Source organism: Eurytemora carolleeae, unplaced genomic scaffold, assembly GCF_000591075.1.
Source record: "Eurytemora carolleeae unplaced genomic scaffold, Eaff_2.0 scaffold36, whole genome shotgun sequence".
Classification (NCBI taxonomy): domain Eukaryota; kingdom Metazoa; phylum Arthropoda; class Copepoda; order Calanoida; family Temoridae; genus Eurytemora; species Eurytemora carolleeae.
The window spans coordinates 292,101-364,189 of record NW_019396086.1 but is presented as its reverse complement, the minus strand read 5'-3'; the positions used below and the strand labels follow the sequence as shown (position 1 = coordinate 364,189).

The 72,089-nt window shown below is 34.8% G+C and overlaps 4 protein-coding genes across 9 annotated transcripts; all 4 read right to left on the bottom strand.

Moving 5' to 3' along the window:
• Nucleotides 1–20,267: 20,267 nt before the first annotated feature.
• Nucleotides 20,268–23,515, bottom strand: LOC111718290 (uncharacterized). Its single transcript, XM_023493837.1, has 4 exons — nt 23,452–23,515; nt 23,170–23,286; nt 22,863–23,003; nt 20,268–22,803 (listed from the first exon to the last, which is right to left on the bottom strand). The coding sequence occupies exons 1-4, from the start codon at nt 23,487–23,489 to the stop codon at nt 20,688–20,690; spliced, it is 2,412 nt and encodes an 803-aa protein (XP_023349605.1). The 5' UTR covers nt 23,490–23,515; the 3' UTR covers nt 20,268–20,687.
• A 2,827-nt stretch (nt 23,516–26,342) lies between these two features.
• Nucleotides 26,343–33,584, bottom strand: LOC111718301 (uncharacterized). 2 transcript variants are annotated; one of them, XM_023493855.1, is made up of 7 exons: nt 33,365–33,584; nt 31,389–31,442; nt 30,968–31,071; nt 30,535–30,602; nt 27,877–27,927; nt 27,486–27,515; nt 26,343–26,509 (listed from the first exon to the last, which is right to left on the bottom strand). In XM_023493855.1, exons 1-7 carry the CDS (start codon nt 33,388–33,390, stop codon nt 26,396–26,398), a joined length of 447 nt encoding a protein of 148 aa, XP_023349623.1. In that variant the 5' UTR covers nt 33,391–33,584; the 3' UTR covers nt 26,343–26,395. The 2 variants fall into 2 exon arrangements, with proteins under 2 accessions (XP_023349623.1, XP_023349624.1); XM_023493856.1 differs by having other exon boundaries at nt 33,527–33,578.
• Nucleotides 33,585–34,623: 1,039 nt separating this feature from the next.
• LOC111718300 (zinc metalloproteinase nas-13) lies at nt 34,624–41,354 on the bottom strand. Of its 4 annotated transcripts, XM_023493851.1 has the most exons (10): nt 41,267–41,354; nt 41,122–41,181; nt 40,198–40,278; nt 39,521–39,634; nt 39,010–39,074; nt 37,975–38,061; nt 37,342–37,425; nt 36,235–36,294; nt 36,075–36,104; nt 34,628–35,126 (listed from the first exon to the last, which is right to left on the bottom strand). In XM_023493851.1, exons 1-10 carry the CDS (start codon nt 41,318–41,320, stop codon nt 35,027–35,029), a joined length of 735 nt encoding a protein of 244 aa, XP_023349619.1. In that variant the 5' UTR covers nt 41,321–41,354; the 3' UTR covers nt 34,628–35,026. The 4 variants fall into 4 exon arrangements, with proteins under 4 accessions (XP_023349622.1, XP_023349619.1, XP_023349620.1 ...); XM_023493852.1 differs by lacking the exon at nt 36,075–36,104 and having other exon boundaries at nt 34,630–35,126; XM_023493853.1 differs by lacking the exon at nt 36,075–36,104 and having other exon boundaries at nt 35,026–35,143.
• A 2,868-nt stretch (nt 41,355–44,222) lies between these two features.
• On the bottom strand, nt 44,223–52,986 carry LOC111718277 (zinc metalloproteinase nas-4). Of its 2 annotated transcripts, XM_023493820.1 has the most exons (16): nt 52,911–52,986; nt 52,288–52,347; nt 51,943–52,038; nt 51,455–51,562; nt 50,581–50,645; nt 49,793–49,879; nt 48,738–48,824; nt 48,358–48,417; nt 48,007–48,061; nt 46,863–46,927; nt 46,287–46,340; nt 45,609–45,712; nt 45,119–45,186; nt 44,818–44,868; nt 44,726–44,755; nt 44,223–44,347 (listed from the first exon to the last, which is right to left on the bottom strand). In XM_023493820.1, exons 1-16 carry the CDS (start codon nt 52,971–52,973, stop codon nt 44,243–44,245), a joined length of 1,158 nt encoding a protein of 385 aa, XP_023349588.1. In that variant the 5' UTR covers nt 52,974–52,986; the 3' UTR covers nt 44,223–44,242. The 2 variants fall into 2 exon arrangements, with proteins under 2 accessions (XP_023349588.1, XP_023349589.1); XM_023493821.1 differs by lacking the exons at nt 51,943–52,038; nt 52,288–52,347; nt 52,911–52,986 and adding an exon at nt 51,695–51,906.
• Nucleotides 52,987–72,089: the final 19,103 nt, after the last annotated feature.

Below are 72,089 nucleotides of genomic sequence, written 5' to 3'. Positions count from 1 at the left end.
TCAAGATAAAATAGTTCAGATTATTATATCTTGTTCAGTTTTTGATATAATAGGTTGGGTTCAGGATAAAATAGTTAAGATTATTATATTTTATTCAGTTTTTGATATAATAGGTGGGGTTTAGGATAAAATAGTTAAGATTATTATATTTTATTTTTTGATATAATAGGTTGGGTTCAAGATAAAATAGTTTAGATTATTATATTGTTTCGCTACTTAGCGATTTTCCTAAAGACCTAATGAAATCTATATAAGTACCGTGCGGTATTTCTCAGGATTGGATTGTAAGCCTTCCTCTTCTGAACGCTCTCCATAACAAAGGATAATAATAAGGTTCCGAACGTTTATTTCTCCGAGACTTCAATCTAAATAATTTTTAATAAGCCCACAGAAAAAGCATCGAGTGATAAAATCATACAATACAGCAAATAAATCAACTCGGGCATTAAAAAACTGTGGAATGGAACCACTACATTACATCTACAAGATATCAAACCGAACATAAATAAATGATATTAATAATATATAAAGAATAATTGCCGCAGTGATCCTAGAATTTTTGGCACGAAAATAAATAGATGAACTTGCAAGACAAACAAATATAAACTACGGTATAAACTGTCCGCTTCCACGCGAGAAACTTGCGCCTGCGCAGTCAGTCTGGAACCAGCTTCTAAAACTAGTTTTTTTACAATACGTTCTGTACAGATCCACAGGGAGAACTCAAGAATTCACAGGGGCATCACATAGACTTTATACACACAGCATGGCTCGCGTAACACTCGCCCAACCAAGAGCAAAACGAAAAAAGTTCCATCTGCACCCCGCGACTTGAGCTTCAACTAGACCTGAAATACAATCACTGGAAACTTTAGAGTTTGAATTCACGTAAGCTTCACTTCTTAAAACATCCTGTCCTCCCAGGGAACATCCAACTCTAGGTCCATCTCCTCAGGGAACGAAACCCTAGCTGATCCTTCGATCATCTCATCATAGGTAGGGGTTTGCTCCACAACTCTCCTGGAGAATCTCAAAGCTGCACTCATCCTCTTAGGAGAGACAACCTCTTCTGTCCTCCCCTCTTCAGCCTCCAAGAACACGTCATCCTCCTCACCCAGCATCACCACCTCCTCATAGCCATCCTCCTGCTGAGGCAAGGAGACACTCTCTCCGACCCCACTCCTATCTCTGGATGAACCAGGAGAAGGCTGGGGCGAAGAGAGACCAACCGGCTCCTCAGCATTAGATCCAGCCGCACTCTCCCTTGCGCTCCTCAACCTCGACCTCTTCAGCTTCCCCGGCCTAGGATTCTTCTTCCGCTTCACTCCTGATCTCACCTTGGCAGTGGGTAGAGCAGGAACTTCTCCTTTCCATTTAGTTCGCTCCTCATACTCCCAGTCTACTGAAAGCCTGGTCAACCGATCAACCCTCATCCTTCTCACCTTCAACTCCTCCTCACACTTCCTCAATCCCTCAGACTCCTCCTCCAGTGATTGAAGTACAGCAGCCTTCAGCCCCTTCTCCGTAGTCTCCACGGCTGGAGCCTTCTTGTCCATGACACTCCGATAGCACAGGCGCATGGCATCGTACAGACCTCCATAAAACCTCTGGAAACCTACATCCTTCTCCATCCTTGTAAAGAACTTGCACAGATCCCGGGGGTTCATCCTGGCCCACTCCAACAGAGACCATCTCCGGCACCTTCCTATCAGCGTACACTTCTCCCCTATCTCCTTGCTCTTGACCTTCTCCATGTCCAACACCAACAACGGGATTCTCAGACCCTTCGGCCTCTCCAAGCCTCTGAAACTCTCCACTGGTTCCAACCAAGCTTGCTTCTCCAGCTCTTCAGGCTCCAGTCCAAACCTGGCATACTCCTTCTCCTCTCTCCCAGGGGACTCCAACCTCCTTCCCTTGGACCAGGTATATCCAGCCTGGGCCAGGACAGCCATCTGGACCAAAAACCACTCCCTCGCCTCCAGTAGATACCGACACCCTCCAGAAGTAGGAGCAGGCCACTTCCCTAGAATCTGAGTCCATAACCGGATCAAAGGAGGAGAAAACTCACACAGTTTCTCCCTCTCATTCCTGTACCTCAGAGAAAGAACCATCTCCTCCCTCGTCTCAGCTTCCTCTTCTGCCTTCTGGTGATACTCCATCCCTTCCAGTGACACCATCAGGAACTCCAGGAACCAGTCCGCCACCTCCTTCTGACTGCATTTCAGGTACCTACACAATACATCTGGGTCCGGAAAAACATCTCTCAACAACAATCCTGCCAGGATATTGTAGGTCATGAACCCGAACTGGATATCCCCCAACACGTATCACTTCAGGGACTCTGGAATCAACTGCCACCTCTCTCCCCACCAGTCATCTCCTGTAGAAACATTCTTGTTCAGTAGGGTTCCAATGACCTGCACTCCCATCGCTGTCATGTTCCTTGAATGGAATTTATACCCGGCTAGAACGGCTAGAGACGTAAGATCAATAAATCCTCTCTCTAACCTCACCTCCCCACCAGAGATCAAGGAGTAAAACTCCTCCACTCCCCGAATATCTCTCCGGATTGCAAGTCCAGCAGATACGGGGAGATCACGGAGTAACTCGAGCAATTCCGGCTGAACCATCATCCTCTCGAACACGTACTCCTTCCTCTTGTTTCTCCTCAGATCCAGTGAGATCAAGCAGGTCCATGATACTCCATTCCCGAACATAATCTTGCCAAGAATCTGCTTGAACGTATCCTTTGAGGCATCCCTCATCATCTCCGGATCGCACTTCCTCTTCAGAATCGCATTCTTGGGATCAATAGTAGCTTTCCCGGCCATCCTCAGAGTGTCGAAGTATGTCGCTTTTACATCCTCTACATCAAAGGACACAATTCTGGTTCCAAACATTCTTTGATCCGCATCCTGCATCCTCTCGATCCATTCCTTCACCTCTAGGATCTCAGAGGGTGAAGATACTCTGCAGACTAACTCTCTCACCTCGATCCTGTCCAGCATCTTCAGATCCAAACCCCTGATCCTCTGATACTTCTCCAATTCCTCTAGCTTGGGGTACTTCCATGCGTCAACCCTCTTGGTATCCTCCACCAGGAAATCCAGGAGAGGGGCGTGTAGAGGCAGAAATTCATCCAGGGTCAGCTTGCTAGGTCAGTCCAACCCAGAGTGAGATACCCTCCTGAGATACAATGACATGTACCTCTCATCACCTCCTGTATTGATCCTGTGAGTCTTTCCCGCCAGCTCTCCTACCATGCCAATCTTGTTGGTGACTCTGGTCTCTCCCCAAACCTTGGGAAACTGGGCAGGAATCAACATCCTCATCCTCTCTTCGAACTCTACGCTCCTCTCCGTTGTCCATCTCTCCTTCACAGCCTTCCGGAAATCCTCCTTCGTCAGTAGTCTAGATAAATACATTTTCATCATTTTGATAACTTGTAACCAAACATCATCCATCATACCAGTGATTAAAACTATGTGTGCTCTGTTTATTAAGATACTAGCCCCCCCCCATCATGCAGCAAACTTTGGACATCAGTATAATTTTGCGCTCGGAGCTCCGAGGTTTGGTGATTTTTTGCACAATCATTGAAATGATCTAGGGTATTACTTAAAAAATCCCCTACTGCATAAACTATACTGACGTCCCTCATACTCCTTACCACTGTTTGCTCATTTCCCTTGGCCTTTAACGAATACTTGAGAGTAACTTTAGAACCACTAACCCCTGTTACCCTCCCAAGTTTCCAAAACACAGACTCTTTAGAGCAGCTAGAATCATTAAACACAAAGCACACAATATCATCAATCACTGGGGTTTGATCAGACTTCAACCATTTATTAGGCCTCAAACTCAAAAAATGAATATTATCAATAAAACCCTGGTACCATTGTAGGTAAATGGTCCGGTTTCTTTCAAGAATTTTTGTGAAGTTTGAGCTCATTTCCAAATCAATCCCACTTCCCTCCAAAGACCTGTAATTATTCCGTCCTAATTTCAATCTATTGGGGGTAATAATCTCATAACCCAGAGCAGTTTCATTTGAATTATTTCCTAAAGCTAAGGGGAGGTTATCTATTGAGTTGGATATCCTAGAGAATAATGTATCCCACTGTAAGCAGGTCATAGGATGAGAATTATTCACTCCCATCTTTTTCATGGTTTCTCGGAGAACCCTGATCCTTCTCTCAACTCTTCCCCTCTCAGAGTGCGCTTTAGCATTGGAAACGATAATCTTCATCCCTAGGTTGTCTTGTATCATCGCATCCAGGTCCCTCACGGAGAACTTCGCGTACTGCAGGGCCTTGAGCTGGGTTCCGTTGTCCACATACACAAAACCAGGCACTCCATACCGGTTTGAATGTCGTTCTGGAGCTGCACATACATCTTGAGTTTCAATCCCTTCCAAAGCCATTATATTAGTAGCTCCAGTCAACAGACATACTATTACTAATGCATAGATCTTGATAACCGCTCTGGACCTTTTGTAAGTTTGACCTTTAAATCCGTAGCAAATATCCATCATACAAGAGTGAAAACATGGAGCTAAGACTGTTCTTGCTTCAGGATGATTAGCTAATCTCAGTTCCAGGGTTTTCTTCTCTATCAATCTGCATTTTACACAGTCTGCAATTACTCTCTTGACCAACCATCTCAATCCTTTCACCACTCTCATCTTCCTATGTACCTCCTTGACTGTGGTTTCCAGAGAAGCATGAATACTGGTTTTCATGTGAACATACATCAGATAAGAATACAATACTGGAGAATCCGGGAGCACCACAGGAATTCTTCCCACTATAACATGCTTGCCCAAGAAACCCACTTGATCCAAGTCTTGATCCCTGAACTGATACTCAGGAGATAGCCTTCCTTCATCATACACTCTCCCTTCATCTATTATGAATTTCTGCATCTCTGTAGGTTTCAATGTCCTCTTCACTCTCTCAGATTCCCAGGAAAAGAAATACTGCTCTGCCTTCTCAGTCTCATTCCTAGGATCCCATCTATGGTCTCCCAGCACACAAATCCTCCACTTTTCTTCTTGAATCAAATGTTTACTGTGAAAATGGCTAGTTTTCCATCCTTGCATATACCCTGTTATCCTTAGAGCTTTCATCCAACCGTGAAATACAGGATCTACAAGTAGCTCTGCTACACCCCTCCCCGCCCTGGCTGCCAGGGCTGCAAAGCCACGAGGTGGTTCATCAAGATCCTGTATCTCTTCCTGTACATCTTCCGTACTCGCAGAGAATTCCTTCAAAAATGATTCTGGGAAGCATTCTCTTTGAACATTATCCGCTGTCTTCTTATCTGGCTTGAGTTTCTTGTATGAAGTTATAGGCATCTCCTTCTTGTCCTTTCTCATCCAGGGCAGTCCTTCAATCCAGCATGACCCTTTGGAAACTTCCTCTATCCCTATATCATGTTCCTTTGTCAGCATATCTGCTAGGTTCTGGGAGCCATCTATATGGAATAAAACCTCTTCCGTTGATCCAGTAGTCCATTCTAATAACCGTAGAATCGTCATAACTCTATTATACACAAACAGCCTCAATTTGATGGTTTCACTACTACACCAGCTCAGAGCAATTGTTGAATCAGTTAAGTAAATTACTTCTCCAACCTCTGATCCCAGGGAAGATTTAACCATGAATGCCAGTTCTGCGCACAGCAATATCACTGATAATTCATTCCTGGGGATGGTTTCCTTCATCAGTTTCGATTTAGCGGCTAGGAGAGAGCACGACCAAATGCCTGGGCTGGTTTCTTTCCCAGCATACACAGCCGCACCCCCTGCAAACTCCGCTGTATCTGCTAAACAAATCAGTCGAATCTTGGATTTTGCATCTCTTCCACTTGGTAAACAGAACCTCGGTATCATTATCTCAGGTAGGTTGACATAACTCTTGAGAATCTCTCTCCATTTCTCTTGATCTTCATCCGGAAGAACCTCATCCCACTCTTTACCTTTCAACGAACTTGTCTGCAGCTTCATTTGGAGTTTTATTGGTTCAAAAAAACCACATGGATTAGTTTGACTCCACTCAGTAGTTTCTCTGCATCTAACCTAGTCTTGATCGGTTCTGGGTTTGGTTTACGTTCTCCTCTAAGTTTCTTGTTCAGGTTCAGTTCTCCGACCCCTGGTGACAATTCATCCTTCTCCGGGTCCCACTTATACCCTAGTAACTTCATGGTTTCCCCATCCGTACTGGCCTTCTCTGATGGTTTTTCTCCGCTCCTTACGATGAATTTCAAAGAAAACCCTCCTCTCTTCAGAACTTCTTGCACTGCTTCTATCTGTTCTTCTCTTCCCTGTCTTGAACTCTCTCCAGATAGTATATCATCCACATATCTATCCTCTCTTAAGCTTTTGTATGCTCCTGGATATTTCTCTGCTAACATTTCCGTCAGTTTATCCAGCGCAAAACCTGTTTGGCCTCCAGTACTGACTATACCATACCACGTTCGGACCATGACCCAGATCTCCGGTTCTTTGTCCTTATCCAATTCTTCACCGTACAAGAACAAGGAGAATGGTAGAGATGGATCATCCATGTACAATTGATTGTACAGTTTGCTGATATCTGAGCTCCAGATAAACTCTGTACATCTACATCTTACCATTATGTTGAAAATTAGACCAATCTTGTTCTCCCCTTTTGCCAATATCTCGTTCATCTTGGTCATGGAGGGGTCGACCACCATCCTCACCGGCGTCGTCACTGAGTCCATCTTCATTACCAGTCTCCACGGATTGAAGTGTTTAAACTCTGCATTCAGTATTAACCTTTTCCTGTCCTCGCACATATCATCCAGCCTGACCATAAATCCTTTCTCCACCAGGTCCTTGTGTACTTTCCTCATTCCATCCTTGACAATCTCTGATTTCTTACACTGGGTTTTGTAGACTTTCAACGCTTGGCTGTAGTTACTTGGGTTGCTGTGGACTGTTGTCAGGAATTCAACCGGATTCTTCAGGAACGGATAATTTACTGTAACTCTCCTGTTAACCACATCAATCTTGACACTCTCCTCAATAAGTTGCTGCTCTCTCGCTTCTCTGAGAGAAATTGCAGTACACCTACTAGAGGTTTTGCAGTTTAGACAGTTTGAACATTCTGCACATCTAAAACCTCCTCCTTCTTCAGAGTCTTCATCATCCATTGCATTCCTGAATTTTGCCATTGGAACCTTTGCCTTGAATACTCCGTAATTTTCCTCAGAAATATTCTTGTCCAGGGCTGTGTTGAGAACACGATCCGGAGAATTACACTCCACTGTGTTTACAACCACACTCCCTGGTCGCATATCTTGATCTGCTCCATTCTCACCCAGGGCTGTATTGGATTCACGTACTGGAGAACTACACTCCCCCACGGGTCCACTTACACTCCCTAGGTTTATCTGCTCCTTGATGATCTGCTGAAAGGACTTCCTGGTTTCCTGCTCCATATGCACCCTACACACCTTCCCTTGATGTTCAAGTATGGAGCTCAACCTCTGGTGATCATCTAGACTGGATTCAAAGTCGTCTTCCACTTCCCCGTTACAATCAATTATATCTTCCTCATTTATAGGATGAGGATTAACTGTCAGACCCAGTTTCTCATTCGTTGTTATGGCATAACAACGCTGCTCTACTTCATCATTCATATCCTCAAGTATCTTCTCTCTTATCAGAAATACAGCATTTGACATCTCCGAGTACTTCTCATCACTTCCTCTGGTGAAGACGTCTTTGAACGGACTTAGGTATACAGCTACTCCAGATGGTAATACCTTTATCAGCACAGGATCCAGGTTAGTGTTCTTTATTCCCAGTAATAGATGAACTTTCGAACCTCCCACCTTCTCTGGAAGAGCTAAATCCTTCTCCTCGTCCTTGGCCTGATCCAGATATTCTTGGCAAATTTCCGTTAGATCATAGGTTCCAAACCCCCCGGTAACATCATCCATGCCTACACAGACTACTTCATGATACTCTCCTCTTTCTCCAGGTCCTAAAGTTGAATCTAAACGTACCATGATTTGATCTAACCTTGCTCCCTCCTACTACAGTGAGATTGGTAGGATTACTTGAAACCTTCTGTAAACCTTCTTTCTCTGCCAGTGACCCATCGATAATATGGATGTTTGCTCCCCTGTCAAAAAACACCAGAGCCTCCGAACTTCCAATCTTGATGGTTTGCATTAAGTAACAGGAATGTTCATGCACTTCATGAATAATTTTCTCTGGAGATATAGTATCCATCCGTCCCGTCTCCGAATCTATTGATGGAGCAGGTATATCTTCATACTTCTTCTGATCCCATCCTAGAGCATTAGCTCCAGGTCCCATAGAAAACACTTGGAAAGTATAGTTGACCGCGAACTTGATTGATGCATCCACGATCATCGTGCCCAGCTTCCCTAAATACTGTTCCAGGTCCTTTTTCATCTCTTTAAATGGAGCTCTCAACGTTGCATGCTCCTTTTTCCGGCAGAAAAACACAGATAATGGAGCAAGATTTTTAGGTTGAGCCCAAACTGCACATCCTTGGCATTTTAAAGTTTCAGGGACCTTCGCTTCAAAACTGCATCTCCTGTTTATACAGACATCTTTAGGAGCCATACAAGAGTAGCAAATTCTCCCCTTCTCCATCTTGTTTCATCTGTCCCCTGGGCTTAGTGAGAAGAATTCTGCACACGTACTCATCTCGTGTTGATGGTTGGATAGTGGGCATGGGAACTTTAAGTCGGCCCGGTACCATTTAGTAGAATTGAACTTCGTAGCAAAGGCCCTGCTGTTCATCTCATCCTCCGACTTTCCATCCTCCAGCTCACTGACCTTGTGGGCTGACTTCGTCTTGACCTTAGGAGACCTGGGTGATCTAGGCCCTCTGGGAGATCTGGTTCCACTCATGCGCTCTGACTCTCTCGAACCCTCACTCTTATTCCTCTCTATGATACACAGATTCTTAAAAACTCTATATGCATCCTCTCCGACAGGGTTCTTATAATCCAATCCGGCCCTGGTCATCTCTGTAATCCAATCAGCATATGCATCATGAGGTAAAACCAGGGAAAGACTGCTCAGGGTTGCTCGTGAGTACACACAGTTCTCTAGCTCTTGTTTGTTGATTTCTCCTACCTTGGATAATCTCTCCATCCTTTGTAATGCACCAGATATGCCAGCATAAAAGGAAAATCTTTGAGTATTATTGTTCGGGTTAGGCTTCGCTCTTCTACTAAGATCATTCACAATGTCTCTGATAATTCTCGATACACCACCGTAGTTTGCAATTAACCATCTCTTCATCTCAGGATAGGAGTCCGACATATTTATCAACTTGTTCTTTATCTCCTCCGATAAGTTCTTGTTGTACATCCGGTTGGCCTTCTGCGTTGAGTTACCCCAACCTAGATATGCTATTTCAGCAGCTTCCAGAAATTCATAAATTGTCATTGTTGCATTATCTGAGAAGATCCCGACATCCGCAGTGTCACCCTTGGAAGTATTGATACTGTGCACTTCTGCTATATTATACATCTCCTCTACCTTCAAACACCAGTTCTCTGCATAATCCAGAAACTCATTGACCTCATCACAATACTCATAACTTACTCCAGGAAATTTCACGTACTTCTGCAAGGACTTCTGTATGTTCCCTACTGCCGAATGTACAGCTGGAACGTCAACAGTTTTGTACTTCTTCACCAGGGATATATCCACAGGGCTCATCCCTAGATCTGCAACTACAATCTGCTGGAGTTGTTTCCTAGCTCGTTCAATACTCTTCCTCACAAGATCTCTCTCTCTGGTATGGGACTCAAAGGATCTGGAGTCCATCTCCTGTACTCGTGGTTCACTCAGCATGTTTTGCATAGAGTTATTCACTATCTGATCAGATAAATCAACTACTAATCCTCTCAATCCCTTTGTCACATGCCTGCTGGAATCCAACGAGTCTTTGATCTCATCAAGCTCCTCTCTCATCCTGTTCACAGCTAGACCCAGAGAACTATCAGCAATCACTTCTTGGATAGAATTAACAAGCTCCGCAGGAACATCCCTATGCACTTGAGCAGAAATATGTACAAACCAATCCTGGATCATCTCCACCTTCTCGTCCAACTTAGTATCCAGTTTGTGTACACTAGCCTCTAGCCTGACAAATCTCTGATCCTCCTGGTCCAGTCTCTCCCAAATCTTGGAATTACTGTTCTCCAGGATCCCAATCTTGTCCTGTAATTCCAAATACATAGCTACCGCTCCATGCATTGTTGTAGATAACTTCCTCATCCCACTGATGAGGTTGTTAACCTTCTCCTCAATAATATTCTGGCGTTGCTTCATCAGTGTTACCCATTGATCCTTCTGGCTATCAACATGCAATCCGTCTGCAGACAATCTGGATATTACTTCTTCCAGAGACCCGTTCAAGTCCAGATCTAACGCTCTCCGGATGGTTACTCCTTCAGGTTGCAAAACCCTGGGAGTGGTTAGGCTAGGCAGGACAGAGTCTGATTGGACAAACCCTAAACCACCCATTCCTGAACTTCTAGAACGGACACCATCAGGTTGCAAACCAACATCTATCCTTGGGTTGGAGAGAATGATTCCTGGTTGAACACGATTTGTAGATCCCTCACTTCGATTTGTAGAGTTGTAGACTGTAAACCCTGCGGTGTATTAGGCCTAGTAGATCCAAGTCCTGATGCTACAGGTCTCGATCCTACCACTGCTCCACTACTCCTGGATTCACCCAGAGTTTCTCCTCCCCTATAAATAGGTGCAGACACAACACTGTACGGTGAGGATCTCTCTATGGGTTCCTCGTTATGGAACACGTAATCCAGATCACAACTTCTCATCATTATCTCCTGATTTCTTTCATCACCAGACTCCTGAACTGGTACACATTCATCCTGCTGGGGGTGTACTCCTGAGTGATCCCTGGATATCTGCCGGGCTCTCTTCCGGATACCACTCAATCTATCCTTGAGATTCCCCAGTTCTCCCACCAACACTAAATCCCCTTTAGTTACTAAAACTTCTGAGATTTTCAGCTCAATATTCTTAATAAGCCCACAGAAAAAGCATCGAGTGATAAAATCATACAATACAGCAAATAAATCAACTCGGGCATTAAAAAACTGTGGAATGGAACCACTATATTACATCTACAAGATATCAAACCGAACATAAATAAATGATATTAATAATATATAAAGAATAATTGCCGCAGTGATCCTAGAATTTTTGGCACGAAAATAAATAGATGAACTTGCAAGACAAACAAATATAAACTACGGTATAAACTGTCCGCTTCTACGCGAGAAACTTGCGCCTGCGCAGTCGGTCTGGAACCAGCTTCTAAAACTAGTTTTTTTACAATATGTTCTGTACAGATCCGCAGGGAGAACTCAAGAATTCACAGGGGCATCACATAGACTTTATACACGCAGCATGGCTTGCGTAACATATATCTTGTTCATTTTTTTATATAATAGGTTGGGTTCAGGATAAAATAGTTCAGATTATTATATCTTTTTCAGTTTTTGATATAATAGGTTGGGTTCAGGATAAAATAGTTAAGATTATTATATTTTATTCAGTTTTTGATATAATAGGTTGGGTTTAGGATAAAATAGTTCAGATTATTATATGTTCTTCAGTTTTTGATATAATAGGTTGGGTTCAGGATAAAATAGTTCAGATTATTATATCTTGTTCAGTTTTTGATACAATAGGTTGGGTTCAGGATAAAATAGTTTAGATCTTAAACATCGTATTCAGATAATCTTTATTATGATAAGAGATGTTGAATTTAGGATAGTTCAGAATTTGATCTTGAATTTGATTTAATAATAAGTGTTGTTCATGTGAATAAAAGAGTTTATTTTATTACAACATCTAACCTGAAAAAGTAACCTTGGATATTTCAAATGTTGACAGTTTCATCTAGCATAATTTGTTAATAGAGTAGAAAAGTTAGAGAGGTATCATCATCTGTCGAAATATTACGATTTTTGTTTTAATGAACGATCATTACAAATACTTCTACACTTTTTAGAAATTTTAATTATTTATTCTAGTGGAATCCATAGTTTCAGGTTGCAAAGAAATCATGATTAAAAATCGTAGTAAGAGGAGATTAACATTTCTTTTCTCTAAAACCTAAAGATGTAAGAAAAATAAAGATATAAAAATGAGCAGCCCTTTCACAAAAATTTAAATTCTTTTCCTGCGGGGTAAGAGAGTTTAATCTTAGAATATCCATATCAGGGTTCAGGTTAAACTACAGTCTATTCAATTTCAATAGTAAAAGTTTTTGGTTCAAAGGTTTCCCCTCGTAATCTATCAAACTGACAGCTTTGCCAGGGAATCTTTTAACATTTTTAATCTAATATTTCAGGGTCTTCAACCTAGCATATATTCTAGATATATTCTAGATATATTCTAGATATATTCTAGATATATTCTAGATATATTCTAAATATATTCTAGATATATTCTAGATAAATTCTAGATATATTCTAGATATATTCTATATATATTCTAGATATATTCTAGATATATTCTAGATATATTCTTGAAAAGTAACGTACAAATATCCTATAAAATTTATTCTTGATTTTTTCTAAATATATTCTAGACAAACTCTAAGTTAAAATTTTAAATAAGTTTTATGATATCCTAGATAATAAAAATACTATAGGGGCATCTAAAATTATTTAAAGGGTGTACATTAAAAAAGGTTCCCACTTACATTTTGAATCCTAGAACTCTCATTATTGGTAATAAAAGCTTGCGAATTTATTATTTCCTAATATTTGTTAAAATAATACTAGTCCATGCTAAAAGATCGGATTTAAAAATGATTTAGTAGTTATTTTTGGCCCTGCGTTGCAAATTGCAGCTGCCAGCTAGCTGTACAATAGACATTACATATTAACCTTCTATTGACCTTCTTATTTACACCCATCTCCTTCTTCTCTTCAGGGTTGGCAGGGCAGGGATTATATACTTCTATCTTCATCTAATTTTCTATTTATTATGAAATCATCAGCAATATAAGATGCTTGATTTTTTAAGTTTCAGTCAATAATTAAAGGTACAGCTGTTTCATGCATGAGAAACCTGAACATAAGAGAAAATCTTTTTGTTTAATTGTCTCGATTTGTTTTCATTTTCCTTGGATTTGGACCTGAAATCTATATATAAATTTGGCTTGTCTGTCTGTTTGTTTGTTTGTTGTCTGTCTGTTTGTATCCAATAAACGTCAAAACTGTTGAACCGATCGGGCCCACATAGTCTAGTATCTTAAATAATATTCGCTCTACTCCCTTCCAAATGCTTAGAGCAGAGCGCCAGGACTTCAAACTTCTTCTTTTGGTGACGTGAATATAAACATATTAAAGAATCCTTTTATTATGATTTTATATCTTGTCAATAGCTGTATCCACCTTGAAAAACGTTTAGATATTTCCTGCACCCTGGCCATCGGAAACTTCTGAACGAAGCCAACTCTCGGACTTTTTAAGCCACTTTTTGATATAGGACCCAGCTATGGTAAATGCAAACTTTTTCCTTATGTGCATATCGATGTTTTTTTTTTTAATTTCTAGCTCAATATTCGTAGATTTACATAAAATTAGAGAACAAATGCTAGATGGAAGCTTTTTTATGTACACCCTTTATCATGATGTAACCCCCAAGATATGTTCTAGAAATAAACCTAAGATTTATTCTACATAAGTTATTTATATTTATAAATTTGGAATCTCTGTGTTGGTGTCTATCTGTTTGTGTGTCCGATCAGAACTCATAAACCCACTGATCTATTTGCCTCAAATTTTGATGGGAAACTCGGGAGAAACACGGAAATGTTCTTAGCCTAGTTTTGAGAGTTTGGGTGACTTTTATACAGAGTTTGGTTTCCTGACAAAGTTGGGTTTTCAAGCTAGTATCACGTGACAATGATACTGCACTGCCACTGGGTGAAGTTCTGGTGACGTAATACGGACTATATGTAATAGTATTATCAATTATATCTATTAAAAATGCAAAATAAAAACTAAAAAATTATAATAGGAGCAAACCTGAGATTCTCAGACTCCTGCGGGATATCGTCGTTTTGAGATTGGTTGCGTATTTGTTGAATATGATCCGTTTAATACTACAAGGTTTATACAAAATTACATATATGTGAATATTCATATAAATTTGACACAATTTTAATCAATTTCTTGAGACAGGAACATCAGATAGATGTTTTATATGTATCGTTTAACGCCTGAAATCCATAGGTTTCATCCTGTATCCCGCTTTCATTTTTCCTTTACAGTCCCTTTAATATACCCCCCTTTCATTTTTCCTTTACAGTCCCTTTAATATACCCCCTTTCATTTTTCATTTACAGTCCCTTTAATATACCCCCTTTCATTTTTCATTTACAGTCCCTTTAATATACCCCCCTTTCATTTTTCCTTTACAGACCCTTTAATGTTAGAGTATAATAACCAGACCAGCGAATATCTAATTATATATAAAAACAATAAACAGAGCTCAGCTAATCAGAAGATTAGATTTACAACCTGCTAATAATTTATCAAATAATTACTGATAGCTAGAATATAGAGAAGTGAAGGATGATAGCTAGAATATAGAGACGTGAAGGAAGATTGCTACAGTTAATGGAAGGAGGGATGATAGTTAAAATAAAGAGAAGTGAAGGATGATAGCTATAATATAGAGAAATGAGGGATGATAGCTATAATATAAAGAAGGGAGGGAGGATAGCCAGAATATGGGGAAGGGAGGAATCATAGCTAGAATATAGATGATAGCTAGAATAGGATAATAAGAGATGATAGCTAGAATAGGAGAATAAGGGATGATAGCTAGAATAGGAGAATAAGAGATGATACCTATAATAGGAGAATAAGAGATGATACCTATAATAGGAGAATAAGAGATGATACCTATAATATGAAAAAGTATGAGTAAGTAAGTAAGTAAGTTACATAGTGAAGAAATTTCTTAACAGAAATGAAGGAGCTAAGGTTGTTATTGTGGATGTTAAGTTGAAAAAGAAACTTTTCATATTTTTGGTTTTTAAATATGGTAAAATGATGTATTTACTTCTTCTTCTCAAATAGTTTATTAAAAAACAAAACATATTTCAACACATAAAATGGTTTGATAATATATATAAAAGACAAAATGCACAGAATTTATTGCAACTATGGAAGATGGCTGAAAATTGGTATAAGATTGCGAAATTGGCTTATCCCCTGTAACCAGGCTCAACTTGCGTTTTAAACGGAAAATGGAATATATATGTATATATATAATGGCTTGATCGCCCCATATATTTTCAAGTAAGATAACGTTAAAGGGAGTGTTCGCTAAAAATGAAAGGCTTAATGCGATAAAAGCGCTTTTGATCGCTACGAATCTTACTTCTATTTGTTGCGTCTATAAGGAGAAAATTGTTAAAGACGTCTCATACCGAAGAAAGTAGCGTCCATACAAATTGAGAAAATTGCAACATACGACTTAGACCGTAAAAAATTAATTTAATTTCAAACAAATCATTAAGATATTACAACTTATAGTCATCGATTATCTTTCGCCACATTTTTATATAGTTTATATTTTATAATATTTTTACCAATTTGTTTTGAATTTTTCTCTTGTCGCTTGCACAACTATCTAAGAATGCCGCGCACCACTCACATTTTTCGGAATCCGTTAAAAACGTTTTCTAAAAAAATAAATATAAAAAACTTATTAAAAAAATATTAATCAAAAAAATATTATAAAATATAAACTATATACAAATGTGGCGAAAGATAATCGATGACTATAGGTTGTAATATCTGAATGATTTGTTTGAAATTAAATTGAATTTTTTTACGGTCTAAGTCGTATGTTGCAATTTTCTCAATTTGTATGGGCGCTACGTTCTTCGGTTTGAGACGTCTTTAACAATTTTTTCCTTAAAGACGCAACAGATAGAAGTAAGATTAGTAGCGATCTAAAGCGCTTTTTATCGCATTAAGCCTTTACCCCATTTCATTTTTCGCGAACACTCCCTTTAAGATTAAATATTCAATGAAAAACGAAAAAACAACAAATGAAGAAATAAACAATGCATAAGGGCATAAGTCCAAATCTTAGGTTTTTATTAAAAGGTTCACAGAATACAGTAGTGAATCGGTATTGAAACGTCGCTATAAGACAATCCCTATTGAGCCATCAAACGTTTGACCAGACAATGTATAATAAAGAGTTGTAAATGCATCACTTTATTATAATCAAGGTCAAACTAATATGCTTGATAGCCCTGTATATTCAGGCCTAAAACATTTATCAACATCATAAACTGCAAAAACCAGTTAATCTATTTATATCATCATTGTTGTACCGTTCTAATATCTGACCTAGGTTAGGGTAAGAAGAGTGTACTAATGACTAGAATTACGAGACGATATATCTTTTATCCTAGAGCTAATTCATCCTTTCTGTACTCATAATCACTCTTCTTCTCTTCTACATACATTTCTAATATATACTCCTCTTGTTCTCTTGGTTTATCCTTTTTCATATATTCTTCTCTTGTTTTCTTGTTATATCCTATACTCGTATCTACTCCTCTTGTTCTCTTGTTCTATCCTTTATTCATATCTACTCCTCTTGTTCTCTTGTTCTACCCTATATTCATATCTACTCCGCTTGTTCTCTTGTTCTACCCTATATTTATATATTCTCCTATTGTTCTCTTGTTATACCCTATATTCATACCTATACCTCTTGTTCTCTTGTTCTGCCCTATATTCATATCTACTCCTCTTGTTCTCTTGTTATATCCTATATTCATATCTACTCGTCTTGTTCTCTTGTTCTATCCCATATTCATACCTACTCCTCTTGTTTTCATGTTCTACCCTTTATTCATATCTACTCCTCTTGTTTTCTTGTTCTACCCTATATTCATATCTACTCCTCTTGTTTTCATGTTCTACCCTATATTCATATCTACTCCTCTTGTTTTCTTGTTCTACCCTATATTCATATCTTCTCCTCTTGTTCTCTTGTTCTACCCTATATTCATATCTACTCCTCTTGTTTTCATGTTCTACCCTATACTCATATCTACTCCTCTTGTTTTCTTGTTCTACCCTATATTCATATCTTCTCCTCTTGTTCTCTTGTTCAACCCTACCCTATATTCATATCTTCTCCTCTTGTTCTCTTGTTCAACCCTACCCTACCAATTTTATTCTCCTATTTTACTCTAACCCTACAAATGTGCGTTTGTCCCTCCCCCCCCCCCTCCATTTTCAAGTCTCAAGCTCTACCCTGAGAATTCCAGAATTCCCTACCCTGCAATGGTGTCTGATGGAAAGTGTTTAACTGGATAAATTGGACATTTTCTCTGAAAAAAACGTAATTTTAAAGCAAAATCTGATGTTGTTACAAAGGCCCTTTAAAATTAAATATTTTGAAATCAGTTCAACTTAATTTCTGGAAACATTTTGGGTGTGGTTTTTAAATTCAAGACACAGTAAAAGTTACAAATTAATAAGTCCAAATTTAGGTTAGAATGTCTAAAATTATAATATATGATTTTAAAAGAGTCTCTGGGCCCTTATTCCTCTTTATCTTGGTAAAAACTACAATTTTTAAAAATTATATTGCAGTTTTTAAAAAAAGTATCTAGAGATTTTAGATTTAAGGACGTTACACCACCCCCCCCTTACTTTTCTTCCTCGATCCATTGGCTTACTGGGAAAATTCCCCTGAAGATTATAAAATAGAAACCTCTACACTACGTCAAGCTAAATGTGTCCTTTGTGTAGAGATAACTAATAGATCTCTTCATAACATTGCCTAGCATTTATACTCTACTCTGAGTCAGGTTTTTAACTATGAAGATTAATATGTTTATAGTAAAGGGACTATATGTGTAATTTCAAGTAACCCTTCATATAAAGATGGCAATGCCAGATTTACAATGGTACCCATAAAACATTTATCTGATCAAAAATGGGGAAGTTGTTTATGATTATGTTTTATTGTGAAAATTGCTATGTTTTCTTTTAGTAGAATTACGCAAGTTACGCAGAGAAACCAGTGGCCGAATTTAAAGAATTTGAGAGGCGGTTTAAATTTAAGCCGTGGCTTAAATATGGTTGGTTCCACTTAAAATTGTATCAAATGTTTCAAGATTTAAGCCGGGTTTTGGCGGGTTTTGGCGGATTTAAATCGCGGCTCAAATTCTTTAAATTCCATTTCTGGATTAAAAATATTAAGTTTTCAAAATTATAAACATTGTTATGTTATAGTTCATACTGACATCCGTATATGGAGGGTCACTTAAACATTATGCCTATGGAGATGTTTCCCGACCCATCTCGCGAGCTAGATGTAAGTCAAGTCGCCCCTGTCAAGGTCTTCAAGTTGCCCCTGAAGTTCATACTGCGTCTGAAGCTGTGTTCTAGAAAGTTCTGAGCATAAACTAGTTTATGTATATAGTATTTGAGTTTGTACAATTATACCCAGTGTTGGTCAATTATCGGTAGTAGACACACCTGTTAAAGGAGTCTTTTACCATGGATAAGTGTTTTGTTCGTGTATTTATTCCCCAAGGACCACTGTGGTAAGACTTACGCTATCATTTATACCTGATTAAATCTGATATTATTGTGTAAATTAATAAAATATGCAAATTGATAGTTTATGCACAATATATAAATCTACAGTTTAATACGTCTAAACCTTAAATATTGTTTCATTAATGCTTTTTCTGTAGTTAAACAATAGATATAGTTGATCAATTTAAAAATATTGTCTTTTAGTTGAAGTTCTGCAATAAAGTTCTTATGTTCTGTAGTTAAACCATAGATATAGTTGATCAATTTAAAAATATTGTCTTCTAGTTGAAGTTCTGCAATAAAGTTCTTAAGTTCTGTAGTTAAACCATATATATAGTTGATCAATCTAAAAATATTGTCTTTTAGTTGAAGTCCTGCAATAAAGTTCTTAAGTTCTGTAGTTAAACCATAGATATAGTTGATCAATTTAAAAATATTGTCTTCTAGTTGAAGTTCTGCAATAAAGTTCTTAAGTTCTGATTGTTCTTATTCAATATGAGTAGATCTTATGACAGAGGAACTTACGATCCATCCAAGAGGAATACAGTACAATAGAGTACTTAGGCCATCGCAGTAGGTTGCGAAACAGGAGATAACCACGTGTTTCAGGCAGATATTTAGAGAAATATTAATAGAATAGTGTTCTAGACACAGATATTAAGAGAAATATAAATATAACTATGTTTCTGGAAGATGTTAAAAGAAATATGAAGATAACAGTGTTTCAGGCAGATATTAAGAGAAATATAAATACAACAGTGTTTCAGGCAGATATTAAGAGAATTATGAATATAACAGTGTTTCAGACAGATATTAAGAGAAATATAAATATAACAGTGTTTTAGGCAGATATTAAGAGAATTATGAATATAACAGTGTTTCAGACAGATATTAAGAGAAATATGAATATAACAGTGTTTTAGGAAGATATTAAGAGAAATATGAAGATAACAATGTTTCAGGCAGATATTTAGAGAAATATGATCATAACATTGTTTCAGGCAGATATTAAAAGATATATGAAGATAACAGTGTTTTGTGCAGATATTAAGAGAAATATGAAAATAACAGTGTTTCAGGCAGATATTTAGAGAAATATGAAGATAACAGGGTTCCAGGCAGATATTTAGAGAAATACATATAGAACAGAGCTTCAAGCAGATATTAAGAGAAATATAAATATAACTATGTTTCTGGAAGATGTTAAAAGAAATATGAATATAACAGTGTTTTAGGAAGATATTAAGAGAAATATGAAGATAACAATGTTTCAGGCAGATATTTAGAGAAATATGATCATAACATTGTTTCAGGCAGATATTAAAAGATATAATAACAGTGTTTTGTGCAGATATTAAGAGAAATATGAAAATAACAGTGTTTCAGGCAGATATTAAGAGAAATATAAACATAACTATGTTTCTGGAAGATGTTAAAAGAAATATGAAGATAACAGTGTTTCAGGCAGATATTAAGACCGGCTTCAATTAGAGCTTTTGTGAAAAATGGCTGCAGAAGCAAGAGATTTTTTGATTGAATAATTTATTTCAATTGAAGAAATACAAGTCTTAAATATAACATTTCAATATATACGTGTGAAAGATGAAATATTTAAAATATTTGTAAGTTAAAAAAAATTTCACTACTAATTTTTTTAGTGTGCACAGTGTGTGGAGGAAATGGACAGATTTATCCTGTTAAACCCAATAAAAAAAGGCAACCTTATACCATTTATCCAAAACATTTCTATTTTATCTTATTTACAGATATATTTATGTTACTTCATGTCTCCATTAGTTATGATAATCATGTTTATGGAACAATATATATTAAGCAAGCATCTTCACATTTAGATTATTTGAAAAAAGGGTTTCCACAGTCAGAAATATCAAGTCATAAGCAACTAAGTGTGTTTATAAACTTCCAGAATTCATTTGTAGTGTATAAAGTCCATTGTCTGTTTCTGAAAAGTTATATGAGAAGTCCTTGACCCTTTAAAACCACAAAAGGGTAGATTGATATTAAGTTTGTTAAACTAAATCCATCTCATAAAGAACACCATAAACTAGAAAGAAGGAGTCCACAGCTAAACCAATGATTGGGATAACCCAGACCAATATCAAATCCAAACCTCTCAGGTTGCATGACCCCTTTCTATACTTTACAAGTAGAGTTTGCATAAGTATTACTAAGGAGGTTAAAACAATGCTCTTGATGTTGAAGATGTCAATAACCTTAAGACCTGTTGTGACTGGTAAATACTGATATTGGGAATTTACCATCCCTGAGATTGTGAGAAGACAAGTCACATTCACCGAGATTGCAGCTTCAAACATCTGCTTGTAGTAGAAGCAAGAAGTATACACAATCCAGGTAAGAAGATATATTGGTAATATGTGTTGGAAAAAAACTCCAGTAAACTTTCTTTTCAAGCTGAAAGAAATGGTGAGTATCCCAGTTTCCTTGATTGTCGCCTCATTCTCTTCAACCTCATAGGGGGGAACATCATACGGGGTGGGATTAAGATGAAAGGATTTCTCAAACTTTATGTTACTATCCTTAAAATCCCAACCTTGCTCTGAGCTCGAGAGGAATAGGTCAAATTTGCATTCATTTTTATCAAAAGGGTAAGTGGGTAATTTGTCAAATTTGCAAATGATTTTAACATTATAAAGTTGACGTAGAATTATGTCCACAACACTTCCTTTAAAGGTTTTAGCATGATCTACAGTTGTTATACCAGATGATATTCCATTATCATTTGTTGTAACAATGATATTTCTGAAACTGGGATTTTCAATTAGGTTTTCCTCAGTGGTTTTCCTCAAAGCAAATTTAGGTGACCAAATTGATTCAAATTCTTTCCATGAAATTGAGAAATTTGTTTTTGGTTTGATGTTCAGAAATGTTAATCTTGAATCCCTCCATTTTGTTATCAATGTAAACTGCATATTAATGTGAGATTTAGTGTCTTCAATGTTATTAATTCCTAAACTTAACTCCTTGAGATCAAGAATAAGAGGAGTTCCATCATCCTCGGTGGGAGGAATAGATTTATCATATGAAGTAGGAAGGAGTATTGTTGTGCATCTAGCCTCATCACTTGAATCAGAACAATCAAATTTTCCATTGCAACGCTTTTCAATTTCTATGCAGGAACCATCATCACAGTTGTACTGCATATTGTTGCATGAATCAATGCTAATGAGGACACTGAAGTTCTCATTGAACTTCCAGACATGCTTTCCTAACGGAGAATAGGATTTTTCAAGTTTCCAATTAATATTATCATCACGTATTGTCCAAGATAAATTTTCAAAATACAATGTTGAAAAAGTTAAACCTTCCAATACAACTTTTTCATCTCTATAAGTATCTGAAAGGTAGAACATGCTATCAAACAAAAAAGGACTTGTATCTCCACGTACACTGTAAGTTTTGCTAGCATTTAAAACACAAATCCCGCATAAATGTAATGAACAACCCTTGTCACTATACTGGCCAGTCTCCAAAGAAAGTACACCACAATTCTCATAAAACCCGCCATTTGGTTCAAAGAGTTCCCATGATTCACTGTCTATTTCGTTGCCAAATTCATTGACAAATTTGTTATTGTTATTTCGGGTGAACTGTGTCCAAATGTAGGACTCATCATTGCATTTTGGATATTCTTGAAACATGGAAAAGATGATTTCTCTCTCAGGATCAAACACAGATCCTGATCTGTACATCCAGCCACCAATTCCGTTGCAGTAGCTAGACATTTTGTCATGAGACAACTTTTCAGATATTATTATTATATTCTGCTGAGTAGCTTGGCACAACTGTGCATAACTAACCTCACTGCTCATAAGGCTGGAATAGTTCATCCAATTGAATACATTTCCTCCTGTAGTTGATTTACAACTGCTCCAAGTCAATGAATCTGCTTGATTCAACCGATAATTCCATATTTGAACATCAGTGATATATCCAGTGAAATACTCTGCATGTTTTTTTTTCCTCACATTCATGTTAGATCTCATATTATCCCAATCATTCAAATTATGCTCTACCTCTAAATCAAAGCTATTCATTGTGAACAACAAATTTCCCGATTCAGAGATTAATGAGCAACAGACATGATTCCAGTGAGGAACCTGAAGTCTTAATTGAAATTATGTAAATATTAACTTTAGATAAAAGAAATAAAAGTGTTCCTTTACCTATGTTGAATAAGATAACTTTTCCCGTGAACATAAAGAAAACTGTGGTCCATTGACTGGAGACTGAATGTAAATACAGGAGTTTCCTGGTTCAGGTTTTCTGGAATTTGTAGAACAACCCCACTTCTTAATTTAGAAAATCTGCACAAAGTTATATTTTACTACCAAACATAGCTTTAAAAACTGTGTTTTCACTAGATATTTATTTTCGTTTTGTACAAATTCACAGTTTTATATTAATCTTAATTAGATCATTTAAAATCAATTAAAAATAAGTAGTAGTTTATCATTTATAAAACATTGATACCTGAATCTAAAGCAAACAGTCCAACTAGAATCGATTGTGAGATGAAAACCTGAATCCTTAGGATAGAATTCCATTCCATCTTTAACATGCAGCTGCTTTATTCCAGATACTACCTCACTGGATAAATTGCAATTTAGATAAAGATATATTAGAGTTATTATTAAAAGATAGAAAACAGATGTAGGTCAATTGTGACCAACCCCCTGGTTTTTAGGAATATGAAATTAATGTTGAGTGAAAATCACTAACTTTGGTTAGATAATAAGACATTTTAAAGCATACCTTAAAATAAAAATGTTTATTGTACAAAGTTTCCACATTATTATTCCAGCAAAACAAAGGTTACATAAAGTTACAAAGTGTTAACTGAGCAACTTGAGGTCACAATATTAATAATCAATAAACCATTTGTGCAGTGTACAATATGCACTGTGCATTGTGAAGTGAAAAACTTAATTAAAAGATGATTTAAAATTTATATTGCTTTTAAAAATTTAAAAAGTCTTTAACAGTGTTAAAAGTTAATACCCCTGACAAGTAAACATTGCTAAACACATAACTGGGTGTGGTTCATTTCATAAATGTTTGCTTTATTTTTACAAATTAATTAAAAACATTTGCTTTTTATTAAAAAAAAAATAACAATTTTAGCTGTATTGCGCATCATTTTGTCCTTAATATTTAAAAAAGAAAATAAGATTTTGTACTTTTTCTCAAATAAGAAGAAAACTATTGGAGGTACTAGAAAACTATTGGAGGTACTAGAAAACTATTGGAGGTACTAGAAAACTATTGGAGGTACTAGAAAAGATTTACAATATTTATTTGTATAATAAACTCAACATGATTGCATTAATCATGTGATATAGATAACGACGTAGGAATTATAATTTCGTCTTATTAACTTTAAGTTGTCACATATAAAAGTCAAATGCAATAATTGATATAGAGACTTCGATCTGATTGTTTTCGAGAGAGTAATTATGTTCTCATTGAAACATGTCGAGCTGAGATCGCGCCCATTGTTTTGGCGTTGATAGAGTTTGAGCAAGTGTCTGGTTGAAATCAATTGCTCATGAGATTGTGACCATAGTTTGGCATTGATCAATTAATTGCTAGTGTCCTTGTTGACATCGATAGCTAATGAGATCATGCCCAGTGGTAGTGGGGTTGATAGATTAGTTGCTAGTGTCCTTGTTGACATTGATAGTCAACGAGATTGTTCCCATTGTTTGGTACTGATAGGTTACAAGATTGTAACAGGGTTTATACATTGATAGCAAAGTGAAACTGAATTATACCTGGATAGATACAAGTTGAGGAGCAGTTTATGGAGTAAGATAATAAACTACATGTATACAGCATTTACATCTATGGAAGCATACTTGATGAGAAATATCTCTGCCTTTTCAAGTAGTTATAAATGGTCTGATGATTCTTTAATTTCCATTTTAATAGTAATTACTGATTTAACAGAAGTAAACATTCTGTTCTTCTTAATGTTGAAATTATCCTTCAAATTCAGTGAATTTTCATAGTTGTCTTTTTAGAGAGTGAGAGAGAGAGGTTTAAATAGGTAGGTATATGCAAGCACACTTCATCTTGAGGGTACATCTTCAGCAGGGGTACAGGACTCTGCTTCTTATTTAAATATGCTAAAGTGAAACCCTTAATAAGGAATACATCGAAAGAATTCATCAAATGTCGTATTCTTCATTTCTTATTTAAATATGCTATCACAGGATTTTCTTGAGACACTGCATCATTTTGAACTTCTTTCAAGAATCCCTTTTATCTTCTTTTTTCTTATTAATCTTCTATATATTTATTCTTTATTATAAAACAATATTCGTAATATTGTCATATATACATACCAGACTTGTATGCCGCCGAGTCCATTAGCGCCTGATCCAATCAGGGTTCAGTCATGTGTTTGCTGTCTAGTACTCTATTTTGAACCAATAGAAATTGTATGGCGGTAACATCTATCTATCTGTCTATCTAATTATCCAATTAGAGATATTAATTCTTTAATCGGCGCCATCAGTAAATGGAAATATTTACTTTTACTAAAACTATAGTGGTATATTTGTAAACAATAATCTTTATTTATTATATATTTCAAATATGCTATTATTTACTTATCATTTTTAGAAGTAACATAATAATTCTGTCCTTCTATAGTATTTTTCTATCCATTATATTTCAGTGCAAAATTTACATTCAATTTGGATAAGCAAATAAACTAATAAACAAAGGAATTGAGTCTTGGCCACAAACTCGGGTTTTCTAATCCCTATATCTTTGGATTCAATCGTCGTAGTATTTCAAACTATGAATTCTGTTAGATCAAATAATATAAGTTTGAAATATTAAAGGTTTACGACATTGGATTCCAAAGATATAGGGATTTTAAAAGCATAGTTGGTGGCCAAGATTCAATTCCTTTAGTGAATTAATTGCTTCTTTCGAAATGTTAACTTTAAATAAGCTTTTTCTTGAAATCCAAATAAAATTCATTTTAACACTTAATTCCTGCTGATCTAACTTAAGAGAACATGACTATGCATGCACGCCTAGTAAACTTTTAAATCTTATATAAACTATACACAAAACATGAGGAAATAAATCAAAACATTATTTTAATACAACAGAATAGTGCAGTACACTTGGGAACTGGTTTATTTTTGTAAACATTGTATAGTGATTAGATAGTACACATCTTTGCAATAATATCAGTTCATTTTTATTAGGATTTAGTTTCTTACTTTGGTTGGGGAACAATAGCATACATGCACCTGGAAAAATTCAAAACTAGTGCTAAAATGTGCTTCATCTGTAAGTTTTCTTTAAAAAATGTTTTCGAAAAAAATAAGATTAAACATTTTACATAAGAACCAGCATCTTAAATGTAAATCACATTTACACAAATTAAAAATTTTAAAATCAAATTTTGAAACAAAAAATGATTTCTGGAAAAAAATATTTCGATTTTTGAACATAAGAATTTAATTTTTGAAGAGAAAAAATTTAGAATTTTTTAACCCAGAGTAATGTAAAAAATGTCTGTCCAGCCGTTTGGCCAGCTATAGCTAACAATAAATTCATACATTCATATAGATTTTTATTAAAGATACTTTTATAAACACTAACGTCACATATTGAAGCTAATATTGATAATTTAAAAATGTATTCCAAAATAAAACCAAATTTCATCAAATTTATTTTAAAAAATAAGAAAAGCGATGGTGATTATTAGCAGCGGACTGAAGATATTTGTTGAAGAGCTTTTATTATAGAACTGTGTAATATTTTTCATTGGATCATTGTCTATAACTTCCTTCAAATCATTTCATCTTTAAAATAAACTCTAAACCTTTTTAATTTTTAAATTCTTTTAAATTGGTAGAACTTGATCTGGCAGAATTCATAGCTTAAAATAAATAAAACAGTCTATGGCATCAGGCTGCAAAGATATAGGGATTAGAAAATTCGAATTTGGGGCGATTTTTCAGTTTCTTTCAGTCTTTATTTATTAGTCAAGTTTAAGAATTAAAATAGCATCATTTAATATCACATCGATCCAGCCAATAGCTATGTGTATTAAATGCATGTGCGCATTTGTGCATAAAACGAGCTGGATCTTCTTCAAAAAAGGTAGCACAGACCCGCTGATGCGAGTGAATGCATACACAGTACAATTACACGCTAGATCCTTGTACCCGTGTACCGGTCCGGATCCTTGTACCCGTGTACAGGTCCACATTCTTGTACCCGTGTACAGGTCCGGATCCTTGTATCCATGTACAGGTCCAGATTCTTGTACCTGTGTACAGGTCCGGATTCTTATACCCATGTACAGGTCCGGATCCTTGTACCCGTGTACAGGTCCGGATTCTTGTACCCGTGTACAGGTCCAGATCCTTGTACCCGTGTACAGGTCCGGATTCTTGTACCTGTGTACAGGTCCAGATCCTTGTACCCGTGTACAGGTCCGGATTCTTGTACCCGTGTACCGGTCCGGATCCTTGTACCCGTGTACCGCTCCGGATAATGTGACTATTTTGGACCGAGGTGATATATCCAGCAAAGTGCAAAGTCATCACTTAAAGGGAATGCTAACCTATTTAAAAATGACACATAATACCTTTTTTATTTTAGTTCAAAGTATCGACAAATCTGCAAAAATCACAATAAATCCAAATTTAAAGATTAAAGGATTATGTGTGTTTTGAAATAGGTGGAAAATCCTTTAAATAATCATTTTTATTGAGTCACCCTAAATTTACGATTTTTCATGAAAAGATGAATTTTTCCTTGCATTTTGCTTCATCATAATCATCATTCTAAAAAACACATGTTTTAAGTTTTGATGTAGATATAGATAGTGATCTCTTTTTGTCTGATTGTTTGTCAAATAATAACTCATGAACCACTGCCCGATTTGTCTCAAATTTGATTGGGTAACTTAATAGCAAAAATTTAGTTTCCCGCGGTAAATTCGACCAAGTGCGGGAGGAACTATAAGTAACATGGGCAACGCTGGGTTCCCAAACTAGTAAGAATTTATCATGAAGCTCTTTAGGTTTTAAGAATTGAAAATAAAATCTGATCTTATAAAGAGTTATCAGAGGCGGTAACTCAAAACTGCTGTCCAGAAAGTTCAGATCATTTTCCTGATATTTTTATGTTTCTAATATTTCCAACCTTGTTTATATATTTGCACCTACAGGTCCGAGGTGTCCACAAATTACATCCCTGAAATCATTTAAACAGTTGGGTCTGGTCCATAAACTTGGTTGTAATGATTAATGGGTTTAATTGATTACAATCCAGATGTAAATCTTAGGGATTTCGAGATCAATCATTTGCTCCCATGGGTAGGGTTGTGCACTAATATTTCACTCTGAATTCCCGTACTTCCGTTCTCATAGATCCCTTAAATATACTTTATCTAGATATCTCTCGGAGTGTAAATGAATAGGATTTATCAATTTCAAAGTTTATTTGTTAAATACATCTGTATAAGGTTATTCTTGTTTTTAATCAGTTCCTTGGATGGAGCAGTATGTGGTCTAAAGAGATCCAGGGGAAGTGAGAGGCACATATTGTTATAATCTCTAAACTGTTCCTCAAGAGCAGCAATTCTCCATCTAGTCGAGTCCTTAGATATTTCCGATACACAATCATCACAGGTTTCTTTTCTAGAAGATCGTCATTCAGCTGTTCCTGTTCAGTATCCCTCTATGCAGCTTCCTTGAACTCAGACATCTCATTCAGCTGCTACTGTTCAGTATCCCTCTATACATCTTCCTTGAACTCAGACATCTCATTCTGCTGCTCTGGTTCAGGATCCCTCTATGCATCTTCCTTGAACTCAGACATCTCATTCAGCTGCTCCTGTTCAGTATCCCTCTATACATCTTCCTTGAACTCAGACATCTCATTCTGCTGCTCTGGTTCAGGATCTCTGAACTCGAATATCTCGTTTAGATGCTCCAGGTCAGGATGTCTCTGAGTAGCTTCCTCAGTCTCAAACATATCATTCAGCTGTTCAGGATCTCCTGAACTTGAAAACATCGTCCAGCAGCTCCGGAGTAGGATCCCTCTAAGCAGCTGCCTCAAACTCCAATAGATCCTCTAGTTCTATATCTGGACAAGGAGTCCTGGGATTCAAGGATCCAGAAGAGGAGATATCATCTTTCAACCAAGGCAGCAGCCCTTCAACAACAGTTTGCAGTTGATCCACAACAGCTTCCATATCTTCTGCAGATTTATTGGCCGCTTCTGGATTTATCCTAGCTGCTCCTGGAATTAAGGGACTCTCTTGGGTTGGAGAACGAACTGGAGGAGTACCAGGTTCTGGAGCATCTCTCAACAGTTCTTCCAACTCTGAATCTGAGTCTGCTGCTTCTGCAACTGGTTGGCGAAGAGCTGTTTGTAAAGATCAGCTACTCCCAGGTCTGATACCAGATTCCTTTTTCTGTAAACCTCTTGGTTTCTCAGTCATGTCTTGAGGACGAGAGATCCCATCCTCATAGGTCCTCATGATCTCTTCTTCACCTGGGGTCATAGAATCCTCTGGAGAGATTCACCGACAAAGGGTCAAACGACCCAGGGTCAAACGACACAGGGTCAAACGACACAGGGTCAAACGACACAGGGTCAAACGACACTGGGTCAAACGACAAAGGGTCAAAAGTGCGACAAAGGGTCAAACGACAAAAGGTCAAAATGATAAAAATATTTTTTGATTTGAATCATAGGAAACTCGCAATTTTAATCACAAAAATCCGCCAAACTTTTTTTGCCCCCTAGCCTGTCCTAGCCGCAGCGCTCGGCCCAGAAAGTGTCTTAACCTAACCTAACCCTAAATAATAATAAATAAATGGATATTATTGACCATGTGGCCACAGCGCTCGGCCCCCTAGCCTGTCCTAGCCGCAGCGCTCGGCCCAGAATGTACCTAACCAAAGCATAAATAATAATAAAAAAAATACTAACTGACAGAATTAAAAAAAATTTGCCCCTTTGTCGCATTTTTTGACCGTTTGTCGTTTGACCCTGTGTCGTTTGACCCTTTGTCGCGTTTTTGACCCTTTGTCGTTTGACCCTGTGTCGTTTGACCCTTTGTCGTTTGACCCTGTGTCGTTTGACCCTGGGTCGTTTGACCCTTTGTCGGTGAATCTCTGGAGAGTATAGAGCAGCCTGTGCTGCACTGGCTGGATAATCTAGTTCTCCTCTGTACGAATACTCTAGCTGTTCTGCATCTCCAGTGTTTCTGTTCATAGAGCCAACAGAGAATATATCCTGGTCTGTGGTTTGACTGGCTGGTCTGTAGTTAGACTCATAAGTCCTAGATACCCTAGCTACTCTATATCTCCAGTGGCTCTGTCTATAGAACCAGCTTGAGATTATAGAGCTTCCTCAAATACATCTTGGTGGTCCGTAGTTGGACTAGCTGGTAAAGTTACAATCGGAGTAGTACCAGAAACCATGGAGATAGATCTCTTGGTGATGCTGATGAATCTGATGAGGCATACTCAGGTATAATAGTGGGGAAGGAGGCTGGTGTCCTCCTTAGTTCTCTAGTAGGCATGATAAAGATACATCAGTCCGATAGCTGTCTAAAAGTGCATGGTTGGATAAACGGAGCTTAGCTCTAACGTCTATCCTGTATAAGGTTCCCGGGTGCACTGGCTCTATTCTCCAGGTTCTTTACTCTGCTATGACTCAAAGAAAGGGGTGAGGGGTTTTAGTATCAGTAATCATACTCTTAAAATTACACTCTTTTATTTTATTGTCAATATGTTTTGATTAGTTTAAATTAATTTTAATATTCAAATATTTTTTTCTAAATTTAACCTTTCCTCCTCTCAAGCCTGGTCTGTTATAATGTCGTCTTATTTTCAACTCATCACAAAAACTCAATCCTTTAAAATACAAACACAGATTAAATTGTGTAAATCAGAGATCATTTACAAAACTATTATTTATCATTTATAAAGTTATCATTTCATTTTATCTCGTAATCAAAAGATGTTTTCATCTTAAATACAGTGGTCAGCGTTTATATCAATACAACAGAGACAAACTTCTATATATAATGCTTTGATCCTTGACTAACCGTTTTCAAATTGCAATTTCACATGTAAACAAAGAGAAGCTGTTAATTTACAACTTCTCTTTGTTTACATGTTTATGTGTCTCTAATGTTTAAAATCTTACAAGAAATCAAAATTGAAATAGAAAGTCGTCTTTATTGTATTGATATTTACGACGAGGACTGTATACCAACCTATCCTTTGTCCTACATATGCTCCTTTTCCCCAGTTCTCAGTCTGAGCTTTTATAGACTCCCAGGCCAGAGGGTTAGGGAAGATGGTTCGGGTTAGGATAGCACTGTAATGATTCAGTATTACGAAATATTTTGATTAAAACATAAGTATTCGCAAATCTAAGAATTGTATATATATTTATATATCATAAAGGAACTGAGTTTTTACAACACACTTTAATTTTCCAATCCCTATATCACTTCAATCCAATGCCAAGACCTTTGATATTTCAAACTATGTATCTAATACATAAAATCATCTAAGTTTGAAATATCAAAGGTTTACACTACCAGGTTGCAAAGATATAGGGACTTAACTTCTTAGTCAAAGGTGTTTATTAATTTTTGTTAAAGAATTAAAATTGTGTAAAAAAAACCTTGCCTTACTCCTGACCAAAGCTTGTTTCTAAATGCGTAAACGTCGTAGTGCATAACACTGAATAAATATAACACAATTATACAGAGTGTCTCTCGAAACATTAGAGTTGAGACAACTTTTAGATCGTCTTTGATCTGTGAAATAATTTGCGGCATTCTATACTACTTTCACATATACCATGATACCCTATGTTTAGGCTTTTCATAAATATCAAATCAAACCATATATTTACTGCAGTAATTATAAATCATTACAGTTATCAACAAAACATATAGTACGCTACAAATATGTAAAACTACTGCAGCAGGAGAGCTTTAATAGCTTAGAGCTGTTATCACAAAGCTAGCTCTCCTTTGATCCTTAAGTATAGTAGGGAAGGTTAGAGATGGCAGTTGGTATAGTAGGGAAGGTTAGAGATGGCAGTTGGTAGAGTAGGGAAGGTTAGAGATGGCAGTTGGTAGAGTAGGAAGGTTAGAGATGGCAGTTTGTATAGTAGGGAAGGATAGAGATGGCAGTTGGTAGAGTAGGGAAGGAAAACTGAAGTAGTTAGCAGACACGCAATCAAAGTAATTTACGAAATCATAGAGACGTTATAATTGCCTTAAGGCTCCATTGAACAACAACAATAAGAAATGTCTCGAACGTAAATAGCAAAACAATTTATTTCACTCGAAATTTTCATATTTAGCAATCATAGACTTTTTTACACGATACTTGAACTCATTTTTATTTTGCATAACTTTTAATACTGGATTCAATGCATTCCAAGGCAATGAAAACGAGAACAGCGGAACTCTCTTTAAAAAATCAATATGAATACGTGGTAACAGATAATCATTATAGTTACGTAGTAAGTATATTCACGGGTTTTATTATTTTGAATAAAGGAATCGAGTCTTTGCCACAAACTCTGATTTTCTAATCACTATATCTTTAGAACCAAATGTTGCAGACCTTAGATATTTCAGACTATGAATTCTGTTAGATCAAATAATCTGAGTTTGAAATATCAAAGGTTTACAAAATCGAGTTCTAAAGATATTGAGGTTTGAATATTTGATTTTGTTCCAAAGACTCAATCCCTTTGTTTGTAAAAAAGATTGGCGCATATGTAAACTCTACAGAGTGCATGCATTTTTTTATCATGTTTTTCATGCTGAATTAGATCTGGAAAAGGAAGAATATTCAAGGAAGAAAATGAGGGTCTGTGTGGGCATTGTACTTTGCATTGCAAATTAGCCGGATGAATCTCTATTGCAATAGATACAACTTTTCAATATTTTTGCATGTGACAGCTGTAAACAATGAGAAAATATAGGAAATAATGATATATTAGTGCATAGTGCCACTCCTGTATGCCGAGTCTATTAGCGCCTGATCTAATCAGGGTTCAGTCATCTGTTTGTTGTCGGTTCTGAACCAATAGAAATAGTATGGCGGTAACACCATTCTTTCTCTCTATCTCATTATCCAAATGAATCCTTCAATAGGCGCTATCAGTAAATGGAAATATATACTTCTACAGAAACTATAGTGGTGCAGGCATTGAAATCACTGCTTTAAAAGATAGAACATAGCATAGAGGCAAAAAAGGGACTTTGAAAATGTTGAAAATAGATTAAAATAATTTCGTCCAGAGTTCTTGATTCACGGTATTTAAATACTTTTCAAACACAAAAAGGCAGACCAGACCATATTTTGGAAATGCAAGGATTAGGTTTTAGTGATCATTGTTGCAAGATTTACTCGTAAATAGAATGCCGCAAATAATGTGTCAGCCTAAAGGAATGGTTATTTACATATGGTATATGTTTGGAATGTATTGAAATTATGTTGACAATATTTTAAAGACTTTTCTTATAAGAAAATTCTGCATCTATATCTTGTATAAGGGACAGGGTACATAAACCAGAGAGATTTTTAGGGTGAGCCAATGGGAGGAATACTTTTTGAATTGAGGACTTTCTCAAAGCTTTTACCTGTTCCAGTCATAGTAATCATACATCTCTGTTTGATCAAATTCCAGTTTTTACCTGTTCCAGTCATAGTAATCATACATCTCTGTTTTATCAAATTCCAGTTTTGACCTGTTCCAGTCATAGTAATCATACATCTCTGTTTTATCAAATTCCAGTTTTGACCTGTTCCAGTCATAGTAATCATACATCTCTGTTTTATCAAATTCCAGTTTTGACCTGTTCCAGTNATGGAAGATGCACGAACATGATGGACGATGCACGAACATGATGGACGATGCACGAACATGATGGACGATGCAAGAACATGATGGAAGATGCACGAACATTATGGACAATGCACGAACATGATGGACGATGCACGAACATGATGGGAGATGCACGAATATTATGGAAGATGCACGAACATTATGGACGATGCACGAACATGATGGAAGATGCACGAACATGATGGGAGATGCACGAAAATTATGGAAGATGCACGAACATTATGGACGATGCACGAACATGATGGAAGATGCACGGACATGATGGAAGATGCACGAACATAATGGATGATGCACGAACATGATGGACGATGCACGAACATGATGGACGATGGACGAACATGAAGAAATGGAGAACAAGAAATATAGAAATGTAAAAATATTCATGCATTTGCTATAATCTCATTATTTATACAATATTGTTAAAATTTAATTCTAACTTAATCTAACTTATTCGTTTTTGTTTTCAGCCGTTAATATTTTTTCAAAAACAGCTAATCTGTTTCGTTAACGATTTAAAAATTAACGGGTTTTGCCGTTCGTTAATGGGCACTTCCTTTTATTTTTGAAAACCTTCGTTTCGTTAACGGAACTTTTCCCAGCCCTACTGATGAAAGGATTTTGTATATCTTACATGAAAAGGAGAGAGTCGAAAATCGAAATATGTAGTTTGTGGTGCAGGGTAGGAGGGTGTCCAGGTATGAGGCAGCGTTGTACTACAGTCATCGTCGTATATATCAATATAATGAAGACAAATTTCTATTTCAATTGTGATTTCTACCAAGCTTTTAAACATCATAGATACACATAAACACGGACTTCCTGTATGTTACCAGTATCGGACGAAATCATGATGAGATCAAGAGATGAAATAAAAATTGACGAATCCCCCCCCCCCAGGATTAACTCTTAGATTAACTGTTTAACTGTTTAGGGACAGAAAGTCGTCTTTTACAGCTGCCCATGATCGAACTGTTCACAAAATACCACTGGCAAAGCCGGTGTGACGTTGAAAAAGTGTCCGGGCGTGAAATAATGCTCGGGTAGAGGGGCACTTCTTGATGATTTGGACACTTTTTCCACAATATCAAATTATGGATGCATTGATAAAGATCTGCTGAACGTAAACATCTAGTTAAATTAGTTTTTAAATGTAGCAATACTAGAAAATATGTAAAAAACAATATTTCGTCTCGAATGTCGTCTTCTTTTCAAAACATTAGTAAATTAACTTCTGACCTTTCATATTCAAAAGTTATGTAAAAATAAGTCGCTAAAATGTAAATTAATCTGTTCAATATAATTAGATAATTTTTAATTTAATGTTTAAGACCTAAACACAGTACCTGGACATTATTTCACGCCTGAAGACTTTATCACGTGACACCGGGAACTATAGCTAATCACAAGCAATTAATTTTTGTAATTGATTTTTTATATTTACTTGTCCTGTCTCTATATTAGTTCTGACAATCTTCACAAAACCATCCCGGTCCGGCCTGCAAGCAGTACAGCACTGAAAACCCAAGTTCATTTAATGTACCGGCCTGACTTGTATATCCTGTATGGGACAGAGCAAGTTGTATTGTATAAATGCAGACTACTGAGTACTGAGCCCGAAATTTAAAAGAGTATCGTTCAACAAAACCCTTGAGTATCCTTTTTGGGGTCTTAACATTTTGTAGATTTTGATTTGAGAGATTCGAAAAAATGGAGAACATGAAGAAACAAATATTTCATAATAAGAAATTAATATCCACAAAACTGCCTAATCCCATTCGTAAAACCCGGGTTTTAAAACTGGTTTTCATAAAGATACCCTGTCTTAAGTTTTGGGCTCTGGCGGCAAACCGGGACGGTACAGTACACCAAATAAATCATCCCCTTCTCGGGAGATTAATGTGACAGTACAATACATAGAGAAAACCAAGGAGATATTGAATAGAATGAGGGGGCGATAGGGTTTCCGTACACTTTGCTGTGACGTTTTTGGACTGCTGAAGAACTAGTTTTTGCGTAACAACAATAACAAAGGCAGCCGATCTTATGTAAAAAAGCATGAGTTAGTAATTAGTATACGGTGAATCTTCATCTAATGCGCCAGAGATGCCAGATGTCTGTTTATCATTTGTGTTATTGTTTACAATCTCTATTATTGTTGTTACGCAAAAACTAGTTCTTCAGCAGTCCAAAAACGTCACAGCAAAGTGTATGGAAACCCTATTGCCCCCTCCTGCTATTCAATATCTCCTTGGAGAAAACACCTTATTCTTTATATCATCCCTCATGTGTAGTATGTACACTGTACAATATAAACATTACACAGGATAAAAAGTACTGTACGCTGTACACTGCAGTGTAAATTACCGTTAATTTTATTGTAAAGAACATCAGAAAAGCTTCAATTTGTAACAATAATATTTGTAAGAATATACAGAGTTACCAACATAGAATGAGACTCCAAAGACGACCTCCAACTAAAATAAGTTCAAAGTTGAATTTAGTTTTTTGGCAAAGAACCAAAGAAGTGTACAGCTGCATGGATTTAAAGGAATAGACAGTATATATTCCGTACAGTCGTCTCTGTTTATGTATTCGTATTTTTACCTTGACTGCTCGTGGAAAAATCCTATAGCATGCATTAGCTCATGAGTGATAGTTCCCTTCCTTGAAACAACATTAACAACATTAACAACATTAACAATATTAACAACATTAACAACATTAACAACATTAGAAACATTAACAACATTAACAACATTAACAACATTAACAAAACTAAAACACCATTAACACCATTAACAACATTAACAACATTAACACCCACAAATGTATTTAACTTTTTAATAGCTGAGCAAAGTGAAAACTTTGTGATGGAAATTAGGGTTCCAAATTTTCATTCGAAATAATTCGAATATTTTTTTAATCTTGCTCAAGAACTAGTCATCTTGGAAAATCACTTTTTATTTTTTATTCTACAATACTGTGTTTTCCCATCAACAACCCCTATAAGGGTTTCCAGCGAAAAGGGGAAATCGCCGATAATTTCGCATTTTTTCGCATTTCGTTCGCTCGCGTTTTCGCTTGTTCGCGAAAAAAAAATGCGAAATTTTGAGAAAACAAAATGCGAAAATTTTGCGAAAAAAAATATGTAAGAGAAATTTTTTATTACAGGGTATTCCACATCATATTAGATCGTGTTAGCTCAAAAATGTGATCTTAGGGACTAATAAGAAATTTTAAAAACAATAAATCAACTTAAAAAAATATAAAAAGTTTTTATAAAAGTTTTCTTGCAAAGAAATACTAGGTTTTTAAAGTATTATGTGCGTTTTTTAAGCTAAAGCTTGGAGATAATCTAATATGATATGGGACGCACTGTATGATTTAATAAAACTTCTAATGCTGAGCTCTCAGAGCAGAGAATTCCACAAATTCTTTTGCGCAGGCAAATTTTTTAATTGTTGCAGTTACACAACTTTTCGCCGAATTTTGCGGAAAAGTTTTTGCGAAAAGTATCTTTGCTAAATTTCGCATAGTTTGCTAAAATCATTTTCGCGGAAAAGTTTGCGAAATACGATCGAAAATTTTCGCATTTTGGAAATCCTACGGTCCTATTTGGTAATTTTTTATTCATTTGAAAAATATTTGGAACACATGTCAATTTAAAGAATTCTTTTTTTTCAAGTATTTCTGATAGAAGGGTCGACTCACGACATGCAACCAGGAAAGGCTAAGTTCAATGGTTGACCTCCACCTTCTCTACCAACTACAGACCAGCAACCTGACTCAGTAAACCTTAGAAATATAATTTTACATTTTTAAGATATTCACACTAATCCTCATTTGTTGCCATAAAAGAAATTATGGCTTAGATATTGTCATTTCTCTGGTATGTGATTAATTTCTACTGAGAATATTGAATTTTTCATAATGACAAAAATACTAAAATATTGAATTTTTGGTTTCTCTGATCTACAGGAGTTATTCCTGTTTTTTATCATCATTGTTATAAAAAAATAAAGGCATTTACAAAAGGAACTGAGTTTTTGCCACAAACTCAAATTTTCAAATTTCCTATATCTCTGTAACTCTTTGATATTTCAAACTTGGATAGTTCGAAATATCTAAGGTAAAAAAATATAGGGATTAGAAAATCAGAGTTTGTGGCAAAGACTCAAATCCTTTTTATCTCCATTATAATGGGGAATGATATTATATTCTGTCTATTTTAAAAAATGAGTCCTCGCCACAAACTCAATTGATGTATTTGAAAAAACAACGGTTCCGTCATTTTCTTTTTTTACAGTGTGTATTTCCAGGGGTATATTTTACAGTGTATCTTACCCTATTTTTATATAATTTCCAGTCCAGACACCTCTGGGACAATCAACCCGGCGCTCACAGAAATGGATGCAGTCACCAACTTTGTTCCTAAAAATTTAATTATTTTGAATTTAAATTGTTTTTTCTTGATAGGACTGTCAATGTAATTTAGTGAAAACCTTCATTTACAGATTAACATCAAATTCACAAAAGCCTTTGTCCGATCATGGATGGATAAAATAGCAAGTCACTGTAAAAGTGACTTGCGGATTTAAACTGATGAGAAAATACAGGAAAATGTCAAAATTCAACAATTTTTTTTAATTTATGAGTATTAAAAGTACCCTGCTTAAAATAACAGTACCATTAAAAATGAAGTGGGGGGGGGGGATGTTCAGTACTGTAGGGTAAGACAGACGCTGAACTCCAACATTTAAGTGTGCGAGGTGGGGAAGACTTCACTGCCGCGCTTAATTGAAAGCATGATTAAAGGGGGATGACATTTGTAGATCGAGATTGAATCCTAGCCGCAGCGCTCGGCCCAGAAAGTGTCATAACTTAACCTAACCCATGGCCGCAGCGCTCGGCCCCCTAGCCTGTCCTAGTCGCAGCTCTGCGCACAGAAAGTGTCTTAACCTAACCTAACCCTAAATAAATACTAATTTAATTGAAAATTGTTGAAAAAGTGGTCTTGTACAAAAGTAAAATCTGCAGTGAAGTCTTCCCCACCTCGCACACTCGAAGGTTGGAGTTCAGCGTCTGCCGTAGGTTAAAAGCTAATGGGCAAGGTCAGGTAAAAAGTATCTGCCGTGTACTGTAAAGGAAAGGCAAAAAGGTTCGTCCCAAAATTCAGCTGCGTTCACTAGTGTACAGTACAGTACACTACAGTACGGTACAGTACAGTACAGTACAGTACAGTACAGTACAGTACAGTACAGTACAGTACAGTACGGTAAATGCAGATAAACTTGACGCGAACGATTTGATAAAACAGGGTCACTAGTACTTGAATTAATTGAATTGAAAATTGATTAGTTTTACTTTTAATTTACTTACTTGTATTCTACTTTGATGACGTAGTTCAGTTTGAGTTTCACATACAAACGATACCCATCTTCAATCTTAATCAATTTTTAAATTCATATTTCCCTAAATGTTTTCAACTAAATACAATAAATAAATTTCAGTTTATAATCATTTTCGTCGACTAAAACTATAAAACAGTTTTTGATTAATTTCAATTAATTTTGCTCAATATAAAAAACAAGTACCTAAATGTTTCGATTTTATTTAATTAAATTTAAAAAGAAATTAAAATGTTACAGTAATTTCAAAAGACCGTTCAAGACGTACGGGAATGCCACATGTACAACTATACCCGGCCATAACACCTTAATCTGAAAAATAATTGGCTTGTAAAGTGTTTAATTCTGAAAGTTTATGTATTGTTTCTTAAGGAAGAAATGCACAAGTCCCTTTTCCAGAGAAACCACAAATGAAAATAAACACTCTATCAAGGGAGGGTACCTTGAAATGAAAAATGAGAATTAATATTGTCATGACCCACCCCGTCGTAGTTTATTTGGTAAGGTATCCAATGAGCATCCCATCTATCTGCTACAGTTCCAGATCTAGCCTCAACATAAGTCAAGTTCTCCAGATTCACACGACGGTTTACATCCTAAAATAGCTATAATAATAATAATATATAAGTAAATATATAATAGATAAAAAACCTTATATTTCAGGTTCAAAATCATTATTTAGACAAAAAGATGTTTTTTTAAAATCAAAATTTCATGGTTATAATTATTACTACTATTATTATTACTATTATTATCGGCTCAGTAACATTTTGCCTAGTACAAATTCGCCTAGTACACTTTCGCCTAGTACATGTTCGCCTACTAACTTTTTGCCTAGATAACATTTTGCCTAAACACAGTTTGCCTAGACAACATTTAGCCTAGAGAACATTTTGCCTATATAACATTAGAAGGTAATTTTCGCCTAGATAAATTCACTAAAATTTATAAAATTCCTCTTTTTTCTCAAGAAATTCAATTAAAAGCAAAAAAAATTATAATAATGTTTACAAATTTTTTCTTAAAGGGCACTAGCTCGTTTGGTTTTCCCTGCCTCAATTAAGGACGTCATGTCGACATCAATGTGAGTAGAAAACTGAATGATTTAAACTACAAAAAAAAATTGATATTATCAGTAATTATCATCAGTTAACAATACCTTACGTGAAGGTTGAATATCTCCTTCTATTAACTCTGGCTTAACATTAGAGCTTTGCTGGTCAGCGTTCTGTGCTGTATCCTGGGCAATGAAAAAAAAGATTATCTAGAGAATGTCTATTCTGATAAAAATGGCTCGAAGTTTACTTTAAAAGATATTAGGCAAAGATTTTTTTATCAAATAGATAAAACAGCTCGTTTTGAACTTTCAAAAAACGAAAAACAATCGGTAATCTATTTGATGCAAACTTTAGCTTGACGTGGAGAATCTATTTTGAAAATTACATACATAGTATCTAGTTCAGTGGAACTCTACATATAACTTCATTAACAATGGAGTCCCCCAAACTAAATAATTATTTAACGTGAATATATTTGAGTTGCAAGAATACTGCAAACTGTATTGTTTAAGTTAAATGCTGACAAGGAATTCTCACTGAAACTTCTCAACTAATTAAACAACTGTACAGTGTACATAAACTTAAGTGGAAAGAAACTTTTAAGGGTGTAAACTATCGAAAGTCGGTTTGGGAACCCAAGTTTTTTTTGCCGAAATCTTGGCATCTTTTGTAGATTCTTATTAAAAAATCAACCTTGAAAGGGATGAAAACTTAATCAAGTTCACATCGCCGAAACCCGGTTTTGTGGTTTTACCATTTCTAAAAATTCCTTCTCTGAGATTAAATTATCCCTGTCATTTTGTAAACACACAGGAGAAGGCAACATTTAGAAATTATATATTTAAGATCCAATTCTAAACTCAAGAGGGTTAATGTTGCTGCATCAAACCTAGTTAAATTATATTTCTAAGACTCATCTTTTCAATTTTTAAAGAATGTTAAACAGTTTAATAATAGCAATCTTTCAAAACACGAATTAAGGATATTTAACAAAAAAAAAATATAGTATTTTTAATTTTCCTTACAGTGAAAAACTTGTTTTTAGCCAATTGATCCGGAGTAGGCATAAAGAAAGAAAAAGTAATCTGAAAATAAGAAAAAATTAAAATTTGAATTCTAAGTGAATGCAACAAACTTTCTCTGTCTAGTTTCCACTAAAGAAGATGATACCTGGGTTTCTATAAAAATGAAGCAAAATATATATTTCACAAACTCAGCTCTCATTCTAGAGAACAATCAAACATTGTTTCTATCCTAGCCGCCATCTTGAAATATAGAAGAACATGGAAAAATGTCCGATGTTTCTACCGAAAAAAAAAATTAAATCTTTATTTTCGACAAAATTTTTGGAAGAGTAAGTCAGGGTTCAAAAAAGGAAAACATTTTTACTAATTTTTTCATGGAAAAATTAAAGCAATTGAGTCTTGGTCAACATATCCCAATTTTCTAATACCTATCTATCTACAACCAAATAATGTGAACCTTTGATATTTCAAATTTTAATTGTTTGATATAACAGAAGTCACAGTTTTATATATCTAAGGCCTACAACATTGGGTTGTTAAGATATAGGGATTTAAAAATCAGAGTTTGTGGCAAAGACTCAATTCCTTTGTTTTCCAAATCAAAATCAGAATGGGTTGGTTGTGGGATAGTTACAGCCTAAATTCATAGCAAGCCTACTAGCTTTGTTTACAAAATCTGTGTACTGCAGATTCTGGGAGAAATATAAACAAACTCAGAGTTGCTTGGACTAAGTTTTACTTATTATCCCTCTAGAAACTGTATAAACATACACTAGTTGTGTAAAAAAGATTTGGGTTAATTTGATGTAGTTTTAAGCGTGACTTGATCCCAGTATTTTGTTTAACAATCTATAACGATCTTCTGTTTCGTCGTCGTAGACTGTACAGGGTTTCCTTCAAAGGATGAGACTGTTGAGGTGTCACTATAGTTTCAGTAGAAGTAAATATTTCCATTTACTGATAGCGCCGATTGAAGGATTCATAACTCTGATTGGATAATGAGATAGATAGAAAGATAGATGATACCGCCATACTATTTCTATTAGTTCAGAAAGGACAACAAACACATGACTGAACCCTAATTGGACCAGGCGCTAACAGACTCGGCAATTAATCTCTCATCCTAGTTTCTGTAAACTTGGCAATTTATTTTTAAATTCATTTGGTACTCTGATTTTCTAATTCCCCTATATCATTGCAACCTAATGTAATTGATCAAATAATCCAAGTTTAAAATATCAAAGGTCTACACAATCAGGTTGCAAAGATAAGGAGAATAAAATATTTCAGGGTTTGGTAAAAACTCCTCCTTAATGGCTGATACTTTATGCTTTTCTTAATATTTTAACTGCAGGCTCGACTCTGCAATATCCTATTTAGACGCTGTTGTAACGATAAACCTTTTGGGAGACAGAGTTTTCTTGTGATCCAATCATTTGAGTGGATTTTTATTAGCAAAATTTAACTTAAAAATGAAAGGATTATTTTGTTATTGAGTAAAAAAGGGCTGTAACGTAGTTCAAGAAACATAAAGGACGTATAGGCTAAAACCTATCAACTCTATGAGTTGATCGCGACCAATAATATTTCTATCTGATGTCCCTTTTTCGAGAAATTGATATAAAACTGTCAACTCCAATATAAGTGACATTGTTTTTGTATAACAGTTTATTTTTTGGCCGCAAGATGTCTCTGCTTTCGTTATTTCGGGGATTTCGCTTGGGAGAGATACCTAGCTGGTGGTTTCTCTTGATGTCATTATATCTTCAATTTGTGTTTTCAGAAATTGAGACTTTGCCACAAACTCATATTTTCTTTTCCTTATATCCTATACCTTAAATATATCTATACATTAGATATTTCTAACTATCGATTCTGTTATGCCAAATATCAAGGGTTTGCACTAACAGGTTGCATAGATTTAGGAATTAGAAAATTTGAGTTTGTTACAAAGACTCAATTTCTTTGAAATAATGTTGGAAAAAACAGCCAAACATTTACAAAAGAAAACTAAATTAAATACTTTTATAATTCTAATATTTAAATTTTCCATTTTTGTATTTTTTACCTAGTTTATTTGATTACTAGATTTTTTAGTCTATTTTACAATCAAGGGTTCCCTCAAAAGATTCAGCCCATTCGGTCCAGCCGGTTGGCCAGCTATAGCTGACATATAAATATATATGAGCGGAGAGCTTTATTATAAAGATTAAACATTTTTCAACTGGTCGATCAGAAAATTCCGACTAAGTTATTTAAAATTTTCCATTTATTTAACAATTGAAAAAAATTATAATCTTAAACCTAATTTAAAGGTAAACTCTAGCTAACTGTAAGAAATAGAATATCAAAATAAGAATATTTCCTATCAACGAACTCCGATAATTTGTCTACATGAAAAAAAATAAAAGAATTTTTCTAATATATTTTGATAAAGTAAAATTTTTTATCATTAAATATATTTTATAATTCATCATATTATATTTTTCGTTACAGTTGTATTACTTTAAAGTTTTAAAAACTACTTTAAAAAACATATTGACTTGTTGCTTCAATCCCTATATCTTTTCAACCTGATTGTTTTAATCTTTAATATTACAAACATAATTCATTGGATCTTACAGAGTTTATAGTATAAAATATCTAAGGTCTATAGTCATTGGGTTCTAAAGATATAGGGATTATAGAATTCAGTGATTGTTGAAAAAAACTTGTCATAAATAAATCAGACATTTTGTTGACAGTGCCTATATAAGGAACAATTCTAATTAAAAAGAAACTCAGAACTTTGATTTATAATTCTTATATCATTGCAACCTGTTGTCTTATACCTTTGATATTTCAAGCTATGAATTCTACGAAATCAAATAGTAAAATTTCGAAATATCAAGTTGCGAACATGTTTGGATTCTAAAAGGAATAGAATTCTATAACATAAAACAAAATGGTTAAAATCCCATTATCCTTGCAACCTGATGGTGTAAACCTTTGGTTTTTAAACTTAGATTGCTAAATCTACTTTATTGTTTGAAATATCAAAGGTCTACGGCATTGGATTACAAAAATATAGGAATTTAAAAATCTGAGTTTATGATGGGTGATTAGTTCCTTAGATGTATTTTTATATAATTAGATAAAAAACTGTGATGAGAAGAGCTGTGAGGGGTTGAGGATTGGAACCGGAGGATCTGGTAATATTATTCGCAGGATCATTCAATATCAAATCCTGCACCAATTCATCAGTTTTTCATTAACAATTCAGAATACAGTTGTTTGTAAATAGATATTGGAAACTTTAATTGGGCGCTTCGCGGCCCCTTTTCTTTATGGTTCTTTTCTGTTTAAATTGGCGCATTTTCAAAAATCATAAATTTCTTGGCAAAATTTTCAAGTTCGACCAGCCATAAACCTTTGAACTTTGAGCTGCCTCAAAAATATTGTGTTCGATCGGATCAAGAGTTAGTTGAACACCACTTCCTTGGTTCAAGTTGATCTCGGTTGCAAAGAGTAGTTCAACTATCTCCCTCGTTAGAAATTCTGACCTCAGACAATATTAAAAATGTTTAAATTTTTAGTTAATCCAAACGAATCTGATGAAATTTTCCTGGCATTTAGCATCGTCATAATCTTTGCTCTAAAATATATGAAATATTAAGAAAATTGTTAGTTTTTAATCTTTATATTTAATGTTTCCACCTTATCTATATATTTACATCTGCAGGTTCTAGGGGTCCAAATATTACAACCCTAAATGGAAAGATATTTTAAATAACATTTTTTTAAATTTCTTGGTTAAAGAATTTCCCTCTTATACAAAGTGGCTCTCGCAACCCACAACCCCTCCCTCGCAACCCACAACCCCTCCCTCGCAACCCACAACCCCCCCCCCAAAAAAAAATAATGTTTAAAGATACTATAATCTTAATGATTCTTATCTTATCTAAACTTGTTAAGTACTTTTTCCTTCCGTTTATACTTGTGTGAGACATTGTTATACCTCTCCTCCTTTTAATCCTGGTTTTGAATAATGTCGTCTTATCTTCAGCTCGTCACAGAAACTCAACCCTGTTTGTTTAATTTTATACATTTAAAAAATTTTTAAGAATTAATTTAGATTTTTTTTCATGGTTATTCAAATATAATCCCTTTTATCTGATCTTGAAACGTTTAAAAATGGACTGATTCAAATAACTTTAGATTATTTTCTTCTTACGGGGACTTTAACCGATCTTTCATTGGCCTTTTTTAGCCTTTAGTAAAGTCGAAACTTCTGAATTGTTAATTTCTTTAGAAAGCCCTAATTCTCGTCTTTTGTTCCGATTTCCGGCGGATTAAATCATTGCCTGCAGTCATAAATCCATAAAATATCTACTTTCGATCAATGATAGATCGCAAAAATAAGAATCAGCTGATTTTCACGGATTAAGCGCTTTATCAACTTTTTTATTATTTGTGCCAATGTTTGTCTTTTTATCATTAATACCAACCTATTCTTTGTCCCATATAAGCTCCTCTTCCCCAGTTTTCAGTCTGAGCTTTTATGGACTCCCAGGCCAGAGGGTTAGGGTAGATGGTTCGGGTTAGGACAGCACTGTAAATAAATATTTAGGCTGAGAAGTAACATGAATGTAATACATGCACTAGACAGGACAGAAAAATTACAATTATGTCCGTCTGTTAATTGGAAAATTGCCAGTAAAAAAATATAATTAATTTCACTAGATAGGACTTCAAAATTACAATCATATGACTCAAAGATACTTTAGCACACCAGATAGGACAGAACATCTCATTGATGACAGAAAAAGAAACTTTAATACACTAGATAGGGCATAAAAAAATACAGTCAGCGGTACTTTAATTTATTAGATAGAACATATGCAATTACATTGATTAAAGTTAAATAAATCAGTAAAAAATACTTGTATACACTTGATGGGACAAAACAAAAAAGTTCGACACTGTATTAAACTATTATTAAACGACAAAAGAACTGAGTTTTTTTTTGGTTAAAAAGAGGATTTAAAATTAATAAATCCCCTGAATAATTTGTTCAAACAAGTGCAAAGTATAATTTATTTTTGTACGCTTTGAGGTTATAATGTACAAAATGAAAGACGACATCTTTAAATGGTTGTCAATTTTGTTAAAAGTTCCTTCCTTACCCGACACCTCCCCAATCTTTGTTACGGAAAGCATACGTATCATAATGCATCACACTAAATAAACAACAACAAAAATTTGCAAAAAAATCTATAAATAATTTTTGTTTTGCATGATAGTGAAAAGAAAATAGTTAAAATATCAAAATAAAAAAGTTTGAAATGTACAAAGAAAAATATGTAATACCTTTGTGGGTAATAAAATGAGTGTGATTATGGCAAAAGAATATAAAAGTTTAAAAATAGACAAATCTGCTTTAAAATTTCTTCCTTAAATGAACTATGGAGTGTAGACCCTTCGTTTGTACCCAGTAAACTTTTGCGATGAGAGAATTCCTTATTTTTACAGGCTGAACATTTAGCGCTGGAAAACTTGATGTTATCCGTTCACATTTAAGTTTCCCGACAATCAATTTTCATCCTGAAAAATAAGAAATTCTCTGTCATAGTTAATCAGACAAAGATCTACAGGGTACCGGTGTGAATCAGACAGTTCAGTCTAGAAATGAAAGATTACTTGAAATTACGTGTGCAGTCCCTTTAAACCCTGTTAATTCTAGATAAATCAAATTGATTAACCTATTCCAATCATACAGATCATACATCTCAGTGCTAGCATCACTTTGTCTCTCAAAATTACCTTCCTTAACAAACAAAAAACAAATCTTTTTTAAATCCATGAATTTTAGATGAACACTAAAACTTATTGTTTTCCACGATGAAATCACACAATTAGCTGTACTGTACACTTACAACTTTTTACTAATATAATCAACAAATATGCAGTACGCTCTCGGTATAGTTCATGGCCTATAGAATTAGTAAAGGATGAGCGTACATCGTCACTCTATACACTATAACCTCGTTGCACAAGTTGCAGAAATTGAAACTTTTGTTCTTGGATATTCATGGTAATCTTTAACGATCTTGATATCTAATATGACTGTAAGCACTTTTAAATTTGGAGGCCAATGCTTGATATTACTTTTAACAAACATTGTGAGTCAGCCATTGTTACTCGCAATCAAGGTTATAATTCCAAGAAAGTTATTTTAGATGTGTACGCATCTTTTGTACTGCAGTGTACAGTCTCTAGGCGGTAATGTAAACACAAGACGGATGTCGAAGTCTGACATGGGATTCATCTTTCACATAAAAAAGCAATGAAATAATTTAATGCTTTTAACCTCCTCGGATACTAAACGAACACTAATGCATCTATTCTTGTTTACAAATTCCGCCCAGAGAAGACTGGTTTCAATATGTACGCAGAGTAAACGCAACTGCAATCAACTTTCCTTGCATTAGTACCTTGCTCGCAATTAAACTATACAATAATCCTGTTAAAAATTAGAAATACAAAGACGACTTTGCTAAACAGTTTAATTTATTTGAAATGTAAACGAATATTAAAAATAAATCAATTTATAAAAAGAGCGCGACAAAATGTTCTTTTCTTCTAGTTTTGTTCAAATATTTATTCTACTTTATTATTTTCTATCTCACCCTAAATTGAATTGCAAATTGAATTACCTAAACCTATTTGATCCTTTATTTTTTATCAACTTTAACCCCCCCCCCCCCCCAATCAACTCCTTCTTACTGGATCTGTTTTTAATGCTCCCTTCTTTTTCCTGGACCTGCTTAATTTTCTTATTAATATTCCTTACAAAAATTAACTTTACCATCACTATGTGGGAACTTTTCCCAAAAATCAACTCACCTTTCCGGACTTAACGTTACCCATAACAATCTTAACGTATCCATCTCTATCTGGCCTGAAGCAATCATTCGAAATAAGCAATACATTTGTATACCAGCTACTATTCTTTTAATTCTTTTTAATTCGTATATATGGCCCAAACCTTGTTTTGAAAAAGCAAAAAATACTACAATCTTTTGATTAAGTTTTAAAGTTCTATCACTAAATTGTAGTCAACAAACTTTCAAGCTTCAATTAATTTTACATTTTTTTCAATTTCATTAAAAGTTTTACATTTGCTGTCGTCCTCGTTATTCCATAAACGAGTCTGTTCTTGTAATAGAAGACGACCTGTCCGGACAATATTTTTACCTGGACTGTTCATGGTAGAACCCCAGAGAGTGCATTATCTCGTGTGCCATGGTTCCCTTACTTTCTCCATTAAAAGAATAAAACCTGACTGATGGGTTTTTAACAACTTATGCTTCAAGAGACTTGTGATTATCTCTAAAATGATGTTTGAATTGGCAATAAACTACAAAACTAAAAAATTACAATCGTTTCTGATGATTTGATCAGTCCATTTAAAATGTTTAAAGGGTACTGTTGTGAATTGGGCATTCCACTTTACAAATGGAAGGTCACTTGAAATTAGGTCACCAGTCCCTTTAAAGAAATTGCATCGAAAAATCAGAGAATTTTTCTGATAAATTAAGAACAAAAAAAATTTGAAAAAATGGAAATATTCCTACTTTCCGATACATGTTGGAAATTGAAGATTTACAACTTGTTCTCCTTTCTCCATCCCTACACTAGACCAACATCCAGTAGGTTCAAACCTGATCATTAGGATAGGATCAAACCTGATCATTAGAATAGGTTCAAACCTGATCATTAGTCAAACCTGATCATTAGAATAGGTTCAAACCTGATCATTAGGATAGGATCAAACCTGATCATTAGGATAGGATCATGCCTGATGATTAGGATAGGATCAAACTCAATTTTTAGGATGGGATGAAACCTAGTTTTTAGGATGAGATAAAACCTAATTATTAGGATGGGATGAAACCTAATTATTAGGATGGGATGAAAACTTACTTAATCTTGACATAGTTGATGAAATGTTAGATGAAATAACTTACTTCATCTTGACATAGTTTAAGAAGTGTTGGATAGAATAATTTACTTAATCTTGACATAGTTTAAGATGTGTTGGATAGAATAACTTACTTAATCATAACATAGTTTAAGAAGAGTTGGATAGAATAACTTACTTAATCTTAACATAGTTTAAGAAGAGTTGGATAGAATAATTTACTTAATCTTAACATAGTTTAAGAAGTGTTGGATAGAATAACTTACTTAATCTTAACATAGTTTAAGAAGTGTTGGATAGAATAACTTACTTTATCTCAACATAGTTTAAGAAGTGTTGTATAGTATAACTTACTTTATCTCAACATAGTTTAAGAAGAGTTGGATAAAATAATTTACTTAATCTTAACATAGTTTATGAAGAGTTGGATAGAATAACTTACTCAATCTTGACATAGTTTAAGAAGAGTTTTATAGAATAAATTACCTAATCTTGGCATAGTTTATGAAGTGTTGGATAGAATAACTCACTTTATCTTAACATAGTTTATGAAGAGTTGGATAAAATAACTTACTTAATCTTAACATAGTTTAAGATGTGTTGGATAAAATAACTTACTTAATCTTGAAATAGTTTAAGAAGTGTTGGATAAAATAACTTACTTAATCTTAACATAGTTTAAGAAGAGTTGGATATAGAATAACTTACGTAATTTTGACATAGTTCCCTGAATTACGAATATGTTTAGGACAGGATGATCTCTCGCAAAGATGAATACAGTCTCCCAGTTTATTCCTGATTAGAATAGACTTGTATTAGATCTGAGCTGGGAACTTTCGTGTTGGATACTCATAGCCTAGATTGCTTGATCTAGATATCCCCCTTTACCACTCTTGATTTGAGGATCAATGCTTAATCTCTTCATTTTAGTTAATTTTCCCTGATCAAAGCTGCCTTTAACACCTGACTGGGTACGATTACCATGCGGAATATCGAATAAATATTTAAATTATCTACATATTAACAATTGATCTTGATATCCACAACTAAACAATAGTTCCAATCTTTGGAAATCTTGGGATCAAGCATTGATCTTCATCTTATGTAGAACTCGGAATCAATTTAATCCCTCGTCAATATTCCCGTGGTTGGCATTTAAAAGTGCTCACATTAAATATCAAGATCAAGCGTATGTTTAAGATGATCTACACTCCACACAATAGTTCCGACTTATGGTTTTTAACTTTTACTAATACTTTTTAGATAATAGTTTTGCCAATTTTATAAAATAGATGGCGCTCATAACTTTAGCAAAGTGTAAAAAAACATATTTTTGATAATTCCAGTTTAATATAATTTGCTGCAAAACCAAAAATCTTTTTTTTCTTAAATCAAATAGAAAGGAAAAAACAATAAATGTGTTACGAAATATTTTTTAAAATGAAGGAAGACGAACTTGTACCCCCCCCCCTTCACTTAAAAAAAAATATATTTACTTGTATTCAATATTTACAACATAGTTAAATTTTATTTTTACCCAGGACCGGAACTCTTTAGGAACCTATAATATGTAGAGAAGTTAGAATTTGTCATCTATTAATTTGTTTTAATGTTGAAAAGGCCAACTCGATTGGGCTCAAATTTTTGGAATGGATAGCGTTCTAATCCATAGTTGTTCATAAACGGTTAGAGGCCGAATTCAAAGAAATTTAAACCGCGTCACTGAACCGCCAAAAACCGGTTCCAATTGGGCGCCGACTCAAATCTCGAAACACTAAATTTAATTTCAAGCTGAACAATGTTTGAGACGCAGCTTTGAATTCGGCCTCAGGATTCTGTAATATTTACTCAAACATTCATATTTATATTCTTAAATCTTGACAATTCACTAATAGGGAAAACATTCCAGATAATGCTGTAAGAAAATGCTCCTGAGAACAAATAAAAGTTTAAATGGTTATTAGAAAAGTATCATGGACTAGTGGAGCCAGGTAAAAACAAATTATAAAAAATCTTCAATATATCAATAAGTTTATGATAAATTTTATCTGTGCGTAAAATTACCAAAATGATACAGTGAAACCCTTAATAACGAATACATCGTAAGAATTGATCAAATGTCGTATTCTTCACTTTCAGATAATGGAATGTTGCAGATATTTAGTTTTTTAAATAAATGATTATATGGAACTCTTTAAAACTGTTCCCGCATATTCATGGCTATTTATTTATTTTCGCAAATACTGAAATTTACGTAATATAGTATAAAACTCATTGAAAAATTGTCAAGACGACATTTGATAAATTCTTCCGATGTATTCGTTTTTAAGGGTTTCACTGTATATAAATAAGTTGTTAGATTTTTTCAACCTTTTTCCAATCTACTTCATAGGGCCAGGTATTGTATTCCCATCTATCATCAAGATTTCCATTCCTAGATTCTTCAGTCTCATCATTCATTAATCCACGGTTCTTTTCCTAGAAATATTCATTAGTTCACAGTTCTTTTCCTAGAAATATTCATTAATCCACGGTTCTTTTCCTAGAAATANGTTGGATGGGGATGAAGGGATGGAACCATATCTCCTAGTTGTATAGAACCTACTATACCTGGGTTGGATGGGGATGAAGGGATGGAACCATATCTCCTAGTTGTATAGAACCTACTATACCTGGGTTGGATGGGGATGAAGGGATGGAACCATATCTCCTAGTTGTATAGAACCTACTATACCTGGGTTGGATGGGGATGAAGGGATGGAACCATATCTCCTAGTTGTATAGAACCTACTATACCTGGGTTGGATGGGGATGAAGGGATGGAACCATATCTCCTAGTTGTATAGAACCTACTATACCTGGGTTGGATGGGGATGAAGGGATGGAACCATATCTCCTTGGATAAGTTCAGGTTTCACATTAGAGCTCTGCTGGTCTGGGTTCTGAGCGGTATCCTTCGTAACAAAGATAATTTTATTTATTTGACTTAAAACAAATGAGAAATACCAAAACCAAAATTAGTTTTCGACCTTGTTTTATAGAACTATGAACAATCAAATTTTGATTGGATATTTCGTTGGAACCTCATAAATAGCCTTAGCTCAGTGTAAACAATTTAAATTTTGTATGTTGACTTCTAGAGGTAGTTCAGGTTCCAGTCAATGCTGGGTTCTCTAGCTATTGATAATATAAAATGTACTTACTGAGTAGAATAAATTTGCTGCTAATTCTAACGGCGAGGGGAAGAAGAATGCATGGGAAACCTAAAACAAAAACAAAAAAATTTATTTATAATTCAAAAAACGTAAAGTTTATCACTAATTTAATGATGAACCAAAAAGTGCTTGTTAAATCCTATCCTATGTTTCTGTAAAGGTTTTTACTGCGTGCTTTCTCACACAATCACAGGCCAGTTCCGCTGTGATGAAAAACCGGTTTGCAGGCGGAGAAAGAAATTCTCTTTACAGGCACATCGTAAAGACCATATAAAAGTTTAATTCAATAAGTTCTGTATTGTACCTTGCGAATTGTAACGTATTGGAAAATGGAAATATTTATATTTATATTTTTGAATTGTTTTGAATAAAATTAATCTGTAATTTTAAATACACTTCTATTTTGATAAAACTTTATTTCTATTTGTACTCAAAATACCTTTTTTTCATAAACTGTCAGTAGCAATAAATAAAATTAAGCAAGACATCTAAGAACGTGAAATCTATCGAAACTGGGTTTATTTTTATCACAAATTGTACAGATATCTACAATTATCGAAACTAGGTTTAATATAAGCAGACTCATCTTTCCAAAATAAAACTTATGAAACCTTAGAGTAAAGTAGAATGAGAAGATAAACTGCTCTCATTTCAGTCAGAGAACAATTAAACATTGTTCAATATTAAACCGCCATATTGGAATTCAATAAAACTCCCAAGTTTGAAATTTAAATTGTTGGAATGTTCGAAACCTATATTGATCTTTTACATTTTCAAGCTCCTGGATCAGACAGGATATCATAGGCTTACAAAGTTTTATTAAAGTTATGCTAATTGTTTTTTCAACAAAAGTTTGCGTTCTCCCCTGAGAGGAAACAATTTTTATAATATAATTTGTCATAATCATTCATATCCCAGCGACACACAATTAAACTTTAAACTAATTTTAAACAGATGGAAATGTGACTTCCCCATCATCCTCCACCCCCCCTCCTTCCCTCCTCCCTTTCCCTTTTTCAGCATTTTATTTAGATATATAAAGTTGTAATCTCTGTTTGTCTGTCTGTCTGTTTTTATGTCCGATCATAACCCCCTTGACCGATTTTCTTCAAAGTTGTATTGTTTTATTGCATGAGGAGCTCGGAAAAACTACGGTAATATTCTTAGCTTGGTTTTTAGATTCTAAGCGGGTCCGTTTTTATAAGGAAAAATAGATCAAATCGTAATTTACTACCAAGCGCGGGTAAACGGTGGAAGTATTTATGAGTATCATTGACAAAGCTCAAGCTAGCTCTCAATAAGTTTGCTTAATTCTCTGACCAAAGATATCAACCAAAACGATTTTTCAAAACGTTGTAAAACTGTTTAATTTTTTTTGGAAAATGTAATAAAAACAACTTTTTCATGGGACAAACATCTCAGATTCTCAAACATTCTCAAACATCTCAGATTCTCAAACATTCTCAAACATCTCAGATTCTCAAACATTCTCAAACATCTCAGATTCAATCCCTTCTCTCCCTTCCATCTCTCTCAAACTTTATATAGTAATTTAAAATATCTGAGAGTGTTATTATTCAAATAGTTTAAAAATAGTTTTAAATTGTCGCAATATTTTGGTTTTTATCGGATCTTCCACTTTGTTGAGTTCTTTCATACATCTAATAGATCCTTGTGGGGGGGGGGATGGGAGCAGGGAGGGGGCTAAGCGGGAGGGATGCGAGGTGAGGGGGATGGGATAAACTCGAGGATTACACCATCACAAAACATTCCTTACTTTCATCAATAAAGAAGGAAGTTAGAACGTGAACCACAATTGTCTCCGGTCTATTTCTACACCTTGAACGCAATCGATACATATTCTTCTTTTCAATCTTTGGCGTGTTTTTATTTTGTTCATATCTTCTACTATTAGTTTCTTGTATTTCTTTAGGTTTAATTCCTACAATTATTTAATTAATTAATTTTCATGCTTCTCAATATCTTCATTTAAATTTACATCAATTTTTCATCCATTTTCGGTTTTGTATATCTTTTTTTGTTCTTTAGGTCAATCATATCTTTTTAATTTATTAATTGATTAACCGACATAGGGTAAAACGACATAGGGTCAAACGACAATGGTCAAAAAGTGTGACAAAAGGCAAAACTTCAATTAGACTATTTTTTGGTCAATTTGAACTATTTCTGTGTAAATGAGAACTAGCAGCTGCAGCGCTCGGCCACCAACCTGTACCTAACCTAACCTAACCTAAACCTGAAATGAAACATACTTTTCTTCTATTTTTATGTTCATTTGAACTTCTAGCCGCAGCGTTGTGCCCCCTAGCTTGTCCTAACCTAACCTAGCCTAACCCTATGCTCATAAGAACTAGTAGCCAGAGCGCTCTGCCCCCTAGCCTGTTGAAATTGTCTTAACCTAACCTAATTCTGAAATAATAAATAAAATATCTTTCTTTTTCATTTTGACCCTTTGTCGCGTTTTTGACCGTTTGTCGTTTGACCCTAAGTCGCTTGACCATATGTCGGTGAACCTTTATTCAATCGAAAACTTCGGGTCATTTGAATTAAGTACAGAATGGACTTTTAACTAGCGAGAGCAAGTTGTATACAATATAGAATATATACATTATCGTATTATAGACGACAAAATGGGACGCTACACCAAATGTGAGATTATTACCAACCGGGTTCACATCAGGAAATAAAAGAAGTTTAACATAAAAATCCCCCCCCCCCTACCCCCCTGAATATGGTTAATACAAGTAAAGAGTGGGGTTGGAGCCTTTAATCCTGTATGTAAACATATATAGTGTATCTCCAGGGTACAGGGAAACCTTTCTTCAAACCCTTCTCAGGGTTCTTATAAATATATAAGGAATATATCAATATAGGTATTTATAGTTTGTTTGCATGTATTGTATGTATGAGTATATATATATGAAAGGTTCATGCATAAATGTACAATGTACATGTACATAAGTATTTATTGAAAAGCAACTCTAGTACAAATATGCCAATTTATGTTTACATACATATATCCAACTTCCAAATAATCACTAAACCTCTCCAGTATTATCGATGATGAGTATTGACTACGGAGCATGCCGGAGAAATCCATAGAATCCCCCATCATTACAATATGGGGTGGCGTAGTTAAATATATTTTTTTAATACAGGAGACATTATCCGATCCATTCGTTACAGTTATACATCATTTATTCTAGCTTTACAGTATTAATTCCAGCCTTATACCAGTTATTTCAGGGTTATACCAGTAATTTCATCTTTATACCAGTTATTCCAGCTTTATACCAGTTATTCCAGCTTTATACCAGTTATTCCAGGTTTCATCTTTACACCAGTTATTCCAGTTTTATACCATGTTTTCCAGCTTTATACTCGTTATTTCATGTTTATACCAGTTATTCCAGCTTTATTCCGGTTATTCCAGCTTTATATCAGTTATTCCAGCTTTATATTAGTTATTCTAGCTGTATACCAAGTATGTCAGATTTATACCAGTTATTTCAGCTTTATACCTATAATTCCAGCTTTTTACCAATAATTCCAGCTTTATACAAGTTATTTATGATTTTTGCCAGTTATTTAATCTTTATACCAGTTATTTCATCTTCATACCAGTTATTCCAGCTTTATGCCAGATATTCCAGCTTTATTCCAATTAATCCAGCTTATTATCAGTTAATCCAGATTTATATCAGTTACTCTAGCTTTACACCAGTTATATCAGCTTCATTCCATTTATTCCAGCTTTTTAACAGCTATTCCACCTTTAAACCCGCTGTTCCGGATTTTTAGCAGCTACTTGAACAAAATACCCGCTATTCCAGCTAAATACCAGCTATTCCATGTTTTTGCTGCTAATTTAGCCTCATAACAGCTATTTCGGCTTTTTACCAGCTACTCCAGGTTTGTACCAATTATTTCTGATTTGAAGCAGCTATTCCAGCCTTTGAGCAACTATTTCAGTTTTTAGCAGATTTTTAGCTTTAAAGATTCTATTCGAGCTCTATCAAAGCTTTCTCAGATTCATAGCAGTTTTTATTTTTTTCTACGCAAACTGGCACAAATTCATGTTGAAAACATTTTAAAAATCACACAAAATCATACTTCTACAAAAGGTTTAATGTTGGTACTGTGCTTTTTTCTAATAGACTTTTTTCAAGATTGGTATCTTTTTTTTCTTTTTTTTCATCTATCCATCTTTCATTATTTAATCCATGTCTAATATAATTGGTTCCATGAACCCGTGCATAGTGTGTATAGTGTATATGGATGCAAGGATATGGTTTTGATGCGCACGTGCAAAATTTCAAGAAAATTAAGGTTTTGACAGTTTATAATTATATATAAAGGGAGATAAAGGAGAATCTTTATTCTATAGTTTCTTTCTCACAGCTCTAATATAATCAAAATATCGACCCGGGATCAAAAAGGAAGGGGGAGGGGGGGGAGGGGGGGGATGCTGGAATTATTTCAGATATTTGATCCTTTTTTTGACAGGATGCTACAGTATAAGATTGAAAATACTTTTTGGATTGGGAGCTAGGCTTGGATAACTTATAGTATGTGTAATGTCAATCATTGTAAGGGTTTTGGGTTACTCAGTATTTACAACTAGGGTTGGGTTATTAAAAGGAAGGGTTGGGTTATTCATAGTAAGGGCTGATCAAGGCAAGGGTTGGGTACTTATAATAAGGGTTTGGTTACACATAGTTAGTGTAGAGTTACTTAGTAAGGGTTTTGTTACTCAAAGTAAGGGTTGGGTTACTTATAGTAAGGGTCGGGTTCCTCATATTAAGGGTTGTTTTACTCATAGTAAGGGTTTGATTACTTATGGTATGGGTTGGGTTACTCATAGTATGGATTGGGTTACTCATAGTAAGGGTTGGGTTACTCACAGTAAGAGGTTTGGTTACTCATAGTAAGGGTTGGGCTACTTATGGTATGGGTTGGATTACTCATAGTATGGATTGGGTTACTCAGAGTAAGGGTTGGGTTACTCATAGTAAGGGTTGGGCTACTCATAGTAAGGGTTGGGCTACTCATAGTAAGGGTTGGGCTACTTATGGTAAGGGTTGTGTTACTCATAGTAAGAGTTGAGTTACTCGTATTAAAATATAGGGTTACTCATATGGCATGGATTGAACTTTTTTTAGTTGGGCCAAGTAAACTGTTGGGGGTGGTTAGGCAAAAACAAATATATTTTACTTAAAAACTAAAATATTTCAAAGCAGAAACTTGCCTAGAATTGTAGATTAGGGTAAGATGGAATGGGGATGGAGAAAATACTCTACATTGTAAATTGTTTAAATACGGGTATGGAGGGTGGAGGGAGGAAGGGTTGGAAGGATTTTCTATGATTTTATCTGGGTTTCCAGTCGAAAAGGTTTCAATGCCCCCATAATTCAACTAGATTGGATTTAAAATAATCCATTTTTATGCTTCACTGGGTTTTTCAGGGCCCGGCCCCCCAGATGTATTTAAAGATATGATTGTGGATTGGATGAGAAGTTATTCATGTGTACATGAGACGATATCACAGGATTACATTGATTCTTACACTTACTGAACATGAGTAAACACGCAAACATACAATATCCACACACACACACACACACTCACACACGCCAAGAACTACAAGACGCGACATGCTACAACTTAATCCTATGTTTACAGCTTCCCAACATACTTTTATAGAAACTAGTCCGTTTCTTCCTTTCTAATCCACTATCCAGTCCAACAACCTCTATCTTAATACATTTACCCTAAATCCAACCCTGTTAATAAAACCCTCTCCTATCCAACCCTGTTTATAAAACCCTCTCCTATCCAACCCTATTTATAAAACCCTCTCCTATCCAACCCTATTTATAAAACCCTCTCCTATCCAACCCTATTTATAAAACCCTCTCCTATCCAACCCTATTTATAAAACCCTCTCCTATCCAACCCTATTTATAAAACCCTCTCCTATCCAACCCTATTTATAAAACCCTCTCCTATCCAACCCTATTTATAAAACCCTCTCCTATCCAACCCTATTTATAAAACCCTCTCCTATCCAACCCTATTTATAAAACCCTCTCCTATCCAACCCTATTTATAAAACCCTCTCCTATCCAACCCTATTTATAAAACCCTCTCCTATCCAACCCTATTTATAAAACCCTCTCCTATCCAACCCTATTTATAAAACCCTCTCCTATCCAACCCTATTTATAAAACCCTCTCCTATCCAACCCTATTTATAAAACCCTCTCCTATCCAACCCTATTTATAAAACCCTCTCCTATCCAACCCTATTTATAAAACCCTCTCCTATCCAACCCTATTTATAAAACCCTCTCCTATCCAACCCTATTTATAAAACCCTCTCCTATCCAACCCTATTTATAAAACCCTCTCCTATCCAACCCTATTTATAAAACCCTCTCCTATCCAACCCTATTTATNTTTCACCCCCCCCCCCCCTTACCCCTTCTTGTATATTGTATTAACCCCTGAAGTTTGATAAATCAACCCAAGAAGTGGAAGAGAAACATTAACAGTTGGACAAATTAAACAAATAGTATATATGGTCTTTCTCCAGGATTCAAACTTGAAGATCATGTAAAGGAACTGACTTTCTAGACATGGTAGTTGAGCTGAAAGTGCAGTATTGCTGCATTTTTCTGAATCAAAAAGTGTATAATTGATTCTTAAGCAAGAAATGCGCAAGCCACTTTTGCAGAAAAACCACAAACAGTTTTGCAAAACAAAAACATGGATATCTAATTCATACTTGATCAGACAAAGCTTTAATGGGTATAACCGTTGTAAATTGGGCATTGCCATCTTGGAGGGTTACTTGAAATTACGCTTACAGTACCTTTAAATGAAATGTGTTCACAGTTCTTCATTGTCCATTGCATTATTTAAAATCATAACCATCGTCCTCCTCTTCCATATAGGTCTCCAGTACTTCTACTTTACGTTTGTAGAAGTCCCTGTGGAGACCCCCCCCCCCTCTCCCATTTATTCTAAAAGATCAAAGAGGTCGCGCAAGCCAAACATAAATATTGTTGTACGATCCACTAAATAGTAAATTTGGGATAATTTAGAAAAAGAACGGTCCACTTCCTTTTGTTTGAAGTAACCCAGCTAATAAACTGACATATTGATTGATATAAGAATATCTCAATATTTCTTCAATTCTGATCAAATTCACTTAGTTCGTTCCTTTGATAGTTTCAATATCTAGTATTGGATTATAGATGTATAACAATACAGATAGAACACTAAATGTCGTCTTTTCCAGATTTAGGGGTTTTCCGTTCACAATAACCCAGAGGCAGAAGCCCGAAGAAGTTACGCGCATGCTGCGTTGATAAAACGAAAAACCCCTAAATCTTGAAAAGACGGGATCCAGTGTTCTATCTGTATTGTTATTAATCTATGTATTGGATGCTGAATTGAATATCGAATTTAAATAGAACAGAAAAATATGACAATATTTTATTCAACTCTTAAATAATGTAAATAGGAATATTTTAATATCGAAAAGGAATTAACTTTTTGTCACAAACTCGGATTTTCTTATCCCTATATCTTTGCAACCCAATGTCGTAGGCTATGATCTCAAATAATCTAATTTTGAAATCCCAAAGGTTTGCACCGTTAGATTGATATATATTTATAAGAGTAAGCAACTTTGAGTTTGTGGCAAATACTCAATTCCTTTGCTTTTGCTTTAAACTCAATTCGTGCATTAAGAAATGCCTTTTTATAGATTAAATTTAACCCTTAATTTTAAGGACGAAAGTTGCAGAGAGAATAGGGCTAATAAGCTTAAGCGATCTACCCTAATATCGATATCCCTTGCATACACTTTTTAATTGAGGTTTGGACTCCAACAGGCTACCCATCGTCTAAGCTTGAACCATAGAGAGAAATGAATCTTGTGTGATTTAGAATTCAAAAGGTTTGCTCTCTGATCTCCAATTGCAAGCGTTTAAGCCATTCTAAATTCACATATGCAAACCATCTGGGCAGGATGCAACTTTCACTTTCATTTTTCACATTAAATGGTCGGAAAGATAACAGATGCTGCAATTTTTCATTTCACTTTCAGTAAACTTGAACTTTCGTCATAGGAATGCAAAACTTATTATATTTAAGTCATTCAGTTTTATAATTTGCATTTTAAAGAAAATTCAAACATTCCCCCCCCCCCCTTATTCAAATAATGTAAATTCACCGTAGGAACGATTTAAAAGTTTGCGGAAATATATCTCGTATACTGATTATATTTGATTTCTGCCGTGGATAATTTTGCATGTTTAAAACCTTAAATAGTATAAACACAAAATAGTATATAATACTGGATCCTAACCCTAGATAGTCATTCTCTCCGCTCTTAGGGGTTATATTAAACCATTTAAGAAGAGATAAAAAAAAATTTAATTTTTCGAAAAATTTTTCTTAAGGGTCGCTCAAAATAATATACATATTAAGCTTTTTTTCTAAATTGTTTAATATTTTTTCTATAGTCTCAAGCTCTCTTGCGTTTGCGTATGTATGTAGATATATTGTATAATATACAATCTTTCATGTAGATAAACATTGCAAAACAGTATACTACACTCTCCAGGTGGATTCTAGATTCCCCAGTAGATTCTAGATTCTCCAGGTGTATTATAGATTCTCCAGGGGATTCTAGATTCTCCAGGTGGATTCTAGATTCCCCAGGTGAGTTCTAGATTCCCCAGGGGGTTTCTAGATTCTCCAGGTGGATTCTAGATTCTCCAGGTGGATTCTAGATTCTCCAGGTGAATTCTAGATTCTCCAGGAGGATTCCAGACTATCCAGGTGGATTCTGATTCTCCAGGTGGAGTCTAGATTCTCCAGGTAGATTCTAGATTCTCTAGGCGGATCCTAGATTCTCCAGGTGGATTCTAGATTCTTCAGATGAATTCTATATTCTCCAGGTGGATGCTAGATTCTCCATGTGGATTCTATATTCTCCAGGTGGATGCTAGATTCTCCATGTGGATTCTACATTCTCCTTGTAGATTCTAAATTTTCCAAGTGGATTCTAGATTCTCCAGGTGGATTCTAGATTCTCCAGGTGGATTCTAGATTCTCCAGGTGGATTCTGATTCTCCAGGTGGAGTCTAGATTCTCCATGTGGATTCTAGATTCTCCAGGAAGATTCTAGATTCTCTAGGCGGATCCTAGATTCTCCAGGTGGATTCTAGATTCTTCAGATGAATTCTACATTCTCCAGGTGGTTGCTAGATTCTCCATGTGGATTCTATATTCTCCAGGTGGATGCTAGATTCTCCATGTGGATTCTATATTCTCCAGGTGGATGCTAGATTCTCCACGTGGATTCTATATTCTCCTTGTAGATTCTAGATTCTCCAGATGAATTCTTTGTTTTTAAAGAGAATTCCAGATTCTCCAGGGAGAATTAAGGTACTCTTGATTAAACCCTGAAGACCTAGATGAAATCTGCATGGTCCCTTGTATCAAATTAAGATTTAAAAGTAGTTTATGCATGCATGTTTCTGCATATTTTGCGAGGCATTATCTTGAAATCCAACTGTATTATATATAGGGTGACCCAAAATAAATATGAATTTCGATAAAATAACAGTGATCTGAAAATGGTTGTTCTCAACTTTTTTTCAGACGTTTCTTAGGCGTGAAAGAATATTATTTCACATGTCATTTTAGAAGATTTTAGGAAGTTTTAGGACATTTTAGAAGATTTTAGGACATCCTTCCACAAATGTTGTATTTTTACAGTAAAGATATGTAACGTCTACGGTCTGAAAGGAGAAGAGGGGGAATGGTTGAGGAGAAGGAGGTGTAGGAGGTGGTAGGCAATGGGTTGGAGGAGAATGGTTGGTGGAGAGGTGGTGAAGAAGAAGATGGAGAAGGAGGGAAGAGGAAGAGAGGAGAAGGGGTTGAGGAGAAGGGAGAAGAATTGCTAAAGGAGAAGGGAGAGAAGGTTAGGTAGGTGGATGGAGCGAAAGCTTGGGTAAGAAATGGATTCGTTCCGCAATTATCAAAGGCGAAAGTAGAGAAACTGGAACATTCCTAAAAGACAACATTTTCATTTAACTTCGGTTCGGGGAATTTTTCTGTCAAATTCAATGTCAGAAAAAGATAAAAAGTCAAATTGAGAAATTTAGAATTTTAGATTTTGGATTCCTTTGTTTTTACAAATTCAATTCATCAATTCATCTATTCATTCAAGAAAATGAAAATCAGATATCCTTTTCCTTTAACGGCATTTCTCTATAAATTTCTATATCTTTTGGAAGTGTTTTTTTATTAACCTTTTTTCGAAGTAAATGAATATTTGGTATTTTTCGTTCAATTGACGTAGTTTTGCCTAATATTCAAATAAGTAGTTCTCAAACTACATCTCTTCTGCTGAAATGGGTCCGTGTACATTGCACGATTCTTGTTCATTGGTATATTTAAAATCATAACTTGGATATAAACGTCGCCATCCTATTCCGCAATTTTATAGGTCTATCTGTACACGGGGGTGTTGTAAGGTCAGCTTCCCATTCCACCATTTTATGGGTCTATCTGTACACGGGGGTGTTTTAAGGTCAGCTTCTTATTCAACCATTTTATGGGTTTATCTGTACACGGGGGTGTTGTAAGGTCAGCTTCTTATTCAACCATTTTATTGGTCTATCTGTACACAGGGGTGTTGTAAGGTCAACTTCCTATTCTACCATTTTATAGGTCTATCTGTACACTGGGGTGTTGTAAGGTCAACTTCCTATTCCACCATTTTTTAGGTCTATCTGTACACGGGGGTGTTGTAAGGTCAACTTCCTATTTTACTATTTTATAGGTCTATCTGTACACGGGGGTGTTGTAAGGTCAGCTTCCTATTTTACCATTTTATTGGTCTATCTGTACACGGGGGTGTTGTAAGGTCAACTTCTTATTTTACTATTTTATGGGTCTATCTGTACACGGGGGTGTTGTAAGGTCAACTTCCTATTTTACCATTTTATGGGTCTATCTGTACACGGGGGTGTTGTAAGGTCAACTTCCTATTCCACCATTTTATTGGTCTATCTGTACACGGGGTGTTGTAAGGTCAACTTCTTATTTTACTATTTTATAGGTCTATCTGTACACGGGGGTGTTGTAAGGTCAGCTTCCTATTTTACCATTTTATAGGTCTATCTGTACTCGGGGTGTTGTAAGGTCAGGTTTAGAATATGCTGACAGCAGAGCTTCAACAGTCAAGGTATCGGTATGTAGCTTTGAATTCCCAATATCTAAGGAATTTGTCAAGAATTTTAGCTTGAAGGATCTTTCCCTTCTTTCTTCCCCCCCATCTACCTACTTTCCCCCCACCCATATACCTACTTCCCCCCCCATCTACCTACTTCCCCCTACCCCCCTTCTTCTCCCTCTATCTAATTCATCCTCCTTCCACATGCATTTTAACTTCTTCTTTTTTATTTTCCCTCATCTCCGTTTTTTTGTTTCTTTTTAATTCTTTCTTCATCTACAATCTTTCATTTCTTTTTGTTTTTGTTTTCATCTCCTTTCTTAAATTTCTTTTTCTTTTTGTCTTTATCTCCTTTATTTAATTTCTTTTCTTTTTGTCTTTATCTCCTTTCTTTAATTCTTTTTCTTTTTGTCTTCTTAGCCTTTCTTTAATTACATTTCCATTTGTCTTTATCTCCTTTCTTCAATTTCTTTTTCTTTTTGTCGTCATATCCTTTCTTTAGTTTCTTTTTCTTTTTGTTCTTTTCTATTCTATTTTATTTTATTTTATTCCCTGTCCTCATTTACATCATTTTTCTCAAATCATCACCGGATTTTTTCACCAAACTGTTTTTTTTTGGTTTTATTTTTTTTAACATAATGAATTATTGCCTGTAAGGGAAGATATTATTGATTTACAATATTTATCTAAAAAGAAAAACAAGCACTTTTTTGTCTATGTTAAATGTTTAATGTGTATGCAGAGCTGAAAACTTTAGAATGGGATATCCTTAATCCTGATCGGATAATTAATCTGGAGATTAAAAATGAGAGGAGAACAAGCAATATTTAATCTCGAGATTAAGAAAAAGAGTGGATTTAGCCTTAATTATCCACCATTCTAAAGTTTTCAGCTCAGGTTTCTCTGCGTCGTAAACAGATTTCCGTAAAGTTGCGTGTGTGGTCTGTGGATAAATGCGAATTACATCTCCTATGCGTAGTTGGCAATTAATTGCAATTACGAGATAAATTGCGTGAATGACTGTCAATGAATGATGCCTCCATGATCTATATATTCGTTATCCTTACAGATACATTTATTAATCTTATTAATGTTTAATTAAACCAATCCTGGCCCTGCATTTCTGCATTCAACACTTGGTATAGGATGGTGATACCTTACTTGATATCCATGCAGAGGCGCCGCTAAGCTCTTCTAATAATCCCCCCTTCTGAGATTAAAAACGAAAATCCAATGGACAAAAAAAGTGGAAGTTCGTAAAAAAAAAATTAAATCCATTCTCTTAAGTTCTTAAGTTCTGAAAAAGTTCGCCGACCTCCTTTAAAAACTACCTCATTTACGCTTTATATCCTGGGTTTAACTTCTCCACCTGAGCTACTGAATAAGAGTAAATATTGTTTATGCATGTGAGTCAGAACTGTTTGAGATAAGGTCCCAAGGGATAGTGAGAGCTGGGGGAAATTAATTGTTTTCAGAGTAGGATAAACACAATTTCAATTGTATAAAGTAGATTTAAATTTTTAAACTAAACTTTGTTGCGTGGATTAAACATTTTTGTTTTATTTTCAATATTTCCTTATTTGTTTCATGACCCCGTCCCCCCCCCTCCCCTCCACTTTGTCTAAATGTCCCAAAAGTTTTTCCAGATATTTAATCTTTCTCCGTCCCCCTCCCCCTCTCTTAACCTGGTAAATATTAGATGAGATGTGTCCAAGAACTAAAATATTTCTCCAAAGTTGGATTTGTTTTTACTCAGATCAAGATTAAACTCTCTAGTCTGCTCTCCTCCATTTAATCTTATACAACCTCGTCTAACCTCCATTTATTCTTATACTACCTATTTTAATCTCCATTTATTCGTTTACGACTTGTTTTAAACTCAATTTAATCGTTAACAACCTCTTCTAACCTCCAATATTCAAATACGGGAAATATATTCACCATTATTCTTTTTCCATTGTGAACCCCAATTTAAGTTTTATTATTTTTACTGATAATAAGATCTCATATATTTTATTTTAAATTTTTTTTTAATGTCCATTTTTGCTATTAGGATATTTTGCAAAATAACTTAATATTCGTAATGCATTCTTTGTAAACCTTCATACATTCTGAAGGTTTTTTCAAGAATTAGTAATAGTTTTTTTTTTATTTCATCTCTTATTTTGATCTTCTTTACAGTCCTCTCCTCTACAGTCCTGTCCTGTACAGTCCAATCCTATACAGTCCTGTCCTGTACAGTTTAATCCTATACAGTCAATCTTTATACAGTCCTCTCCTCTACAGTCCTGTCCTGTACAGTTTAATCCTATACAGTCAATCTTTATACAGTCCTCTTCTCTACAGTTCTGTCCTGTACAGTCCAATCCTATACAGTCCTGTCCTGTACAGTTTAATCCTATACAGTCAATCTTTACACAGTCCTCTCCTCTACAGTCCTGTCCTGTACAGTCCAATCCTATACAGTCCTGTCCAGTACAGTCCAATCCTATACAGTCAATCTTTATACAGTCCTCTCCTCTACAGTCCTGTCCTGTACACTCCAATCCTATACAGTCCTGTCCTGTACAGTTTAATCCTATACAGTCAATCTTTATACAGTCCTCTCCTCTATAGTCCTGTCCTGTACAGTCCTGTCCTCTACAGTCCTGTCCTGTACAGTCCTCTCCTATACAGTCCTGTCCTAAACAATCCTTTCATATCCAGTCCTCTCCTAACCAGTCCTCTCTTATACTGGTCCAAATTTATGAAAAAATTACTCCATATTGCAGCGACAATTTTTTCCCATCTATATCTATTCACTAGCATATGGTTTTTATTCTTGATATTGTTGTTAAAAAGTTTTTCTTAAATATCACTAACTTTTTAAGCTTTGAACTAATCCTCTTATAAACACAAGGGTGCCCTTACTAAAGAGTTTTGTTTTTCTTCTTGAATCAATAAAACGATAAAGAACATTAAAAATCATCTAAATTGTATATAATATAGTAAATTTTGCAATCCGTTTATTTCGAAAGATATTTGGTTCTGCGCTGGTATTCTTTTAACCTATATATGATGATAAATCTATTATCGGTTGAATCTCCGGACTAGGATACAATCTAGATTCTAACACTGGTCTAGACTCTAGATCAAAGAAACCTTGGATTTTCATTTAACAATTAAAGTAGAGAGTTGTCGGAAGCTTTTATAGATTTCATCAATCTTTAGGTTCAGGTTACAATATCTACATCAGGATACAATATCTACATCAGGTTACAAGATCTACATCAGGTTACAAGATCTACATCAGGATACAATATCTACATCAGGATACAATACCTAGGTCAGGATACAATGTCTAGATTCAGGATACAATATCTAGATACAATATCTACATCAGGTTACAATATCTACATCAGGATACAATATCTAAATCAGGATACAATATCTACATCAGGATACAATATCTACATCAGAATACAATATCAACATCAGGTTACAATACCTAGATCAGGATACAATACCTAGGTCAGGATACAATGTCTAGATTCAGGATACAATATCTAGATACAGTATACATTATCTATTTACAGGATACAATATCTAGATACCGTATACATACCTAGATCAGGATACAATATCTATATTCAGGATACAATAATTAGATACAGTATACATTATCTAGATCAGGATACAAGATCTTATCAATTTATCTCCAGTATCAGAATATATCTAGATTTTATCAATCTGCCCGAAATTAAAAAGAGTATCGGTTGAACGAAACTCCCGAGTTTCATTTTTGGGGTCTTAAATTTCTGTATAATATAGATTTAAGAGATTCGACAAAAATGGATGGAGAAACTAGATAAAAAATATTTCATAACAAAAATATTGATATCTACAAAACTGCCTAACCCCATTCCTGAAACCCGGGTTTCAAAACTGGTTTTCATAACGATACCCTGTCATAAGTTTTGGGTTCTGGAATACATTCCTCGGTTACCTGGTTACCAACAAAGGAAGAGACTTCAGAGACGACTGTACGGAGTTTATACTCTTTTCTTATATTCATGATTCCCTGAAACTAAAAACGTCTTTCTTTCTTTGCAATATCATTAAATAAGCAATTTAATTGCCATATTCAAGACATAAGGCTTAATTTGAGTTTGGAATAGTTATATTGAGTGTAAAGTCGTCTTTACTATTTCATCCGGTGTGGGTAATCTTGTACATATCATCTAACCCTGATTTAAAGGTTAGGTTTAGAGCTCCCGTAAAATAGAATAAAACTTGATGAAATGGATCTAGAGGACCCTATCTGATATATGACAGGAGAACCCAGTCCGACATTTATACATTTATCATTCAAAACTTTTCGCTGACTTGAGATTGGAAACCCGAGAATACATTGAAATATTTAAATCTTAAACTTGAAAGATATTTTCATGCTAATTCTTATCTGAACTTCTATTGTTTACACCACAGTCCTTTCATCTTTTTGTTTCCTTTTTCATTTCGTCTTTTCGTGTTTGTTTTAATACCGTTTGAATTACATTATGTTTTTTTTCTTCAATGTTTTGACCGTTTCTGGTCCAGGTTTCCCAGCCATTTTTATTCTTACTAAATATATTATTTTTCAACATATCTGTATGCTTTCTTGTTTCCAAGTATTGCGTTTTGTTTATCGACATTTGATTCCGATTTGCTTCCGCTGTGTTTCCGTTGTCCGACCTTTTCGGTCCAATTCTGAGGTCTTTTCGTCTTTTTATTTTTTTCAGCTTTTACTAATTTTCAGACAATTTGTGTTTTCTTTTCAATCTTTTTGGACTTTTTACATTTGTTTGTAAATTTCTTTTTCCCGCCCTTGATCTTATTTTTTTCTTTTCAATAAAAACTACAAGAATTGTGCATTGATTTTTTTCTTGCAGAATAACAATTGTTCTCTTTGAGATTTGTGATGTGAATTTCAGGATCAAATATTTATCTCCATCTTATGCACACCTGCGGACTAATTTCAAGTATTTATGCTCAAATTCAAAACTGCCCACGTTGAATCAAAAAGTTCAACCGTTATAAAAGAGCAGCAGTATATCCCGCTATGCGATCAGGTAAGCCACTTCTCACGGAGCGTTCGAATAATCTTCAGTAAACTTCGATAGGTTAAACACAACGTTGGCATTTTTCCAAAGAATGTATACAATGAATCAATAAAAAAGAAATTTAGCAATTAAATTGATGTTGGGTTTGACCAATTGCATATTTAAAACAAAACTCAAAACCTTTTTAATTATCATTGCCAATGGAATATTCTACTGCTCTCAAAATTCTCCTCCATTTCTGAGTTTTTTTTCCCTTTGTCTTCACTTTCTTCCCTTCGATATCCCGACCTTGGTTTCATATCAAATATATTCATTGCTCTTGCAATTGATTAAACACTAATGAAACTGGTATCATTGAATACGGAGTATGCAGAATGCGTATTAGTTACGCAATTATTCTGGGTTTACTCCCTCCCCACCATATTTACGCTTTCGTGAAAAATGTTACGCATGATATGTTGCTGGGACAGAAAGAGAGTTAATCTTTAATGACACATGTATTTGACAAATTGACATAATGCTAATAATGTTTAATTCACCAAAAAATTGGACGTAACGTTTGTGTGTAATATTTTACTACCTCTTCTTTGAAAAAAATCGATATTATAGACATTTGTCGGCATCGATTATTAATCTTGATCGATTCTGATTTTGCACTAGAGTGAAAATTAGTTTTAAATCCGCAAATTAGGTTAATGCATGTATTCTACAATATCAAGTTTTGCATGAAAAGTTTGAATTTTGGTGATGGAAAAATATGCGGGGAAATTTAATAAGTTTGGACGAAGGGGGCACAAGGTANTTAGATAGATAATAGAAAATATAGAGGAGATATTAGATAGATAATAGAAAATATAGAGGAGATATTAGATAGATAATAGCAAATATAGAGGAGATATTAGATAGATAATAGAAAATATAGAGGGGATATTAGATAGATAGTAGAAAATATAGAGGATATAGAAAGAGAGATAAAGAATAGAAAATCGGAAGGATAAATGTGCTAGCCAAATATCAGAAAATATAATCTAAGGGGGAAAAAATATATAAATTTAGACTTTTTAAAAGAATTTTAGATATGGTTTCCAATTTCTGCAAGTTGTGAGAAAACGATATAGAAATTGAGAAAAACTTAAGCAACTTAATTATCTGAAGTTTTGAAATAAGATAATCTGATTTTATTAATTCTGCAACTCATTTGGATGAATAACTTCTTAATCTCATTGCATCTCAAAAAAGATAATACACTATAGAAACCCTTTAATAAAGTTCACTCCAGTTTTTGGGAGAAGTAAAAAAACTCAACCTCAGCATTATCTGAGGTTGATTAAATTCGTTCCATGATGAGCAAAACTAGCTTTTAAAAAAAGTTATGACGCTTCGATCCTTTCTTCTCATTGTTTTTTTCTTTGAGATTTAGATGAGTATATCAAGACATATAGTTAAAAAATCCTGCAGAAATAATTTAACAGATAAATAGACAGATATATTTTGGTGAAAGAGCGAAGTTGGTAATAGACAGACAGACAGAGATATGTTAGTCACAGTCACAGATAGACAGATATACAGACAGATAGATATTGGTCAAAGACAGACAGACAAATCTACAGATAGATATTGGCTACAGATAGACAGACAGATGGTATGATTACAACCACAATGTCGATGTATAAAGATAGATAGATAGATTGATAGAGATGGTTAGACAGATAATTATAGTGTTCATATATAAAGGATTACTCTACCTTTGATGAACGTCAGCTGTACAGGTTTTATTGTCAGTAAGTCTGTACTTTCGAACCCATTTGCAAATGTAAAGGAATTTAGCTTTGCCACAAACTCTGATTTTTAATCTGTATATGGTGGAAACCTGATGATGTAAACCTTTTATATTTAAACATAGATTATTTGATCTCACAGAATTAATAGTTTGAAATATCTAAGATCTATGGTATTGGGTTGCAAAGATATAGGCCATAGGGGTTAGAAAATCAGAGTTAGTGGCACAGAGACAAAGACTTAATTTCTTTTTTATTCTTCATTAGATTGTCAAAGTATGGTATGCTAATAATTTAATTAAAATTTATCGCTCTGGGGTCTTTTGATAAGACTGTTACTTCAATATTTCTTCGAAAAATCGAACGAATCCCATTAATAAGATTGTTCACTAAAATAAACAAAATTTAGCAAAAGCCAATCTTATCATTGGTAAACCTTTACGTTTTCGCTTTTTAAAGAATTAAACAGTAAGTCTCCTTTAATTGGGACCGAATTAAATAAATTTGAACTGCCTACCTGGGTTACTCGGTAGAACCGCAGGAATGCTCTTAGCTTGGAATAAAAATTCTAAATTGAGTGGGTAGACTTGTAAGGATTAAAAAAATCAGTTTCCAGTAAAAGATAGTATTAAATTGTATTAATCCGAATACTAGATTTGGAACCCAAGAAACTTAGAATTTTAAAACCAAACTCAGAATATTTCTGTTGTTCTCCTGAGATGATTGATCAAATATTGAGGCAGATCGGTTAAGGGGTTCCTGAGTTATGATCGGACATACAAACAGACAAACAGAGATAACTACTTTAAGTATACATATATATATATATATATATGTATATCCTGTTTATATCTGTATATATACCTAGTTAGTGGTTTAATAAACCACGTTTGGTAAACATTATATCTACATATCTCCTATATATTAAACCACAACACCTGGACCCCCCCCCTTCTTCCAGGGGGCGGGGCTTCCGGGTCCACCCTCCCTATTATGATAATTATGTTATAATGTTGTGGATAACATGTATTCAATATCCGTAATATACTTATGCATGGTAAACATGATCTATTATGAATGAAGGTAAATATAGTAAATAGGAACCATTTAAAGTTCTCCATATTTTATTGTATGTATATAAACAAACAACAAAAAGTCATAATTTATTCTTTTTTCTTTTTATTCTTTCCATTACATTGCATGTTTCTCTATGAAATGCATAATTTCCGTAGTATTTATTTTTCTAAATGCAAAGAAATTAAAATTTTGCCACAAAATCTGATTTTCTAATCTTTATATCTTTGCAACCTAATGTCGTAGGTCTTAGATATTTCAAACTTTTAAACAAGATAACCTGAGTTTGAAATATTAAAAGTTTTCTCCATTAGATGTAAGGATTGCGGCTTCAAATCAATTTCTTTTGATATCAGTATTGTTAAAACATATGATACTTTCGTTATTTCTATTCTTTCTAACTCAAACCAATATTTAATTTAAACATTTTCTCATCAATCCCTAGTTAAACGTACCTTAGTTTACTCTCATACCCTCCCAGGCTCTCAAAATAATCTCTTACACCCTCCTCTACCCTGACACACCGTCTTTTATCCTCCCATACCCTTCCATACCCTTCCATACCCTCTCTTACCCTCC

Bases quoted from the DNA above. Each gene is read 5' to 3' on its own strand.
- LOC111718290 (XM_023493837.1), bottom strand. From the start codon at position 23,489: ATGTGGAAACTTTGTACAATAAACATTTTTATTTTAAG. The intron at 23,287-23,451 runs GTATGCTTTAAA...CAATTTATCCAG, and splicing joins ATAAACATTTTTATTTTAAG to TGAGGTAGTATCTGGAATAA. The intron at 22,804-22,862 runs GTAAAGGAACAC...ATTTCAATTAAG, and splicing joins AGTTATCTTATTCAACATAG to ACTTCAGGTTCCTCACTGGA.
- LOC111718301 (XM_023493855.1), bottom strand. From the start codon at position 33,390: ATGTATGATTACTATGACTGGAACAG. The intron at 27,516-27,876 runs GTTGGAAATATT...TGTGTTTTTTAG, and splicing joins GGTGCAAATATATAAACAAG to AATGATGATTATGATGAAGC. The intron at 26,510-27,485 runs GAAAAATTCATC...AATGATTTGAAG, and splicing joins ATGATGAAGCAAAATGCAAG to GAAGTTATAGACAATGATCC.
- LOC111718300 (XM_023493851.1), bottom strand. From the start codon at position 41,320: ATGAGAGCTGAGTTTGTGAAATATATATTTTGCTTCATTTTTATAGAA. The intron at 41,182-41,266 runs GTATCATCTTCT...TCTTATTTTCAG, and splicing joins TCATTTTTATAGAAACCCAG to ATTACTTTTTCTTTCTTTAT. The intron at 37,426-37,974 runs GTAAGATACACT...TATATTTCTAAG, and splicing joins GGAAATTATATAAAAATAGG to GTTTACTGAGTCAGGTTGCT.
- LOC111718277 (XM_023493820.1), bottom strand. From the start codon at position 52,973: ATGTTTAATTGTTCTCTGACTGAAATGAGAGCAGTTTATCTTCTCATT. The intron at 49,880-50,580 runs GTAAATATATTT...TATTCTAATCAG, and splicing joins GTTGTAAATATTGAATACAA to GAATAAACTGGGAGACTGTA. The intron at 48,825-49,792 runs GTAAGTTATTCT...CCTAATGATCAG, and splicing joins GGGAACTATGTCAAAATTAC to GTTTGAACCTACTGGATGTT.